Below are 72,089 nucleotides of genomic sequence, written 5' to 3'. Positions count from 1 at the left end.
TACATTCCAAACACTTGTGCGATTCTGTTCTAGTTTAGCTCTGTCTTTTGTGCTTTCACTGTTGTAAGAGGCTTCTCCGCCTGAAAGAGATATTTTAGTGCACGTTCATTCCTTGGATTAACAACCTCCTTGGTTGTAACCAAGTCAAATTGTGAGTCTCTTCTTTCTGCTTTTTATTTACTGCTAATTTACTTTATGCAAGTATTCTGTTGAAAGTTCGAGAAGGGTCTTTTCTGTTTATTTTTTTTCAGGCTATTCAACCCCCCTTCTAGCCGGCCCAACGGTCCTACAAGTGGTATAAGAGCCGAGACGCTTCAGGAGGACTAACCGCCGAACGAAGCAACGAGATGGCCGGATCTAACATCCACCCACCAAAATTCGAGGGGGACTTTGCAAGCTGGAAGAAGCACATGGAGGTATTTTTCGGTACCGATTTTGATTTATTACTAACAATGGAACATGGTTTTGAAGCTCCCGAGGGCAAAGCGAAAAATCAATGGACAAAGAAAGAGCAGGCCGAGTACGTGGCAAACAAGAAAGCAGAATTCCATCTGCTAACCGTACTTCCGCCACAAGAAGTCAACCGTGTCGGCACCTACAACTCGGCAAAGGAGCTTTGGGAGAAGTTCCTTGAATTACACGAAGGAACATCCGAAGCCAAGCTTGCGAGACGGGACTTACTTCGCAACTAGCTCACCAACCTCCGTCTTGAAGAAGGTGAAACAATTGCACATCTACACTCGAGGATACAGGAGTTCATCACCGGACTTTCGAATCTCGGAGAAGAGGTAAGTAACCAAGATTCGCTCAGGTACGCTTTAAATTCCTTCCCTAGAAATTCAAAATGGGCATTACTAGTAGATGCTTTTTACATTTCGAAGGACTTAGAAAAAATTTCATTAGAAGAATTTTTTTCAACATTTGAAGTACATGAGTCAAGATGTGCAGGAATGAGGGAGCCAAAGAACAACGTCGCCCTCAAAGCTTCGAGAGACGAACTTGAATCGGAATCTTCTCTCGACGACGAGGAAATGGTAATGATGGTAAGACGATTTAAGAAGTTATACAATTCTAGAAAAACTAACCATCCACAAGGTAGAAAGAAAAGAACTATCCGCTGCTACCATTGCGAAGAAGAAGGGCATGTCAAGGACAACTGCCCCAAGCTGAAGAACAGAGACAAGGAAAAGGGTAAGAAGCCTATCCAAAAACGAAAGGCCCTGAAGGCGACGTGGGACGATACCTCGTCCGAATTGGAAGTCGAAGCATTTTCCGGACTCGCACTGATGGCGAGTCATCAAGACGACGACTGCGATTCAAGCTCTTCCGAAATGAGCATCGAGAGCATCGATGAAGGGGGAGACACGTCGGAAGAAAGCAGCAGCTCAGGGGGAGAAACGGACAACGAGATCGACGAGGTAAGTCAGGTACGATCTCTTCCTCCCGATAAAATGTTCAAGTTCGTTAAACTTTTAACAAAAGATTGCTGCAAATTAGAAAGTGAAAATAAAAATTTAAAAGTAATTCTAGCTAAATCTTGTCCCTTATAAGAATTAGATAAATTAAAAATAGCAAATGAAAAATTGAAGTTTGAAAATGATGATTTGAAAATTCAAGTAGATAACTTGAAAAACTATGCATGTTCATCTAAAACCAATTTTAGAAGATTTAATAATTTAAATTGGTACTTTAAATATCACCCGGGACAAATTAGGAACATTTCAAGAAAATATGTCCCTAAAAGCTTTTTAAATAATCCAGTAGGATGGAACCTATATTGGGTTCCTAAATCATGCCTAAACTAAATTATAAAATTAGCGCTTTAAGTGAGAAAATTAAACAAAGAATTTCCTTATGAGGCTTTGTCAAGGAAGTGGTTGTTGCTCCAATAACCAAGAAGGCCTAGTGCCTCGCCACGACCTGGAAGCCAAAATATTGAAATAAATGTTTAATTAACTTACTAACAAAGCATTAATACAATAATTAATTAGTGCTTTAAAAAGGTTATTCAAAACATTTTTTTTCAGAAATTTACTTACTTAGAATTTTTTTTCTTCCCTAAGTTTTTTTTTGCTTTAAAATTCTCAAAAATTTAAGTTAGGATTTTTTTTTCTTACTTAGAAAAATTCTCAAAATTCATTTCTTCCTAAGTTAAAAACTTTTTCTTGAAACGAGAAATCTCAGCTTAAATAACTTAGAAATTTATTTTCTAAATTTCTTAAAAACCTAGAAATTTTTTTTTCTATGTTTTTAAACCCTTAGATTGTTTTTTTTCTTGGAACCCCATTTTTTTTGTGATCAAAGGGGGAGAAAGGAAAGTATAAGTCTAGGGGGAGGTAGATATATTTTAATTTTTTTTTCTATCTTTTTGCACTTAAATTGTAAATTAAGTTAATTTACTTAATTCTATTTTATGTCTATTTTAACCCTAGCTTAACTTGGGTTGATCACACCAAAAAGGGGGAGAGTGTTGGAACTCCAAGGTTGTTTTGGTGTGATCAACAAGTTAAGTTAGGCCTGTGTATTTAACCTTGTGTTTAAGTGTGCAGGAGCTTAGGAACACAGGTAGTCGAGCGGAAGGCAAGAGGAAGGGCGGCCTGTGTGCGTCAGGGGCAGCTGGGAAGAGTACATCGTGGACGAGAAGGAAGCGGTGGTTCGAGGGGCCAATCCGGGCGGAAGATTGCTCGGGAGCAAGAGACGCAGCTAGCGAGAAGGTCGCCGACCGAGGGACGAAGGCTGCGGATGAATATGTTGGCGGACGAGAAGGAAACACGCGGCAATTCCGAGAAGCCGGGAGGAAGCACGCTCGAGAAGACCGGAAGTTGGGTTTGGGTGAGCCCTTTTCCGATGGCGAGATCACCCAAGCAAGCGGATCCGGAGTAGAAGACCCAAGCCGAACCAAACTGGAGCAGTGGTCCCGGATGAAAAGTCAACGTTGGTTGACTTTGGGCTCGGGGCGCCCGGAACCTGGACGCGGCCGCCCGGAACCCTTTCGGGCGCCCGGACCCAGTATTTTGACCAGATCGAGTCAAAACTCGATCTGAACGTTGGGGGATAAAATTTATCCCTCCTAGGGCGCCCGGAACCCTTCCAGGCGCCCCGACCAAGGCTATAAATATAGCCTTGGTCCAGAAGCTTTGAATCAACTCAGAAATTTACATTCCAAACACTTATGCGCTTCTGTTCTAGTTTAGCTTCTGTCTTTTGTGCTTTCACTGCTGTAAGAGGCTTCTCCGCCTGAAGGAGATATTTTAGTGTACGTTCATTCCTTGGATTAACAACCTCCTTGGTTGTAACCAAGTCAAATTGTGAGCCTCTTCTTTCTACTTTTTATTTACTGCTAATTTACTTTATGCAAGTGTTCTGTTGAAAGTTCGAGAATGGTCTTTTCTGTTTATTTTTTTTCAGGCTATTCAACCCCCCTTCTAGCCGGCCCAATGGTCCTACACCTTAAACCCTAGTCTACATCAACGGTTGAGCAACGACCTTAAAACCTAGTCTTCACCAACGGTCTGTTGGGGAAATTTCCTTTGGTCAAGTTTGACTAGTTTAACTAAGCTTGAGTTGAGTCAAGCTTGAGTCGAGATTTGAGTTTTGATGTTGAGAATATAAGGAGATTGACAATATAAGGAGATTGACAATATAAGGGATTGCTGGAGCAATCGTCCGATTATGGAGATGGTCAAAGGGTTGACCAGGTTGATAAGAAGACAAGTCAATTAGGTCAGGGATACCAGGAGACTTGACTGAGTAAGTCCTAACTGAAGGTTAGGCGTCTGGAAGTCCTAACTGGAGGTTACGTAGTGGTAAAGTCCTAGTGAGGAGCCAGGCAATTGGAAAATCCAAGTGTGATCTTGGTAAAGGTTGTAAGTCCAAACATGTGGTCTTGGCAAGGTAAGTCCAAGTGTGACTTGGCAAGGAGAACTCGACAATTAGGATGAGGCCGAAGGAAGCTCTTGAAGGCAAGACATGAAGGATGGGGAGATATCCGAGGGACGCAAGGCTGATGGAGGAGGCTAGAAGGCTAGTTCGAGGCTGGTCGGGTGTGGCCAAATGCTAGGCATGGGGACCCAACAGGTCACGGTTGACCAGGAGTTGGGTTGGAGATTTTGGACTTGAGTTTGAGTCAAGTTTAGGCTGGTCAATCGATCGAGCGATCGATTGAACCAGGGTCCAATCGATCAGTGGATCGATTGGAGTGTGCTACGAAGGAAGGAATGACCAATCGATTTGTCGATCTATTGGGACCATAATTCGCGAGAACAGAGGCCTTCCCAATTGATCGGGTGATCAATTGGGAGCTGCCGATCGATCGGTCGATCGATTGGGCAGGGGAGTTCTCGCGCGATCGTGAGAACACAGAAAGTTTCTGAATCGATCCACCGATCGATTCAGATGTTCCCAATCAATCAGTCGATCAATTGAGATTCGACCGTTGGGCAGGATGCAGGTGATGGATGGCTGCAATGGAGCGGTGTTGATGTGACAATCGATTGGGGATGGATTGGATCGATTGGGAGCACTGTTTAAAGCCTTGGCGGAGTGTTTTCTCCGCAGATCTTTACGATTTCTTCCTGCGATTTTCTGCGATCTTCACTAGCGATTTTCTCCGAGTTTCTTGCCAGTTCTTAAGGGTTCTTGGAGTGCATCTCCAAGATTCAAGAGGCAACAACAACACACAGCAAGTAAGCAAGAAGAGTGTTTTCGCTTGTATGTTTGTATTTCTCTTCTTGTGTGAGTTGTATTTGTGTGTTTGGGTTTGCATGAGGCTTCTCCGCCTCCGGCTGTGACCGAGAAGTAGTATTTCATAGTGGAGGAGTGAGTCGGTGTGTGGATTCTTGGATTAGTCACCTCTTCTTGAGGTGGATACCAAGTAAATCTTACTTGTTAGCAATGTATAGTTTGTCTTCGAGTTGTATTCCGCTGCAAACCATCAAGACGAAGCAAACGACGCAAGCGCGCGAAGAACCGCTATTCACCCCTTTCTAGTGGGCACAAAGGTCTCTACACTCGAGGATTTCAAAAAGATTACAAATATCTTGCAGGAGGATTTCAAATCACTCGAGGCTCACTCTAGATAATACAAGACATCATTGGGTAGTAATTCGGTCAGCTTGTCTCGACTGATGACCTTACTTGATAAAGCAGTAGAAATGTAGCCGTCTGCCTGGAGTTGGCCGAACGTCCCTTCAATCGCATGATCAAATAGGCGAAGGGTCCGATCGGCGACCTTTTCGTTGAAAGCGTCCGAGCAGATGTAGTTCTTTTTCATAGGCGCAAACCGGCTAGAGTCAGCATCTTAATAGTGTTGGATCGTGAAGTTTCGCTAGAGGGGGGGGTGAATAACGATTATAAAAATTTCAACAAGAGTAAGTGCAGCGGAAAAGATGAAATTAAAATAATGCTAACACAATAACCAATTTTACTTGGTTCGGAGCCTTTGGCGACTCCTACTTCAAGGTCCGCACACGAGGGTGCTTTCGTTGGGCAATTCACTAGCAATTCGAATAATCATTTTACAATTGAAAGTACAGTTGCTAATGAAAAATAAAGCAGTACCGACAATTATGAAATAAGAAATGAACAGACAGAGCTTTGTCGGAGCTTTTGCGGCGTCACAGGAGCACAGAAGATCAGATCGTCAAATCAAAGTTGTTGTTAAAGCTCCACCCCTGCCCCTTCTTTTATATAAGCTCGGGGCGCCCCAAATCCCTTCCAAGCGCCCTAGTGAGACATGGCAGGTCCAACCAGCGAACTCCACGTGGCGACGATGTTTTTAGGATAGAATTACCTCCCGGGCGTCCGGATCCCCTCCGGGCGCCCGAACCTCCTTTCTTCAGAATTTCCTTCTCCTGCAAGACAAGGTTAGTCCGAGGCAAATATATAGTGTATATCCTGCAAAACAAAGTGTTAGCACAATTTATAAGTTAAATATGAAAGATATGACTTATATTCCGTCTTTCCGAGACCGGAATCTAGTCACGATCTCGACTTAGATATCTGAAATGGATCTAAGCCGGATCGACGCCTAATGTTCCCTTCCCGGGAATGCGTCCTCACAGTCACTCCCTTTCAGTGACTTACCTTTACTCACCTGCCAGACGTCCGGTCAGCCCTTCGACCCGTCTGGACTTCTCGCCAAGCGTCCGGTCAGCCCGTCGACCCGCTTGAACTTCTCGCTAGCTATCCGGTCAGCCCGTCGACCTAGCTGGACTTCTCGCCAAGCGTCCGGTCAGCCCGTCGACCCGCTTGGACTTCGTGCCAGACATTCGGTCAGCCCGTCGACCTGTCTGGACTTCGTCTACCCACTCGGTCAGAGTGTTATATTACGACAAACCTAACTTAACCTGATTTGTCATTCATCAAAACCTGAGTTAGACCGTTAGTGCTAACCGCACCAACAAATAGGTCTTCAAAGCAGTTCAAGAGGCCTCCAACTCATCCTTTGCTGTAGCTAGCTCATCATTTTTTGCAGAGTGCTGGCCTCAGAGGGCAATTTCTTTGGCCGACCGACTTTTTCGTTCGACGACCAAAAAATCTTCAGCCCCTTTGAGCTTCTTAGCGAGGGCTCGGGCCTCTTTATTCTTCAGGTCCAGGTCTTCAATGGCCTGGAGTTTCCTCACATTCGCTGATTCGATCTTGGCGTCGAAGGTGGTGACTTGCTTGTTGAGCCGAGCTAGCAGAGAGGCCTGCTTGCGCTCTTTCCCCGCTCGGCCTCGAGCAGCGTAGTGCTCTTCGCCAGATCATCCTTCAGCTTCGCCACCTCAGCATTTGTCTGCTCTTGAGAGGCGAAGGATTGACCACTTGATGCCTTTAGCTTCTTGACTACCTCCTCCAAAAATGCGAGTCTCTGGCACATGGTCAGACTCTCTACCCAATATTGTGAACCAGGAAAATATAAGTGTCGAGCGGAGATAAATTAAGAAGAATATAACACTTACCCTAGTTGACATCTGGGTATAGTTGCCCGACAGCGTCCCCGGAAGCATCATCGCTTTACGGGCTCGGGCGATAACCCATATCTGTGCGAACGGTCCTTGGATGATTATTTAGTGCTTGGGAGCTCGGGACTCAGCGCTAGTTGACTCGCGCCATTCTTCAGTCAGCAGGTGAAGAACTGCCGTTATATGGCGCTTGTCGCTCGGGGATGACTGGCAGAGGTCGCTCATCCGGACGGTCGGGATGAAGACGTCGGACGGATGCCCAATTTTTAACCTTCGAGGGTGGTGGCATGAAGGTCATCGGTGGTGTGCAGACAGTCCCTTGCGGCAGACCGGACAATGATGGTGTACAATCAGATGACTAGAGCCAGCAGTCTCTTCAACGGGAGCGAGGGCCGAAGTTTCAACCCGTTCGGCTGACCGTACCACTGAGGAGGCGGAGTGAGATGAGGGCTCCTCCCAACGCCTCTTACGCCTGATCAGCGGCTCCCTGGAGGAGGCGGAGCTTGACGCCCCCTCAACTTGAACTACCAGAAGTCGTTCGTGGGGCGGTTGTGATCGGGTAGCCAGCCGGACCACTACACCACTGGGCGTCCGGCTGGCTGCCCCTCCGCTCGCCTAGACTGGAGCTGCCTCGCTCTCGTCTTGGGGGTCTTCTTGAGAGCCGACCGACTATAGGCCGTAGCTCTCCAACTCCTCCATAGTTGTCGCGTTGATCGCAGCATCTGCAAGCTTAGCTTTGCTGGCCAGACGCGCACGTAGCATGACTTCGACTGCAAAAGAGGAAGAAAAATCAGTTAGAATCAAAGGAAGAAGTAAAGAAGTTGCATACCTAGGCTGGACGGAAGCCGGGTGCGAATCGGACTCAAGCTGAAGATGTAGAGGACACCCTCCAGCAGCAACTTGTGGATGCCATATTTCTGATCGGCCAACATCGAAGTTGCATTGAGGTAGTCCGATCGGCTCTTGTACTGTTTCAAGGGAGGCTGATTTACCACTTCGAGCTGCCAGTGGGTCGGAAAGTCTGACTGCTCTGAAAAGCGTTCAAAAAGAATTATTCCCTCTAATGCTTGTCGGAGGTCAGCATTTTGTCAAAGAAAACTAAGCCCACTTGGGCTTGGAAAAGAAAAGTCCCCGGCTCGGATAATTTCAGGTAATAAAAATAGTGAAAGATCCGGAAAGTAAGAGGAATGTCGTGCTGGCAGAACAGAACAACTACCCCACACAGTAGCCGAAAGGAGTTCGGCACTAATTGGTGAAGGGAGATGCGAAAGCATTTACAAACGGCGGGAAAGAAGGGATGAATAGGAAACCGCAGACCGGTGGTAAACTGATCCTTAAAGAAGGTTAGACAGCCGGGCGGCAGAGAGTTTGGTCGATCGGAAGGGGAAGGAAGAACAATTTTGTATCCATAAGGAAACTCAAAGGCGACGGCCAAACTCTAAGTGTCGCTAGCGTCAAACCTGAACTCAGTAGAAGTATACCAAAGCCCAGGGACGCCGACAAGCGGCTGTGAGGAACACGCCATCGCAAAAAATAGGCAGTAAAAGGATGCGAAAGAGAAGGAAGATTATTAGAATATCGTCGGAACACAAAGAAACGCCGAGAAACACGAAGACGGGTGCGATTAGAAGGAAGCTTATTGGAAAAAAGTCGTTGGAGGAGCAGGAAAGGGGAATGTCGCTGGAGCACAGAATGAGTTATCGCCGAAGAAGCTCGAAGATGAAGATGCGGAGGAGGCGGCGACGCACACATGCTTATAAGCCTCGGGCCCGGCCGACCGGAGTCGTCCGATCTAGGTCACCGAAACCCAGGCAGAAAATTTGGTTATTGAATTTGAAGTGCTAAATGTCACATCACCAGCGGATATTTGCCTGTCACGTCAGGCGTGCAACGACAGTGGGTGTGACACGTGGTACCTCGCCACGGGTCAACATTTAATGAGGGCAATTAAAAGACATGGGGGTCTTCTCAATTATAATACGTAGGGATTTGCACGATTTCTCAGAAATATAGGTGACGTAAGCCCGGATCTCGCTCGCCCAAGGCAACCCAAGAAAAGATTTCACAAGTATAAATGTTCGTTGTGCCGATCGACTTAAGGGAGCAGACCTACGGACGAACGACAAGCTTCAATAGGTCGACTGGCAGAGAGCGGTTGCATAGCCGACCGTGGGGCCACGTTAGTCCGATCGGAAGCCAAGGAGTGTCGAAGCCGATCGGGTGGAAAGTTTCATAGACAATTATCCAGTTAGTTAGTCGGACTTGCAGCTTCCTTCGACTAAACTTAAGAGGGAGGTATGTGATGCGGTGATAAGGAGTGGCCCCACCTCATGGAGGATAGCTGCCACGGTGGAAGTCAAAGTCAAGGTGGTCAACGCTCAGATATCACTGATCGGTCGGGCGAGCATGCCCTAACCGGGAGAGGAAGGTTCCGGGCCGATCCCGCCTTCGACACGGGGGTGTCAAAAGATTGACGCTTAATGGAGTATTGGCAGAGCGGAACTTCTGCCGAGCGGCTGCCTTGCTCTGCCAGGCAGTAGGACTTGGCATTGGCAGAGCATAACTTCTGTCGAGTGGCTACCCTGCTCGGCCTGACGGCAGGACTCGACATTGGCAAAACAGAACTTCAGTCGAGCAGACGGGACACGGGAGCAACAAAGTTACGGCCGAGCGGACATGACACAATCATAACGAAGTTTCGATTGAGCAGATGGGACACAGGAGCAACGAAATTCTGGCTGAGCAGCCAACCCGCTCGGCCTAGCAGTACACTCCTTCTGATATCCATCAATATCCTTTTGGGAGTTGGTGCCGCCGACACCAGGCATGAACAACCAGAAGATCATACGACAGAATCTTCCACTGTCATCTTAGAGATATGCTCGGCCCGTTAAGGTACTGTGTCAGGGGCACTTTACTGACAAGTCTTTTCAGGGAAAACTTTGGGAAGCGTGCTCATCTTGGGAAACATGCATGCGCACTATAGGAGCTCTATATAAAGGGGGTCTAAGCATCGGTGGAGGTACGTAATACGTGATAGACACTGTTCTCGCTGTTAGAGTGTATACTAAAAGCCTAGCTTTTGGTATAAACATTTATCTAGAAATAAAAATCACATTGGTCAAATATCTACATTTATGATAAATGTAATTGTTCAATTAATTTATATTGTAGATAACATGGTGTGTGGTGTCACACACAGAGGATCATGTTATCAGTACCTTATAAATTATAAACAGTAACTCACGACCATAATGGAAAGGAACAAACCATTGGAAGGTCGTAGTGTAATTAGGTATTAGTTTATCTTAACTATATAATTACACTAGTACACTTAGAGTGTATTGAGTAGGACCATTTGAGGTCGTTTCTTTTATACTGGCTTTATAAAGAAACAAAGACCTCGGTTATTATGGAAGTGTGTGCTCTTAATCCTAATGTAATAACAAGCACATATATTTGATATTTATTTCTTTAATTTATCAATGAGTGAGATTTAGTTCGTTGAATCAATAAACCCGATAAGTTGGGAAATGGTATCACTTATAGTGTGTGTTGTTGATTATAGAAGGAAACTGTGTCCTAGAGATACTAGGTTGATAATGTCCTCAAGAGGAGCTCATAAAGATTGTCATGTTAAACCCTGCAGGTGGACTTAGTCCGACATGATAATAAGGTTGAGTGGTACTACTCTTGGACTTAGATATTAATTAAATGAGTTGTCGGTAACTCACTTAATTAGTGGACATTTGATATCTTAAACACGGGGAGACTAACACACTCATAATAAGAAGGAGCCCAAAATGTAATTTGGGATTGGTGCGGTAGTTCAATGATAATTCTCTAGTGGAATGAATTATCATTGATAAAATTAAGTTGTGTGTTCGGGGCGAACACGGGATGCTTAATTTTATCGGGAGACCAAAACAATTCCTCCTCTCGGTCCCTATCGTAGCCTCTTATTTGTAGAGTTTTATACCCACCTATACCCACCAATAAGGGGCGGCCAAGCTAGCTTGGGAACCAAGCTAGGGCCGGCCTAGGTATATTATTGGGTGGCCGGCCCTAGCTTGAACCCAAGCTAGTGGGGCCGGCCAAATTAAATTAAAAAGGGATTTTAATTTTAGTTTTTATTATGTGGAAGAAATAATTTTTAAAGAGAATTAAAATTAAAATATCTCTCTTGTAAAAGATCTACAAGAGATTAAAGAAAGAGATTAGATCTCTTTCCTTATTTGTAGATTGATGAGTTATTTTATTTTCTCTTTAAAAATTATCCACATGTTGATAAAATTAAAATTATAGAAATTTCCTTTATCAACCATGAAGAGATTTTTAAAGAGAAATTTTATTTTAAAATTTTCGGAAATAAATTAGGAAGTTTTAATTTGTTGATTAAAACTTGTCTAATTTATTTCCTCTAGAAGTGGCCGGCCATTAGAGATTAAATTGGGAAATTTTATTTAATTTTTCTCAATTAAATCATGTCAAGGAAATTAAGGAAATTTTATTGTAATTAAATTTCCTAATTTGCCTAGGCCAAGGAATATAAAAGAAGGGGTAAGGGTGCCTTCACAAGACACAACATCTATTATTCCTCTCCCTCTTTTGTTCCTTGGTGTGGCCGGCCAACCTCTCCCTCTCTTCCTCTTGTGGTGGCCGAACCCTACCCTTCTATTGGAGCTCTTGTGGTGGCCGGATACTACTCGGAGAAGAAGAAGAAGACGGAGAGAAAGCTAGCATCTCTTGGAACTTGGTTAGTATTTTGTTTTTCTTCCTTGGTGAAGCTTCCTCTTTGTTGGCCGAACCTAGCTAGGAGGAGAAGAAGGTGATTGGTGGTTTCTCGTCTCGGAAGATCGTTGCCCACACAATGTCCGAGGTTAGAAGAGGAATACGGTAGAAGATCAAGAGGTTTTTCTACAAGGTATAACTAGTAAATTTTATTTCCATCATGCTAGTTATTTATGGAAATAATACCAAATACAAGAGGCTTACGTTCTAGAATTTCGAATATGTTTTTTGAAGTTGTGTTCTTTTGTTTCTTTCTTTTCCTTGTGATTTGATTGTTCTCTTTGGTTAACCTAAAGTTATTTTAGGAAATTAAATATTAGCTTTCTATTAAAGGTTTTGTCTAGTCGGTGGTGGTTGCTCCCATATCCAAGAAGGCCATGTGCCTCGCCACGTCAGTACTGGGAACTTTTTATGGAAATTAATATTTAATGGAATTAATAACTTAAGGAGACTTGGGTCGAACGTGTTAAGTTCCGCAGGAGATCCAAGTCAAAACCTAAAAGAACAAATAGATTAAGTTTTGGATCAAACGTGTTAAGTTCCGCAGGCGATCCAAAATTTAATTTAAAAGAACACATGGTAGCTAGGAAAAGGTTCAGACCTTTGTACAAAATTTTTGTACAGTGGAACCTATAGGTTTTCCGAGTAGCAACCAACACTCGCTACTGCTCATTCTTATTGCTCTGCCTTCTACTTCATCACCAGTGACTGACTTGAGCGTCGGAGGGCTAACGCCGGGGACCCCTTCCCTGGCTCGGCACTAATGTAATATGTGTTGCATGTTTGAGCAAAGTCTAGAGGCGATCAGTGGGAGCGTCACATCCCCAACTTTCTATCTCATCAACTTTCGGGCAGGATCAATAACATTAAGTAACTTAAACCCGGTCAACCTTTGACTGATCGAACGTATATGTTGAGTTTCTTAAGGATAAGTGTCTTTAAACCTGCTCGGTCTTTGCCTGGCCGGGCGTACACATAATGTCTTTAAACCTGCTCAGTCTTTGTGAGGCTAAGTGTCTTTGAGCCCAAACGGACTTTACCAAGCTGAGCGTACACAGAAAGTCTTATGTTTGACCGTCTTTTATTCTGCCGATTGTATATTAAGATCTTTGTGAGGCTAAATGTCTTTGAGCCCGACCAGACTTTGCTCGGTCGGGCGTACACAGAAAGCTTTATGTTCGGCCTGCCTTTATTCGGTTGATCATATATTAAGATCTTTGTGAGACTAAGTATCTTTGAGCCCGACCGGACTTTGCCCGGCTAGGCGTACAGAAAGCCTTATGTTCGACCGGCCTTTATCCGGTCGATCGTATATTAAAATCTTTGTGAGGCTAAGTGTCTTTGAGCTCGGCCGGACTTTGCCCGGTCGGGAGTACACAGAAAATTTTATATCCGACCGGTGTTTATCAGGCATATCGTATATTAAGATCTTTGTGAGGATGTGTCCTTGAACCCGGCCGGACTTTGTCCTCTCAGGTGTACATAGAGAACCTTACGTTCGATCGGCCTTTTATCTAGCTGGGCTCCTTTGAACCCGACCAGCTATTTACTAACCGAGCGTATTATTTCTTTAGTTTCAGAGTAAAACTCTAGAATCCTTATACTCGATCAGGTGTGTACCCAACTAGTCTTATCTGAATGCCATGTTTTAGAGCCACGCAGGTAGGACCCGAGAATTTTGTGGATGGGTGATCAACAGGATCAAATATGAAATGTTTCTCTAACTTAACTTTGATCGCGACATCATCTTAACTTTAACTATCATGTCATTTTCTGAATTTACTCATTATGATCCGTATCAACTAGTATTTAATAATTATTTACTTTTATAATAAAAAGTGATTATCTCGGGCCCCTCGTAATCTATCTTCATATTATATAAATAAGAGAAATTATACTAACAACATAAATGATTAAAAGGTGAAAAGTTTTTTTAAAAAAATATTTATTCTTTGAAAATTAATCACTAATTCTATTATAGTATATGTGTCGTCCTGTCGTCAAGTATGTACCGGTGGGGACTAATAATTATTTCCAAGCAATAGGCACCGAGGCAGTTTGTGGTACGAACGTGACTTCCGTATACAAAAAACTTGGAAACACGTTTTGCAATTAGCTCCTGGACCAATGATATTGATAGGGAACCACTCTCCTCCTTTAGGCCCTCACTAGTAGAATTTTAGCCGTTTACTTCGGTATTCTTTACTTCGGCGATTGTTAATAACGAAGTAATATATAACAATTAACTTCATTAATAATACTAGCGAAGTAAAATATTATTTTTTACTTCAGAATTTAAAAAACAAGAGCTTCACTATTAATTTTAATAATATTTTACTTCGGTATATTAATTTTGATAAAGTAAAAAAAGTTTAAAATATATATATATTTTTTTGTGTGAAGTAAAAAGATGAAGCGGATGGAATTAATTAGACTTCTAATTTTCCATCTCATAATTAACATTATAATTAACCTTGCTAAAATAAATCACCTAACCGCTTAAAAAATAATTTCCCATCTCACTTCTTAATTAACATTATAATTATTAACCTTGCTAAATTAATCTTCTAAAATAAATCACGTAACCTTAAAAATTATCTTCCCATCTCATTTTTTAATTAACATTATAATTATTAACCTTCTAAAATAAATCACGTAACCTTAAAAATTATCTTCCCATCTCATTTTTTAATTAACATTATAATTATTAACCTTCTAAAATAAATCACGTAACCTTAAAAATTATCTTCCCATCTCACTTCTTAATTAACATTATAATTAACTTTGCTATAAAATAAATAACGAAACCACGACTCCACATAAAAAACGAAACCACTTAAAAACTATTCCAAGCCCTAGCGTGCGTCTCCACGGCTCCACCTTCACGGCTTCACCGCACATCGCCGTTTTTTTCATCTTCATCGAGCTTGCGCGCCTCCGACCTCCGCGTCTCCAACCGCGCCTCTGTTTTTTCTTGCATCTCCGTCCTCCGCGTCTCAAGCCTTGCATCTCCGTTCTCAGCGTCTCCAGCCTGCGTCTCCGTCCCCAGCTGTGCGTCGTCCAGCCGTGCATCACCCGACACTAGGTTTCTTCCTTCTCCACCCCTTCTTTCCTACGTTGTGTCATTAATGTTCTTCCTATAGATATCTCTTCTTTTTATTTTGTTTGGTTGTTAAAAAAATAATGATTCATCCAATCGCAACTCCTATCTTCTTCAACCTTGTCATTCTGCTCTTGGTCTCGATTAACCTTAGAATGAATGAATTTAAGCAGGAAAGTCTTTGTCACTGGCCTATTTCTCACTTTCTATTAACGTAAGAGTTAGAATCTTGATTATAAAAACCCATTTTTTGGGAAAACATAAATTAGGCATATTTCCTCTCCATTTGTATGTTCCTTGTTCATGTTGCTGTGTATTTCATTCTTAGATTTTATGGGTTCATTAACCAGAATGAACATTAGAAAGAATGACATTACATCCCCATTGAATGCTATGAGTTCATTAACCAGAAGTTATTAGAAAGAATGCCAAATGAACAATGCAATTAGCATATAGATGTGATTGTTTTATGAATTCTGTATTGAATCATTTCTCTTGAGCATTCATATTAGCTACAATTCATTATTTGTAATTATGGTTGGCAAGAATAAGATATTAAGTTTTTATACTTTGCTGCAACCTATGAATTTAATTGTCAACATCCATCTTATGCTTTTGTTTATTAGATTTGAATTGGTTCTTCTGATGGTTTATGATTGTTGCTCAGATGCTTGAACATTTTTATTACACGGCATATGCTTACACCTCCAAATATGCTAACACCTGCAATATTAATTTGTTTGCTTACAAGTTATTCTTTATTAAGGTCATGGTTCCAAATAATAGGTAGTCAACGGCAAAGAGATATGCTTGTTTAAGTTCCTAATATCTTAATTTCATATCATGACAATCCACTTCTATGTCTTCTCATAAGTTTATTATTAGCTTGTATAGGATATTGTTGGTTTTACTGCGGTTGCTGCTAGGTTCTGTCACATGATTCATGGATTTCTTCCACTAAATATCTACCTTCAATATGCATGGCTTTTCCTATTTATATATAAATGTGATTGTTTTATGAATTCTGTGTATTGAATCATTTCTTTTGAGCACTCATATTAGCTACAATTCATTATTTGTAATTATGGTTGGTAAGAATAAGATATTAAGTTTTTATACTTCGCTGCCACCTATGAATTTAATTGTCAACATCCATCTTATGCTTTTGTTTATTAGATTTGAATTGGTTCTTCAAATGGTTTATGACTGTTGCTAAGATGCTTGAACATTTTTATTACATGGCATATGCTTACACCTCCAAATATGCTAACACCTGCAATATTAATTTGTTTGCTTACAAGTTATTCTTTATTAAGGTCATGGTTCCAAATAATAGGTAGTCAACGGCAAAGAGATATGCTTGTTGAAGTTCCTAATATCTTAATTTCATATCATGGCAATCCACTTCTATGTCTTCTCATAAGTTTATTATTAGCTTGTATAGGATATTGTTGGTTTTACTGCGGTTGCTGCTAGGTTCTGTCACATGATTCATGGATTTCTTCCACTAAATATCTACCTTCAATATGCATGGCTTTTCCTATTTATATATATGTCTGTAAATTTTCATTCATTATTGTGTATGGGAATTAACACATGCATGTTCTCAGTTTGAATTGGGCTTCATTTTTTTGTTTTCTCTGATAATGCAGTTCATTAAAATTTTATAATTTTTTAATTTCTTTGAAAGAGTTAGTAAGTTGTATAGTAAAGTAACATCATATGCATTCTTATGAATAATACTTTTGATTTGATTTGATTGGTAAAAGAGAATTGGATGATCTTTTACCTTTATTTTTTTGCAAAAATAAATAATATTATTCTACCATCAGATAAATACATGATTTAAGCATATCATTGAATTGATTATGTTTTATGATCTCCTAAGTGTTGGATTCTATAGTTTTATGCAGTATTTTTTTAGTGTAAAACACTAAAAAACTATTGCTTTTTTACTATAATATTTGTTTAGGTTTTGTTCAAATTCACATTGAAGAAAGATAAAGTCCTTGAAGTAGTTTGAAGAAGATCTTTGTTACAAATTTTTGGGATTTTGCTTGTATTGAAATGGATAAATCTTGGATTCAATCGGATAGAAGGTCCAAACAATATGAAGAGGGTGTTGAACAGTTCATTAGCTATTGTTTACAGAATCCTCAGATTGATCCCAATTTAATTCATTGTCCTTGTTGCAAATGTATAAATCTTAAAAAAAGGATCGGTTAAGTCCATTCAAGAGCATCTTTATTTCCATGGTTTTAGTCAGAATTATGTGAATTGGATTTGACATGGTGAGTCTACTGAAAAAGATGGAGTAAATTTGAGTACCAACCAAGAGCCAATTGATAATTATTTCAACGACTTTGAAACCGCTAATATGTGTGAGGCAGCATATGATAACTATACAGAAAATCCAGAAGCATTTATGGAATTTTTGGAGGAAGCAAAGAAACCGTTGTACAATGGATGTAAACGTTACACAAAGTTGAGTACACTTGTGAAACTGTACAATACGAAAGCAAGGCATGGGATGAGTGATGCTCTATTTTCATATCTACTAATGGATTTCGGGGATGTGCTGCCAGATTTCTGAGAATGCAGTATCGAACAAGTGCTCAAACATGAAAGATTCAAAGGTGTTAGATGATGTGGAAGAAGTTTATGAATGCGACATTTCAAATATGAAGGTTCTATATTTCTTGATTTCTAGTCAAATTACTTTTTCCATATATATATATGTATAATATCTTTTTATTCTTAATAGGGGAAGAAATGCCACTTAGCTGTAAAACAACTTGAAAACGTGGTGGCATATGGCACAATAATATCAGAAGGAGGTAAACCTTTAAATTTTTTCCAGGTATCTGTTGATGTTGTCTTAGATGAAGAAGCAGAGCTTCCAATCCCAATTAAGTCTGGACCAAGAATTATCAAAGATGCAGTTGGAGTCATTGTTGGTTGGCCTAAAGAGTTGGTAATTTTTCCAACAACAAAGGTACTTTAAGTTTCACTTGATTTTGTGTTTGCAGTTTTTATATATATTGCTTGGACAATGGTTTAGTTTATAAAATTTGTATGAATTTTATAAATTGTAGAAGAAGGGAAAACCTCAACCATTTGCTCTATCGGATGTTCTTGGTCATCGTGATGTTCTTGGTCATCGTGACAAGTTCAAGGATATAGAAAAGACATTACCCATGACATGCAAGTATATCTACTCACATGTTGTTAGATTGATGAATGAATCAGAGACCATATACGTAGAGTTTAAGGACACTATGTTTGGACGTCCTAAAAGTATTCGGTTGCTAAGAGAAGATATCTTGTGTTTTATCGAGATGAGAGAGATAGGTGCCAGACAAATTTTGATTTACATGGGGTATGTTATGTCTAACTTACAATGTTTGTTTGCATTTTAATATTTTATTTGGAACTTGCCCACACTTTGAAACATTTCTAACCAAGTTATATAATCTTTGAGTGCAGTTACCTCTATAAATATTTGAGTGATGAAGACAGGGCTGATTATGTTTCATTTGTGGATCCCGGCAACATACCTACATGCCCACTTGTTAAAGATGGTCGTGACATATCACAACATATTGCCGATCAGTTGAAAGCAGCGTGTAGAGACAGCATATGCCTCATCCCATATAACACTAGGTAATATTTTAATTATTTATCAATTCTTACTACATATTAGTCAATGTTATATTTTTATTTTAGCAGGTACCATTGGATCTTGACTATTGTCAATGAAGATAAAAATATGATATATTTATTGGACTCTATGTCTAATAGAAACCGAGACGATGCATGGAAAACTATGGTGACAAAGTAGGTAGTAGATGTTAGGACCAAAAGTAGCTAGAGGGGGGGTGAATAGCTCGTCGCGTTCGCTCGGTGCGCTTCGTTGCTTGGCGTTGCTTGTTTCTTCTTGGATGTGCAGCGGAAAATACAGAAACAAACACAAAACGCTAACACTAGGATTTTACTTGGTATCCACCTCACAAGAGGTGACTAATCCAAGGATCCACACCAACGCACACACCCTCCACTATGAATAACACTCCTTTATGGTAACTACCAAAGGCGGAGAAGCCCTACAACACTCTCAATACAAGAAGAAGAAAGGGAAATACAAGTTAAGCAAAAGCTTACAAGATGTGCAGTAAAAACCCTAACCCTAACTTCTTCCTCTTGCAATAGATCCGCCTCTTGACTTGGAAAGCCTCCAAGAACCTTCAAGAACTGGCGATCACGTGCTTGTAGAGAGCTGTGGAGGAGCTGGAATGAATCTGAGAAGAGCTCGTGAAGAGATGCCGAAGACCACGCTCGCCTGCGGCTTTAAACCCGACGCAACGGTCGGATCCCGATCGATTCAATAATCGATCGGGAGGCTGGATCGATCCACGGATCGATCCGGCGCCTCTTGGGACGTTCGGATCGATCCACGGATCGATCCAGCGCTTATCGCGCGAAGCAGCATCGTCCCGATCGATCGGCTGATCGATCGGGACCTCTGGATCGATCCACGGATCGATCCAGAAGCTTTCTGTTCGCTGGGAAGAATCTGGATCGATCCACTGATCGATCCACATCCTGGATCGATCCACGGATCGATCCAGCACTTGGTTTTTGCCCAAAACCAAGTCCCAAACCTCCCTAACCAACATCCGGTCAACCTTGACCTGTTGGTACATCATGCCTCGCATCTGGTCACTCCCTTGACCTGCCAGGACTCCCCACCAAGTGTCCGGTCAATCCCTTTGACCCACTTGGACTTTTACTCGTCGTGCCAAGTATTTACTCGTCGTGCCAAGTATCCGGTCACTCCATTGACCTACTTGGACTTCCACCAGATGTCTGGTCAACCTTGACCCATCTGGACTTCCTTCCTTGCCAAGTATCCAGTCAATCCCTTTGACCTACTTGGACTTCCCAACACCAGATGTCCGATCATCCTTGATCCATCTGGATTTCCTTCCTTGCCTGGCTTCACTCACCAGGACTTTCACCTAGCTTCACTCACTAGGGTTTTCCATCTGCCTAGCTTCACTCACTAGGACTTTCACCTGGCTTCACTCACCAGGATTTCCTTCTGCCTAGCTTCACTCACTAGGATTTTCACCTGGCTTCACTCACCAGGATTTCCTGCCTAGCTTCACTCACTAGGACTTTCACCTGGCTTCACTCACCAGGATTTCCTTCTGCCTAGCTTCACTCACTAGAACTTTCACCTGGCTTCACTCACCAGGATTTCCTTCCGCCTAGCTTCACTCACTAGGACTTTCACCTGGCTTCACTCACCAGATTTCCTTCCGCCTAACTTCGCTTCAGATCTTATCAAGTATCCAACAACCTTGACCTACTTGACTCTTCTTCAATCAATATCTTATCGAAACATCTAAACCCTAACCAAGACTCAACTTGATTAACCGGTCACCCTTGACCTGAGGGATATCGCACCAACAATCTCCCCTTTTGATGTTTGACAATACCACAATAACACTTACAATCCCACATGTGTTAGGCTAATCCTATAGCCTCCTTCTTCATGCCACTAGGTAATGAACCCATAAATTAAGCTTTTCATTCTCCCCCTAAGAGGGCAAACTCCCTCTAGGTAATGAAAACCTAACTTACTTCCTTTCATTCTCCCCCTATTGGCACACATCAACCCCCTACAAAAAAAACATCAACCCGTCTTTGGACACACATCAACCTATGCTCCAATTTTGGGCACACTTCAACAACTCCATTTGTTGAAGACTCTCCCCCTGAAGAGTTGCTCATCGTGATCACAATTTCACTCATGTGATCAACTCAATATTGAAGGTCCCATACCCTTCATTATCCTTAACTTCTCCCTCAATGTTGACAAATACCCAACCTTGAGCATTTTCAACCACTTGAGTTGCCACTTGAAATGATGAGGATATCCACTCCCCATTTATCCCCATTTCAAGTTTAAATGCTCAACCTTGAGCAAGTTCACAACAGAAGGTTAACCACCTTCCAAGGTTCATGAAAAATAATTTTCATGTCTTTAAAGAGTCCCTCCCCCTAAAGACATGGTGGTAACTTCTGTCATTGCACCAACAATGACTTGGAATCCCTAAACCTTTCGGAAACCCAGATTTAGAAGTTTTGAGGTTCAAATGTTCAAAATTTGAAACAAACCTCAACCTAAACTTCAATGAAGTCTTCCTTAACCATTCCATCCTTGTTTTCAACACGAAAACACCCTTTTTATGTATACAAATGTATTTTAAAGGTTTGGAATGGTTACCTAGACTAAAATAGGTTCAAAGTGCTGAAATCAGGCTTTCCCAGCCAAAATCAGCAACTTGGATCGATTGAAGTTGGGTTCCAATCGATTGAACCTTTCTGAATCGATCCACTGATCGATTCAGACTACCTGGATCGATCGGATGATCGATCCATGAGCTTACTGTTCGGTGCCCGAATCGATCCATGGATCGATTCAGCACTCCAATCGATCCATGGATCGATCGAGACTCGATAGTTGCTGAAATTCCATTTCAGTCAACTTCAGAAACCCCTAGAAAATTCTAAAAAAATCCAAAAATTATGAAATTTCGTGTAGACATTGTTTAGGGCATATATTATCAAGGAAAAATAGTTTTCTATGAAAATACATCATATTTTCAAAGATTGACACAAACTTGAAAACTTGCAAAAAATTTAGTGTTTTCTTCAAGTTTGTGTCTAACTATTCAATGGTGATTACTATCAAAAGATAGCCTTCACCAAGGTTTTCCAAAATCATTTTGAAAACTTTTTCAAAACCAATATCCCACCATATTCCTTGGGCTTAATGCACATGACTAGTACATTAGCTTTCCCAATGATGGGAAAACACATAACTATGTGTTTTGATGAACCTAAAACTCAAAAGAATGCACTAAATCAACATTTTGAGTTTTGTTCATCTTCCTAACATCTCACTTGTATCTAATGTGCACTAAACACATACAAGTCATCTTATAGTCCTTGTGAGATGTAAGATTTTAGTTTTGCCCTATTCTAGGGATCATGCATATCTATCTAGGCATTTTAGATATATACTAGACATCCACCAAGGATGTCACTTGTTAATAATTGTTGTTAAATGCCTTTTGTCCTTAATTACAAGGAATTAAACTAATGCATGATAATGTTATGGCATACATCAAAATAAAATAACTTTCAAAAGAAAATATCCTATAATTACATGATGTATGAATGTCATGACATGGTATTTTTGGATTTTTCATAATAAAACATGAACGCAAAAATAGACATGATGTCATGACACATGATGGGCAAACAATCATGGCAAGATTTAGCATAAATAAAATATACCTAGATTAACTATCTAAGTATCCTTAAAGCCTTAGCTAAACTTACAACTTAAACCTAGATTGCCCTAAAGTGCTTCAAGAAAATGACAAAACCTAAATTGGCATTTCTAATTCCCTTGATTAATTTATGCCAATTGAAATTAAGCATATTCCTCAAATGTTGGCATATTTCATTTTTCCACAAGAGTAGCACTTTAAAGTTAAGGCCCGAATTGCCTTAAATTTCCTAAGAACATACCAAAATCCCAACTTGGTAGCTCTTATGAATTTCCCAATATGTGCCTTTTAAGATTAAAATCAAATTTTCACCACTAGGCACATTTTACTCTTTCAAGGAGTAAATAATAGTTCCATTTCATTTTCAAAGGTTAACAAAAACCTTGAAAATGCTCCTTGAGTGTCAATTTCCTCAAAGTTGGGTTAACTACCCTTCTAATTGGAGTTGACACTCTCTAACCCATTTATGGGGTAGAGAAGATGCTCCTAGGAACCCAACACCTATTGGTGCTCCTTGGATGCTCTAGGTACTCACTAGGGATAACTTCCCTAGATACCTTCCTAGTGACCTTGTTGGGCTTCTTAGAAGCCTTGGTCACATTTTCTAGGTCAACCCTAGGGATAGCCTCCTTGTGACCTTGTTAGTGACTTTCTTAGACTTCTTAGAAGTCTTAGTCACTTGGTTGCAAAAATACTCTTAGGGATGACTTCCTAGTATTCTTGACTTGACCACTAAACCTAGGGTTTGTTCCATAACTATATGGAACCCTATGATAACTAGGCACATCCTTCTTAGCCTTTGGTTTGTATCCCAAACCTCTATGGCTATTTGATGGCTTTGACTTTCCTAGCCCTAGGTTTTGCTCATTTTGCCCTTTTAGGATATTTTCCATCCTTTTTAGGGTCTTTTCCATTTTATCAAGTCTTGATCTCAAGACTTGATTTTCTATCATTAAATCCTTAGAATTTGGTTTTTCAGTAAGTCCATGAGCATTTTGGTTTCTAGGCTTGTATCTAAAATCCTTAGAGTTATTGCCTAGACTATTACCTACATTCCTAACCCTAGGAGTGATAGTCTTAGCATGTAGGGCCACATGCTTTTCCTTAAAGCCCTCATGCTTTCTATTCTTATGGTAAATTGCATTAAAATGATAAAAGTTAGACCTATCATGCTTTTTACCATAATGTAAAGGAGTATGCTCAATAAATGTTACCTTCTTCTTTACCTTGGAGGCTCCCCCTTGACTAGTGCCTCCTTGATCCTTGACCCTCTTCTTCCCCTTGGGGCATTGACTACGATAATGCCCCTTTTGATTGCAAGAGAAGCATATAATATGCTCCTTGCTCTTCTTTGTGTTGGGATGGCCTCCTTGGGCTTCACCTTGCCCTTTTGTGCCACTTGGCCCTTCTTCTTGGCTAATTTAGGGCACTTGCTCTTGTAGTGCCCATGTTCCCTACATTCAAAGCATATAATATGTTTTTATTATTAATTGAAATATTTATACCTTTGCTTGTAGGGGTGGCATCTTTTTCTTTGGATCCGGAGGTAGAAGCTTCCTCTTGATCGGACCTTGATTCTCCTCCATTTGATTTTTCTTGACTTGTGGAGGTAGAAGCTTCTTCCTCCTCTTCTTCTCTTGACCCGGATGTAGAAGCTTCTCCTTCTTCTTGATCCGGTGTCACCAAGGATTGCTCCCCCTCAATCCTAGAGGTGGAGGCTTCATCATCTTGAATATGAAACAAGGAGTATGCTCTCTCCTTGTTCCCTTCGTTGCATTCCCTTGAGGATGAAGCTTCTTGGATTTCCTCTTCTTCGGAGGTTGAGCATCTCTCAACCTCGGAATCCTCCTCTTGGTCTTGCTCCAAAGAGTCACCCTCTCTGGATTCTTCTTGATCTCGTGCAGTGGAGGGGATCTCTTCATGAAGCTTGGCCAATTTGCTCCAAAGCTCCTTGGCATCTTCGAATTCTCCAACTTGAGCCAAGATGTGGCTAGGCAATAAGTTGACCAAAAGCTTGGTCACTTTGTCATTTGCCTCGCCTTTGAATTTGCTCCGAGCTCCATCCGCTTTGCTTTAGAAGCTTGCCCTTGGAGTTCGTTGGAGCTTTGAAGCCTTCCATTAGAGCAAACCATTGCTCTATCTCCATCATAAGAAAGTTTTCGATTCTTGATCTCCAAGAATCAAAACTTGTGGAAGTGTATGGTGGAGCCACCCTTGTGTCAAATCCAAGCCCATCTTGGAATTGCATCTTGAAGTTGAGCTTGATAAAGTCTTGAACTTGAAGAATTTGCTCCAACTTCTTCACCCTCTAGCTTTTCTTGATATGCTTGACCCTTCCGGCGATGATTCCGGTGAAGAGCGGCCTTGCTCTGATACCACTTGTTAGGACCAAAAGTAGCTAGAGGGGGGGTGAATAGCTCGTCGCGTTCGCTCGGTGCGCTTCGTTGCTTGGCGTTGCTTGTTTCTTCTTGGATGTGCAGCGGAAAATACAGAAACAAACACAAAACGCTAACACTAGGATTTTACTTGGTATCCACCTCACAAGAGGTGACTAATCCAAGGATCCACACCAACGCACACACCCTCCACTATGAATAACACTCCTTTATGGTAACTACCAAAGGCGGAGAAGCCCTACAACACTCTCAATACAAGAAGAAGAAAGGGAAATACAAGTTAAGCAAAAGCTTACAAGATGTGCAGTAAAAACCCTAACCCTAACTTCTTCCTCTTGCAATAGATCCGCCTCTTGACTTGGAAAGCCTCCAAGAACCTTCAAGAACTGGCGATCACGTGCTTGTAGAGAGCTGTGGAGGAGCTGGAATGAATCTGAGAAGAGCTCGTGAAGAGATGCCGAAGACCACGCTCGCCTGCGGCTTTAAACCCGACGCAACGGTCGGATCCCGATCGATTCGAATGTTCCGAATCGATCGGGGAGGCTTTGGATCGATCCACGGATCGATTCAGAGCGCCTCTGTGCTCAGGAAACGCGCCTGGATCGATCCAGCGCTTATCACGCGAAGCAGCATCGTCCCGATCGATCGGCTGATCGATCGGGACCTCTGGATCGATCCACGGATCGATCCAGAAGCTTTCTGTTCGCTGGGAAGAATCTGGATCGATCCACTGATCGATCCACAGCCTGGATCGATCCACGGATCGATCCAGCACTTGGTTTTTGCCCAAAATCAAGTCCCAAACCTCCCTAACCAACATCCGGTCAACCTTGACCTGTTGGTACATCATGCCTCGCATCTGGTCACTCCCTTGACCTGCCAGGACTCCCCACCAAGTGTCCGGTCAATCCCTTTGACCCACTTGGACTTTTACTCGTCGTGCCAAGTATTTACTCGTCGTGCCAAGTATCCGGTCACTCCATTGACCTACTTGGACTTCCACCAGATGTCTGGTCAACCTTGACCCATCTGGACTTCCTTCCTTGCCAAGTATCCAGTCAATCCTTTGACCTACTTGGACTTCCCAACACCAGATGTCCGATCATCCTTGATCCATCTGGATTTCCTTCCTTGCCTGGCTTCACTCACCAGGACTTTCACCTAGCTTCACTCACTAGGGTTTTCCATCTGCCTAGCTTCACTCACTAGGACTTTCACCTGGCTTCACTCACCAGGATTCCCATCTGCCTAGCTTCACTCACCAGGACTTTCACCTAGCTTCACTCACTAGGGTTTTCCATCTGCCTAGCTTCACTCACTAGGACTTTCACCTGGCTTCACTCACCAGGATTTCCTTCTGCCTAGCTTCACTCACTAGGATTTTCACCTGGCTTCACTCACCAGGATTTCCTTCTGCCTAGCTTCACTCACTAGGACTTTCACCTGGCTTCACTCACCAGGATTTCCTTCTGCCTAGCTTCACTCACTAGGACTTTCACCTGGCTTCACTCACCAGGATTTCCTTCTGCCTAACTTGCCAGTTAGGACTTCCCAGTCAAGTATCCAGTCAACCTTGACCTACTTGACTCTTCTTCAATCAATATCTTATTGTCAAACATCTAAACCCTAACCAAGACTCAGCTTGGTTAACCAGGTCACCCTTGACCTGAGGGATATTGCACCAACAGTAGATTGTGTTGATTTTGAATGCATTCACTTATAAATATGAAAAATATAACTTTTTTACTTTTTAAAATGTAGTGGGGTCAAGATGTACAATGCCTCAAAGGGTATTGCTAAAGCACCATGTTTTAAGCAATTGACGATATGTATTGTACATATATATTAACACATGAATGGATATTTCTTATTATTTGGATTGTAATTGTTGCATTACTTTTTTGATTACATTATATGGTAATCTAAAACAAAGTGGTTCTGTTGAATGTGGATATTGTGTGATGAGGTACATGAAAGAGATAGTTGAATGTGAAAATCCACAGTTGTAGAAGATGGTGAGTTTCTTTTTTATGATATATAATGAATGTAATGATTTTATAAATCTAATGCATTTTTGTAGATTTTATAAATCTAATGCATTTTTGTTTTTTTTTTTACATAATAGTTTGCAGGAACAATCAAGAATCAATATTACAACCAATCTCAATATGATGAAGTCAGAAGTGAATGGAGCGAATTTATCTACTCGTATCTAGATGCATAAATGGGTCGTGTAGGTTAGGATAAATATTTTATTTTGCATTATGGATATTTGGACATACATACCCGTGGATACACTTTTGGTTTGTGGATGTATTTTTTAGTTATACTTGTGGAGTTATGGATATATATATACTTGTGGATTGATGGATAAATTTCTGGATTGTTATGGTATTTGTCATTTTGTTATATATATATATATTGTTTAATTTTGATGAAGTCAAAAATATATTTTTACTTCGTCACATTAAATTGTGTCGAAGTCAAAGGTAACATTTACTTCACCACAGTTTAATAATTGCGAAGTCGTATCTTATCAATTACTTCAGTATAATACAAAACAATAAAGTCTTGACAATCAATTACTTTGTTAATAAATATAAACTATGAAGTAACATAATACTAACTACTTCGATTAATAAAAAATATGGTGAGGTGGTTATAGATTATATTTACTTCGCCAATCAATATAAATCGTGACGTTACATATCATCTATTACTTTAGCACATTACACAACCAATGAAGTAATAGATATTATTTTACTTCGGCGATCCATTTAAATCATGCAGTTATATATCATTTTTTACTTCGGCACTTTACAAAACAAACGAAGTAAAAGATGTTTTTTTACTTCAGCATCGGTCCAACTTTGAACCGGTTTTGCCTCCTTGAACCGGTCAAAGACTTTGCTTTTTTCCTGGATACGACTTCGGTAATAGGATGAAGTAAAATAGTACCCTATTACTTCACATGCGTCTACTTCGTTAATTATCTATCTATGACTTCGATGAATATACGAAGTAAAAAGCTAAAATTCTACTAGTGCCTGCAGTTGCACAAAGGCCGAAATAGTACTCTTCGTACCCTAAGCAAAGAGCCCAAAAGTCACTTGAGAAATTTTTTAAGTTGAAAATACAGATGACAGTCTCAGACAAATCGTACGATTAAAAAGTCTGTTCTGCGTTTGATACGATTAAAGGAACGAAATGGTGATCCTTTAGGTGGAAGTATGTTGGAGGCATATTATTGTCTCCTCGTGTTTGTGGCTGTATCTTCCCTCTTATACACATTTCCTCAGTAACTTGTAAAACCATTTCTTAAAGTATTAACAAATACTGGCTTTCTTTCTTTTACAAGCGCATGCTTGATGAAATTAAGCTACAAATTCATCAAAAGGTAAGCACAACCTGCACTTTATTTGCCTCCTTATCCATCCGCTACGTGGTGACAAAAGTTAGGACTGAAAAGTAATGCAAAAGCACTGATGATGTGTCTCCCAAAATCATACTAAAATGTAATCTGTCACAGGAGACAGGTTATAGCAAAGACAACAGAGGCGAGTATATTTGCAATGAAATAAAAAGGTAATTAAAGACTTTATGATTGAAACTTGAACTTCTATCACTTTATTTTCTCTTGAATAAATGCAATCTAATTAAATATTAGCTAATTAAAAAGAAAAAATATGAAGAAAACAAGTTGCTCAAACATTTCATAGAGCCCAGATGCAATTGCTTGGGAGAGCAATTGCCCACACCTCTTCGTGCTTGTTTTAGAAAGGAGAAAGGCAAATTAGTGGATCAAACTGCAATTGTAGCCAACATTCCAAAATATTACACTTATTTCTCATAATTTGGACTAACAAATAAAAATAAAATGCATTTATATATATATATATATATATATATATATATATATATATATATATGCATTGATGAAGATAGTGGAGAAGAGGAGATTTTGAGAGTACTTATGATTTTGAGAGTGATTTATGATGTAGAATAATGTATTCGGATGAATAAAATAATTTGTAACAATAAAATGAGTATTTATAGAGGAAACTATTTATGGAAGAAATTTTGAACATTTATTTGAATGATTATATTGAATTTATCTTTTTAATTTTTTTAATAAAATCTGCTTATTAACTATATACTACGTTCAAAGTCAATATTAATTGGGTGTTATACTCTAAGTGACTTTGTTTGATAATTTATTAAAAGCTTCATCAATTATTGCAGGTCTCATGTAAGATCGGTCATTTGAGTAAATTAGGAAAGTGCACATGAAAATCTATCTTGATAGTCAATATTCTCGGATGTACTACCTATTAAAGAAAATCTTCTATAATATATCGTAATTAAATCTCAAATCCTATATACCTAATCTAGTTTTGAAGGCTCTAAACATTAATAAGGAGCTGTCATATTTTTTTTTTAATAAGGAGAAAGTTGACTAAGCTTCAGTTTTGCAGAAAAACAAATACATAGATAAGTAAAAAAAATGAATCAAAATCAGTTTCCCATGCATCACAATCTCTTCACTATCAACACATCTTTATATGAAGTAAATTAAAATATTCTCGAGAAGGTCTAGTGGTTAGCGCATAAAGTAAATGACTTTCTTATGTATTAGTCATTTTTCAAGGGCTAGTAAATATCTGTAATTTATCTCCTCCGCTCAGGGCTAGTAGATATCCATAAATCTTTTCAGATGTAACAATTAAAATATTAAAAATACTCAAAGATCTAGTGTGTAGTCAAGACATGCTCCAATGTTCAATATAGACTGATCATGTCACTCATGATCTCCTCAAAGATTATTTTTAATTACAAAAATTATAGTAAAAATATGACAAAAAACATAAGGCAAACTTACTAATTATATCAAGATAATGATGAAACAAATATACGCAATTAACATGGAACAACAAAAGTGTCATATAAAATCGAGTAATAATTTTCATAGAATGAAAATTTTCTATCAAATTCTAAAATTTAACTTAAAATCCGCACACCTTGTTTTTTTTATTTTAGTTGTATTATCATTTGTAACATATCTCATAAATATCCTAATTGTCTACAATTTATTATACTTCAACATCATATGGTATTTTATTCAATTGACACATTTGATCAAGTAATGTTTCTTCTTTTTAGGTCGATAAGCAACACCTATACATATTTTTCTATTTACTTCAATAGATCCCGAAGGAAACTTGAAGGGAGAAAAGATCCGATTTCTTATTATTGTGAGGGAAAAATTATTCATAACATCACACGTACGACACGGGCAACAATTTATCATCGACAAATGCGAGTCTAAAATGAATTGATCAAATGTAACTTAAACCCTAATCGCTTGTTGGTCGGCTTCAGTGTACCGTGAAGCATGGAACCTAGCGATGAAATCTGAAGCCTTGTTATCGACGTCCGGTTCGCTGAACCAGAAGTAGCCTCTGTCATCGTCACTTGGCCTGATCTTTTTCGTGCTCCGAGGCTCCCAGTCCACCTCACTCTCTCTGACACGCGACGTCCCGAAGCATGCACAAGACTGTTTTCCGCCCATGTAAATATCTGATGTATCTGCACAGACTCTCTCCCTCAATTTATAGAGCCATGATCTTCTACAATGATCGTCTAATGTGCTCTGGTGGCCTATTAAAAACATAAAGAAACAGATCATGGCCGCTTTGATGATGGTTTTGAAGTTTGAGGTTCTGTTTCTTATGGCGTGCATGCGTGCATGCAGATAGCTAGCGCGGTGCATACAATAATATAATGCTTTTCCAGCTTTATATGCGTTATCAGGGACGACTGATCGGTCAAGAATGGCTTGTAGAGCTAGCTGTTGGGGTATCACCAGAAGCATCTTAGTTCTGCCTTTTGGCCTACTGCATGCAAGCTGTGTTCCTCTATCTTTCTTTAATAAATTAAGTTTGTGAGCAGAGAACGAACAGTACGCGAATGCGAGCATGCATGGCAATGTGAAGGAAATCTCGGCCGGGGATATCTACTTTTGCTTTGCCTATTATTGAAACAATTCACAGTCACTAGTTTATTGGTCTAGTTAATCACTTTCATTAGAAAATTAGCCTCGCAGAACCTTAGTCATTAAGTGTGTTAAAGTTAAGTGAGATGCTTATGAGTTATGATTAGTGTTATGCGCTGTGATTTGACGTACAAAAAGGCAGTCCGGTCAGTTCATCAATGATTATGGACAGGAAAGAGAGCCTGCGGTGCAGTCGGATCACTTTTCAAATTTTGATATGTTTTAGCTTATGGATAATGTTAAATGATTAAAATCTGATAAGTTAAAATATATTTTATAAATTATTATTAAAAATATTTTAATAATAATATTATATATATATATATATATTAATTATGTGCATATACTACAATTCAATTATCTCCAACTAATTTTATCTTTAGTTCATTGGACTGACTATAACATGTTAGAGGATCCATGCATGCCTAATTCAGCACGGCTAGTGAGTCATGAATTTGATGAATATGTTTTTGAGATTCAATAAAGGAATAAGTAAATAATTATGTACTGAAGTAGATGCGAGTATTCACATTAATTTCTTTATTATTATATTTAAAATTTAGAATAAATGATTCACTTTATTAAATTTAGATATCATTTACATCAAATATCCTAAAGTTTTTATCTTTCTTAATTTTTTATTATTTTCTTCTATTTTTTATTATTATATTTATGAAATGAGGGGAATGAGAGAGATTGAGTGGAAGGAGAGAAATTAAAAAAATATTATTTTATTTTTAGGGTAGAAGTTTCATTCCCTAAATTTAGGTAATGGATAGGATAATTGATATAGAGGGATTTTAATTACCCTATCTAAAATTTAACATAAAATCTTTAGATAGGATTACTAATGTGGATGTTCTAAAAGACTCTTTATTATTTCATTATAAAAATATTGAAGTCTTTTGTCAACTCATAACTGGTTCCAAATTGAACTAATTTTTAAATAAAAAAAAGGCTTTTTTACTCTATCGATTATATAAAAGTAGTAAAGTAATTAATTATATATAACTTGATTGATTATATTGATTGACTTAATTCAACATATTTTATTATAATAAATATTGTAGTTTAACGAAATAATTTATAGGAATGATTTTATAATTTTGAATTGTGATTATGTAAATATTTTCATTAACTATGTCAGTATTTAAATTTGTCAAAAAAATTTATATTGTATTATTCTCCCTTTATTTATAGGGTAGAATATTGATCATATTTTACTACAACATAATTTATGTGATCAAAAAGTCACAGATTCGAATCCTACAAATAGGCTTTTACAAAAAGTAGGGTAAAACTGTGTACAATGAATCTTTCCCCAAAACCTTGCATGACGGGAGCTTCGTACACCGGATTACTTTTTTTTTTACTACAACATAATTTTAAATAAATAAAAATGTGTATCGCAATATATTTTACTGCTATATAATATTTTCTACCATAAAAATTGAACAAGTATATCATTAATATCTATCAAATATACCACAAAAGTGTATTCACAAAAAAACACATTTAACCAACTTCATCCAAAAACTTTTTTATATACAAATTCTAAATACAACCTACAAGTGTATTTACAAACGACAAGTTTAACCAACTTCATCCAAAAACTTTTGTATCCACAACCTATACTTAGGCGCACACACATAGAAATAGACGAATTCACTTCATTCACTTCTTATTTCATCATACTGAGTTTAATTATAATACTGATCTTTTTTTTTGATATTGTAAACTGAAATATTAATAAAAGTTTGAGACTCAATGCAAAATAACTCATGATGACCTCTTTTTCTGCTCACTCGGGCTCCTCTCCAAAAAGGTTAGATTGTCCTTTTAACTCACGAGATCCGATACCTTGAGATATAACACCGATTAGAGCTTGAGAATCATGACCCCCCCGATGTTCAAGTTAGTCATAGAGAAGAAAGAAGAAGAAGAGGTGAAGAAAAGAAGAGAAGCTGGATGGAGAAGAGATGTCTCCGCTTGCGAGAATCATAAGACCAACGTACCTCGAAGCTACCATTAGGGATGCTTATGTAGTTATTTATGTTGGGACCGAATGTGTAGCTAGAGGGGGGGGTGAATAGCTCGGCGCGATCTCGTACTCATCGTTGCTTGTTTCTTCAAAGATATGCAGCGGAAAATATAAAGAAACAACACTCAACGCTAACACTAGGGATTTACTTGGTATTCACCTCAAGAAGAGGTGACTAATCCAAGGATCCACACACTCACGCACCCTCCACTATGAAAACACTCCTTTTCGGTAACTACCGAAGGCGGAGAAGCCCTACAATACTCTTAATACAATAAGAAAGCAAGGGAAGACAAATACAAGAAATATCTTACAAGATATGCAATGAAAGCCCTAACCCTAGCTTCTTCTTCTTGTTGTAGTCACGCCTCTTGACTTGGATGTCTCTCCAAGATCCTTCAAGAACTGGCGGTGAGAGTGGAAGAACGCTGTGGAGAAGCTGCTGTAAAAATCGGAGCTGAACAGTGAGTTCTTTTGAAGGAATCGCATGCCAACGGCTTTATCCAGCGCCACCGGTCGGATCCCGATCGATTGGATTGCTCCCGATCGATTGGATCGGGGAGGCTTTGGATCGATCGGTCGATCGATCCAGAGTACCTCTGTGCTCTCGGGAAACGCCTGGATCGATTCACCTATCGATCCAGGGCTTATTGCGCAGAATCACACCTCCCAATCGATCGCCTGATCGATTGGGAGCTCTAGATCGATAGGCTGATCGATCCAGCGTTGTTCTATGCAATTGCGAGCCTCTCCCAATCGATCCACCGATCGATTGGGAGGAAACTTGTCGCAAGGACTCACCCAATCGATCGGGCGATCGATTGGGCATGAGTCAATCGATCGGCTGATCGATCAAGCTCCTTGATTTTGCCCAAAATTAAGTCCAAAGCCCTCTAAACCAACATTCGGTCACCTATGACCTGTCGGTACATCATGCATAGCATCCGGTCACCCTTGACCTGCTAGAACTCGCTCACCAAGTGTCCGGTCAATCCCTTTGACCCACTTAGACTTTTCTTCGTGCCAAGTATCCGGTCAATCCCTTTGACCTACCTGGTCTTTCCAACTCGTGCCAATTATTCGGTCAATCCCTTTGACCTACTTGGACTTTCCAACACCAGATGTCCGATCAGCCTTGATCCATCTGGATTTCCTTGTGTCTTGCTTCACTCACCAGGACTTCCAACTGCCTAGCTTCACTCACTAGATCTTTCACCTGCCTAGCTTCACTCACTAGGTCTTTCACCTGGCTTCACTCACCAGGATTTTCTTCTGCCTAGCTTCACTCACAAGGACTTTCACCTGGCTTCACTCACTAGGTCTTTCACCTGGCTTCACTCACCAGGATTTTCTTCTGCCTAGCTTCACTCACTAGGACTTTCACCTGGCTTCACTCACCAGGACTTTCACCTGGCTTCACTCACCAAGACTTTCACCTGGCTTCACAATCTTCCCACATGAATAATTGCACCTGCAATGTTCATGTGTTGTCTATATGTATTGTCAAACATTCAAACTCAAACATCAAGACTCGAGCTTGACCCAATTCAAGCTCAGTCAATCAGGTCAACCTTGACCTAGGGAATATTGCACCAACAATCTCTCCCTTTTTGTTGTTTGACAATACCTTATTTAAGTTAGGCTAATCCCATAGCCTAAACTTCCTTCATGCCAATATATGAATGAGGATTCCCTTCATCCTTCCCTTTTCCCATAGGGCGATGCACATTCTTCCCCTATTTAGGAAATGAAGGCCTAACTTAAATCCTACATTCTCCCCCATTTGGCACACATCACAAACAAACTCTCCTCCTGAAGAGTTACCCTTAATTGTTTATAACTTCACTCGTTGCTCACAACACCATAATGAAGGTCTCATACCCTTCATTATTCTCAACGCTCATCCTTGAGCATATACTACTTGGTATATTCACACGATTCAAATGAAGGTCTCATACCCTTCATTTTCATCAAATGCTTACTTGTTGAGCATATATCACTGAAACAATGAGGATATCCACTTTCCATTGTAGTCAAATGCCCAACCTTGAGCATTCTCACGAAAGAAGGTTAACCACCTTCCAAGGTATATGAAAAATAATTTTCATGTCCTAAAAGAGTAACTCCCCCTAAAGACATGGTCATGACTTCTGTCATTGCACCAACAATGACTTGGAATCCCTAAACCTTTAGAAAACTCAAACTTAGAAGTTTTGAGGTTCATAAATTCAATAATGAAACCAAACCTCAACCTAAACCTCTACTTAGTCTTCCTTAAACAATCCATCCTTGTTTTCATCATGAAAACTCCCCCTAGATGTATAAAAATATGTTTTAAGGGGTAAGAAATGGTTACCTAGACTAAAGGTGGTTCAAAATGCTGAAATCAGGCTTTCCCAGCCAAATTCAGCATTCTCAATCGATTGGAGATGGGTTCCAATCGATTGAACCCTGCTGAATCGATACACTGATCGATTCAGACTGCTTGGATCGATGGGCTAATCGATCCAGCGAGCTTATACTCGCGAAAAAGTTCCTCTCAATCGATCGCCCGATTGATTGAGGCACTCCAATCGATCGGCTGATCGATTGAAGCTTTGAAATTGCTGAAATTTCATTTCAGTCCATTTCAGAAACTCCCAAAAAATTCAAAAAATTATGAAAATTCATGTAGACATTCCTTAGGGTATATATTATCATTGAAAAAAATAATTTTCTATGAAAATACTTTCTATTTTTCAAGATTGACACAAACTTGAAAACTTATAAAAACTTTAGTGTTTTCTTCTAGTTTGTGTCTAACTTTTCAATAATAATTACTATCACAAGATAGTCTTCATCAAGGTTTTCCAAAACATATTTGAAATCATTTTCAAAACCAATTTCCAACCATGTTCTTTGGGCTCAATGCACATGACTTGTACATTAGCTTTTCCAATGATTAGAAAACACATAACTATGTGTTTTGATGAACTTAAAATTCAAAAGAATGCACTAAATCAACATCTTGAGTTTTGTTCATCATCCTAACATCTCACTTGTATTTAATGTGTACGAAATCACATACAAGTCACCTTATAGTTCTTTAGTGAGATGTAAACTTGGTTTTGCCCTAATCTAGGAACCATGCATATTTATCTAGGCATTTTGAGGTGATGAACATCCACCAAGGATGTTACATGTTAATGAATGCCATTTATCCTTAGTTTGCATAAGATAAATTAATGCAAGATAATGTTATGACATACATCAAAAAGAAATAATTTTCAAAAGAAAGTATCCTATAACTACATGATGTATGTATGACATGACATGATATTTTTGTGATTTTCACAATAAAATATGAATACAAAAATAAACATGATGTAATGACATATGATGGACAAACAAAGCATGGCAAGTTTTAGCATTAATGAAATATACCTAGATTACCTATCTAAGTATTCTAAAACCTTAGCTAAATCCTAGATTGCCCAATTTTGATATTTTCTTTGTCTTTTCCTACATTTTGCCAATTTAAATTAAGCATATTCCTCAAAATTTGGCACAAATTACTCTCTCAAAGAGTAACCACTTTAAGTTAAGGCATAAATTGCCTTTAATTTCCTAAGAACATACCAAAATCTCAACTTGGTAGTTCTTTTGATTTTCCCTATTTGTGTCACTTAGAATAGCATCCAATTTCTCAAAATGTGACACATTTTACTCTTCCCAAGAGTAAACATATACCCCTTATCATCTTCAAAGGTTAATAATAACCTTGAAAATACTTTCCGAGTGTCAACTTTATCAAAGTTGAGTTAACTACCCTTCTAATCGGAGTTGACACTCTCTAACCCATTTATGGGGTAGAGAAAATGCTCCTAGGAACCCAAAACCTATCGGTGCTCCTTGGATGCTCTAGGTATTCACTAGGGATAACTTCCCTAGATACCTTCCTAGTGACCTTGTTTGGCTTCTTAGAAGCCTTGATCACCTTTTCTAGGTCAACCCTAGGAATAACCTCCCTTGTGACCTTCTTTGTGACTTTCTTAGACTTCTTAGAAGTTTTAGTCACATTTGTTGTAAAAATACTCTTAGGGATAACCTCCCTAGTATTTTTGACTTGACTCTTAGACCTAGACTCGGTTCCATAGCTATATGGAACCCTATGGTAAGAAATTATATCCTTCTTAGCCTTGGGTTTATATCCCAAACCTCTATGGCCATTGGATGACCTTTGTGCTCCTAAACCTAGGTTTTGCTCATTTTGCTCTTTTAGGATATTTTTCATCCTTTTTAGGGTCTTTTCTAACTTATCAAGTCTTGACTTCAAGACTTGATTTTTCATCCTTAAGTCCTTAGCTTTAGGTTTTTCAATGAATTCATGAGCATTTTTATTTCTAGACCTATAACTAAAATTCTTAGTTTCTTTATCTAGATTATTATCTACCTTTCTAAACCTAGGTGTAGTAGTTTTTGCATGTAGAGCCACATGTTTTTCTTTAAAGCTCTCATGCTTTCTATTCTTATGGTAAATAGCATTAAAATGATAAAAATTAGAACTAGCATGCTTTTTACTATTATTCAAAGGAGTAGGCTCAATAAATTATACCTTTCTTTTTACCTTGGAGGCTCCCCCTTGAGTTGTGCTTCCTCCATGAGTCTTGACCGCTTTCTTCCCCTTGGGACATTGGCTCCTATAATGTCTCTTTTGATTGCAAGAGAAACACACAATGTGCTCCTTGCTCTTCTTTGTTGTGGGGACGGTCTCTTTGGGCTTCTCCTTGCCCTTTAGTACAACTTGGCCCTTCTTCTTGGCCAACTTGGGGCACTTGCTCTTGTAATGCCCATGTTCCCTACACTCAAAATATACAATGTGATTTTTATTTTTAATTGAATTAGTTATACCTTCATGTGTAGGGATGACACATGATCCTCCATTTGATGTTTCTTGATTTTTGGAGGATACATCGTCTTCTTCTCCATTTGACCTGGATGTAGAAGTTTCTCCTTCTTCTTGATCCGGCGTCACCAAAAGTTGCTCCCCCTCAATCCTAGAGGTGGAGGCTACTTCATCTTCATCTTGTACATGGAACAAGAAGTATACCCTCTCCTTGCCCTCTTCATTGCATTCCTTTGAAGATGAAGCTTCTTGGACTTCTTCTTCGGAAGATGAGCATCTCTCACCTTCAGAATTCTCCTCCTCTTGGTCTTGCTCCAATGAGTCACCCTCTTTGGATTCTTCTTGGTTTGGTACAGTGGAGGGGATCTCATGAATCTTTGCCAATTTGCTCCATAGCTCTTTGGCATCTTCAAAATCTCCAATTTGCTCCAAGATGTTGCTTGGCAATAAATTGACCAAAAGCTTGGTCACTTTGTCATTGACCTCATATCTTTGGATTTGTTCTTTGCTCCACTTGCTCCTCTTGATTACTTTGCCCTTGGAATTTGTTGGAGCTTCAAATCCTTCCATTAGAGCAAACCATTGCTCTATCTCCATCATCAAGAAATTCTCGATCCTTGATTTCCAAAGATCGAAGCTTGTTGAAATAAATGATGGAGGCACCCTTGTATCGAATCCAAGTCCGTCTTGGAATTCCATTGAAGTTGAGCTTGATAAAATCTTTGACTTGAAGAATTTTGATCCAACTTCTTCACCCTCTAGCTCTTTTCCCTTTCCGGCGATGATTCCGGTGAAGAGCAACCTTGCTCTGATACCACTTGTTGGGACCGAATGTGTAGCTAGAGGGGGGGTGAATAGCTCGGTGTGATCTCGTGCTCGTCATTGCTTGTTTCTTCAAAGATATGCAGCGGAAAATATAAAGAAACAACACTCAACGCTAACACTAGGGATTTACTTGGTATCCACATCAAGAAAAGGTGACTAATCCAAGGATCTACACACTCACGCACCCTCCACTATGAAAACAATCCTTTTCAGTAACTACCGAAGGCGGAGAAGCCCTACAATACTCTCAATATAACAAGAAAGCAAGGGAAGACAAATACAAGAAATATCTTACAAGATATGCAATGAAAGCCCTAACCCTAGTTTCTTCTTCTTGTTGTAGTCACGTCTCTTGACTTGGATGTCTCTCCAAGATCCTTCAAGAACTGGCGGTGAGAGTGGAAGAACGCTGTGGAGAAGCTGCTGTAAAGATCGGAGCTGAACAGTGAGTTCTTTTGAAGGAATCGCACGCCAACGACTTTATCCAGTGCCAACGGTCGGATCTCGATCGATTGGATTGCTCCCAATCGATCGGGGAGGCTTTGGATCGATTGGTCGATCGATCCAGAGCACCTCTGTGCTCTCGGGAAACGCCTGGATTGATTCACCGATCGATCCAGGGCTTATTGCGCAGAATCGCACCTCCCAATCGATCGCCTGATCAATTGGGAGCTCTGGCATGATCGGCTGATCGATCTAGCGCTGCTTTGTGCGATTGCGAGCCTCTCCCAATCGATCCACCGATCGATTAGGAGGAAGCTTGTCGCGAGGACTCACCCAATCGATCGGTCGATCGATTGGGCATGAGCCAATCAATCGGTTGATAGATCCAGCTCCTTGATTTTGCCCAAAATCAAGTCTAAAGCCCTCTAAACTAACATCCGATCACCTATGACCTGTCGGTACATCATGCATAGTATCCGATCACCCTTGACCTGCTAGAACTCGCTCACCAAGTGTCTGGTCAATCCCTTTGACCCACTTGGACTTTTCTTCGTGCCAAGTATCCGGTCAATCCCTTTGACCTACCTGGTCTTTCCAACTTGTGCCAAGTATCCGGTCAATCCCTTTGACCTACTTGGACTTTCCAACACTAGATGTCCGATCAGCCTTGATCCATCTGGATTTCCTCGTGCCTGGCTTCACTTATCAGGACTTCCAACTGCCTAGCTTTACTCACTAGATCTTTCACCTGCCTAGCTTCACTCACTAGGTCTTTCACCTGGCTTCACTCACCAGGATTTTCTTCTGCCTAGCTTCACTCACTAGGACTTTCACCTGTCTTCACTCACCAGGACTTTCACCTGACTTCACTCACTAGGTCTTTCATCTGGCTTCACTCACCAGGATTTTCTTCTGCCTAGCTTCACTCACTAGGACTTTCACCTGACTTCACTCACCAGGACTTTCACCTGGCTTCACTCGTCAGGACTTTCACCTGGCTTCACAATCTTCCCACATGAACAATTGCACCTGCAATCTTCATGTGTTGTCTATTTGTATTGTCAAACATTGAAACCCAAACATCAAGACTCGAGCTTGACCCAATTCAAGCTCAGTCAACCAGGTCAACCATGGCCTAGGGAATATTGCACCAACAATTTAGAAGGGAATCTCCACATCACTTGCATTCACCCCTTTCTTCTTCTTCCCATTTGAGTCAGTGAAGATGCGGTTTCTGATGATACGTTATTGCGCTTCCAATCCTTAATTGCTATGAAGGCTGAATAACGCTTCCAAGGAACCATTTCTGACACTCATTATTTATCCACCATTCATTGATTGTAATGCACTATGAAGAAGGAATCAAGAGAACTACCTCTGACATCCATTAATTGACTCTCCAATCATCAATCACCACGTAAGGTGGAAAAGGAAACAAGGGAACTGCCTCTAACATCCTTTACTCGTCTTTCCAATCATCGATTGCCACATATGATGGAGAAGGAATCAAGAGAACCACATCCGAAAGCTCTCCATTTAGTCATCACCATGTGTTGATAACTAGAAGGTTCCTAACGAAAGATTCACTTAATTACATTGCTTTGCGGACTTATTATTGCCTGGTGGACCTTCATGAAGTTGCTCTGTGGAACTTAGCATTATTGCTTGGCAATCCTTCAGTATTATTGCCCTGCGGAAACCTTCCTAACATGACTTTGCAAAACTTCCATCGTTATTGTTCTATAACAAATTCTATAATGTTGCTATATGAAGCTTTGGTGATATTGCTCTACCAACTTTAATATAACTACCTGACGGACCTTCAGTATTATTGCTCTATTGAAACCTACCTAACATTGCTCTATGAGACTTCCATCGTTATTGTTCTATAACAAATTCCATAATGTTGTGCTATGAAGCTTTGATGATATTGCCTGCCTACTTTAATATAATTGCTCGGCGAACCTTCAATATTACTGCTCTATTGAAACCTTCCTAGCATTGCTCTACGGCACTTCCATTGTTATTGTTCTATAACAAATTCCATAGCGTTGCAATGTGAAGCTTCGATGATATTGCTCTATCGACTTTAATATAATTTCCTAACGGACCTTTAGTGTTATTGCCCAGCGGAAACCTCCCTAACATTACTCTACGGACCTAGCAATATTTAGGGGTGAACATTCAGTTAATTCGGTTAATTTGATATTAATTTTGTATAAATTATTTTTATTATTATTTTAAACAAATTTAGTTAATTCAGTGTTAACTGAAATAACTAATTCGGTTAATTCAGTTTTAGTAAAACTTTGATTTGATTCGGTTAGCCAACATTAAATCGATTTTCGGTTAATTCAGTTAATTTATGGACCGAATTAACCAAATGCTCACCCCTGCCAATATTCATTCAGCCCATAGGGAGGAACCCAAGTGTATTACTCAGGAGAACCTGTAGGATCGTAAAGTCGGTAGAGGGGGGCGTGAATAGCGATCTACAAAAATTGCGATTGGAAACGAATTACACACCGAATAAAGAAAATAGAAAACAATACTAACACAGATGATTTTATTTGGTTTGGAGCATGTGACGACTCCTACTCCAAGGCTCGCGATCGTCAATCATTTTTGTTGGACAATAACTATCAGTTCGTAAAAGGATTACAATGATTGAGTATAAGAACTAAAAATAAAATTTGATACCGACAAATAGAAAGGAAAATAAAGTCTCTTGTTCCTCGAACTTCAGAGCAACCTTTCGATGTCGTCTGAGTCTTTTCGTAGCAGCACTTGAATATGAAAGTTGTAGTCAATGTTATTCTAAAACTATTGGTCGAAGGTCATTATATAGGCCCATTCCGGGCACATGGAACCCCTCTAGGGGCTTGGACCGTTGCTTACATGGTGATCTCTTGTCGAAACTTTAGTCGTGAAGTTTCTCTACTTCCGGGCGCTTGCACCCCTTTCGGGCGCTTGGACCGTTAACGTGGGTTCGGCCAATTGTTAAGCTCCAACTCAACTTTGGGATAACTTTTCTAGTCCGGGCGCTTGCACCCCTTTTGGGCGCTTGGACCGTTAACGTGGGTTCGGCCAATTGTTAAGCTCCAACTCAACTTTGGGATAACTTTTCTGGTCCGAGCGCTTTGACCAATTCCGGGCACCCTGACTGCCTAGGTGCCTACGACACCCGCCTGGGCTAGACTGGTCCGAGTGCCCGGATCAGTTTTTATCTCTTTTCTTCCCTGCAACAAAAAGTTAGTCTAAGTAATAGAAAAATATATTTATCCTGCAAAATAGAGTTAGCACAACATTAATAACTATGGTCTATGAGTAGTAATTAAATTCTGTCTCTCCGAGACCAGGATCTAGTCAAGGTCTCATCTTAGGTTTTTCAAATGGATTTAAGTTGGACTGACGCTTATAGTTCACTCAACAGAAAACACATCCTCACTGGATCTCTCCTTTAGTTGCTTACCTTCACTTACTACTTGCAATCGCTTGACTTGCCTTTGACCCACCAAGTCTTTTTGCCAGTTGTCAGGTCGTAGACCTAACTGGACTCCGACCGGTTGTCAAGTCCTATGGACCCAAATGGACTTCTCGCTAGATATTGGGCGCTGCGAACTTATTTAGACTTCTCGACAGCTATTGGGTCCCATGGATCTAGTGGATTTCAGCATGGTGTCAGGTCTTTTAGATCTGTCAACTCCTGCACACTTGGTAAAATAATTAGATCACAAAATACTATAACTTTAATCCACTTATCATTCATCAAAATTTGAGTTAGATTATTAATGCAAATTACACCAACAATCTCTCCCTTTTTGATGCAATGATAACCTAGATTAAAGTTAGAAAAAAATAATATTAAAGTCAATCCACTTTTTTCTAAGAAAAAAATTTAAAGGAATTTTTTTTTAAAAAAAATCACAAATAATTATTTTTCAAATTGAATCCTCTCCCTGAGTCTAATACCTTTATTTAAGACAATAAACATAAAGTAGCTGAAATTGTAAGTATGATGTGATAACTATATAATTAAGTCACACATATTAGCTGAAGTAATTAAAAACATCTAGTAACCAAAGCGAAGATCAACTAATATCAAGTCAGAAAAATATAGTAGAAAAATAAACTATTGAGACAATGAAGAAGAGGGGTCGAGACCCCACAATCGTAACATATCCATTAACTCAGTATGACGAGTCTGCCCCTCGTCTCATAGACTGGAGACATCCTATCAAAGACTTGTCATGGATGCCTCGATTCTAGTAACTCTATCATCTAAAGTACAATGGATTGGAGGCGCAGGTAGCCCAAAAAGATCAACCATGAACTCATGTATCTTTGCCTCCTCTCCTGGAGCTGGGTCAGGGTTAGCTTGGGCAGCAAGGTCAAGCTGGGGTTGGGCTGTCGGGTCAGGTGATGGCTGGGCTGCTAAGTCAGACTAGTGTTGGGTCTCTCTCCTCAAGGACAAGACACCCACATCATCTATATGTACACCAACTAAGGAGAAGTTCCTAGCACCTGCTATATCAAACTCATTTAGGGCTCTGACATCACCCGTGGTGACATCAATACCCAATGATGCTATGTAGGCGGTCAAAATATGGTAATAAGGCATATTAACCCGTCGGCTAGTGGTAATACCTGATGAATAGATGATGGTATGAAAGATATGCAAACTGATATCTACATTTAACCTCTGACATAATGCTTAGAGAAGAAATGAATGAAACGAACGCATCATAGCTACGTCTTGGGTAGTCAGAGGTAGAATGCATGTAACTAAGACCCTATATAGGACATAGTCCTGGACCCTAAGGGTGACAAATCTAAATAGGGTCACAGTTGGTACATGCTGACCTCTTAAAAAATACGAATATATCGTATTGAACATGATATATGAGTAGGGATCACCAAATGAAGGATCCCGAGGGGAGTAGCACTGGAAAGGACATGTGGATGGTCATAATCCTAAAAAGTCGCGAATGATAGTAGGGGATAACGTAATATCTATACCAGTGATCCTAGTGGAATAGGCTATTGGGATGTATACTATAAGCCTAGCTTTTGTATGAACATCTGTTTTGAAATATTTTGAAATGAGAATCACTTTGGTCAAATGACTACATTTTATATTTATATATATGCCAATGTAGTTGTCCATTTATTTTATATTGTAGATAACATTGTGTGTGGTGCCACACAGAATATCATGTTATCGGTTCCTTATAAATTATGAATAATAGCTCACAACCAAGATGGATTGGGATAAACCATTGGAACGGTTGTAGTGTAATTTGGTATTAGTCTGTCTTGACTATAAAATTACACTAGTACACTTTGTGTGTATTGAGCAGGACCGTTTGAGGTTGTTCAATTTACACTGACTACATAAAAGAATAGAACCTCTGTTATTATGGATGCGCATCCTCTTAATCTCAATATAATAACAAGCACATATACTTAGTATTTATTTCTTTAACTTATCAATAGGTGAGATTTATTCGTTAAATCAATAGGCTCGATGAGTTGGGAGATAGTTGTTGGTGCAATATCCCTCAGGTCAAGGTTGACCTGGTTAACCAAGCTGAGTCTTGGTTTGGGTTTAGATGTTTGACAATAAGATACTGATTGAAGAAAAGTCAAGTAGGTCAAGGGAGTGACCGGATACTTGACTGGGAAGTCCTAGTGAGTGAAGCTAGGCAGATGGAAAGTCCTAGTGAGTGAAGCTAGGCAGATGAAAAGTCCTAGTGAGTGAAGCTAGGCAGATGGAAAACCCTAGTGAGTGAAACTAGGTGAAAGTCCTGGTGAGTGAAGCCAGGCAAGGGAAAATTCAGATGGATCAAGGATGATCGGACATCTGGAGTTGGGAAGTCCAAGTAGGTCAAAGGATTGACTGGATACTTGGCATGAGGAAATCCAGATGGGTCAAGGTTGACCAGACATCTGGTGGAAGTCCAAGTAGGTCAAGGGAGTGACCGGATACTTGACACGACTAGAAAAGTCCAAGTGGGTCAAAGGCATTGACCAGACACTTGGTGGGAAGTCCTAGCAGGTCAAAGGAGTGACCAGATGCTAGGCATGATGTACCAACGGGTCAAGGTTGACCGGGTGTTGGTTTGGTAGGCTTGGGACTTGGTTTTGGGCAAAAACCAAGTACTGGATCGATCAGTGGATCGATCCAAGCCTTTCCTAGCGAACAGAGAGCCTCTGGATCGATCCGTGGATCGATCCAGATGTCCCAATCGATCAGTGGATCGATTGGGACGCGGCTGCTTCGCGCGATAAGAGCTGGATCGATCCATGGATCGATCCAGGCGTTTTTCCCAGAGCTCAGAGGCGCTCTAGATCGATCCGTGGATCGATCCAAAGCCTCCCCGATCGATTGGGAACATTCGAATCGATCGGGATCCGACCGTTGCGTCGGGTTTATAGCCGCAGGCGGACGTTGTCTTCGGCATCTCTTCTCCGATTCACTCCAGATCTTTCGCCAACTTCTCCACAGCGCTCTCAAAGATCAGATCGCCAGTTCTTGAAGGATCTTGGAAGCTTTCCAAGTCAAGAGGCGGATCAAAGGCAAGAAGAGAAACTAGGGTTAGGGTTTTCTGTACTCATTGTAAGCTTTGCGCTTGTATTTTGTCTCCCTTTCCTTTCTTCTTATACTGAGAGTCTTGTAGGGCTTCTCCGCCCTCGGTAGTTACCGAAAAGGAGTGTTTTCATAGTGGAGGGTGCGTGCGTGGTGTGGATCCTTGGACTAGTCACCTCTTGTGAGGTGGATACCAAGTAAACCAACCTTGTTAGCGTTGTGTGATTTGTTTCTGTATTTTTCGCTGCACATCTTAGAAGAAACAAGCAACACCGAGCAACGAGCACGCGACGAGCTATTCACCGCCCCCTCTAGCTACTTTTGGTCCTAACAATAGTATTATTTATATGGTATGTTGTTGATTATAGAAGGAATCTGTGTCCTAATTATTTAGGCTGATGATGTCCCCTTGAGGAGCTCATAAGGATTATCATGTAAATCCTGCAGGTGGACTTAGTCCGGCATGATAATAAAGTTGAGTGGTACTACTCTTGGAATCATATGTTAATTAATTGAGTTGTCAGTAACTCATTTAATTAACAGACATACGATATCTTAAACATAGGGAGATTAATGCACTCATGATAAGAAGGAGTTCATATTGTAATATGGGATTGGTGCGGTAGTTCAATAATAGCCCTTTAGTGGTATGAGTTATTATTGATGGACTTGGGTTGGGTGTTCGGGCCGAACACAGGAAGCTCAAGCCCATCAGGAGGCTTAAACCAATTCCTCCTCTAGATCACTGTTGTAGCCTCTATATAAAGCCTCGCATCCACCCATCCATAACTTGGTTTGGTTTAACTGGGTTTTGTTTAGTTTAACTTAACTTGGTTTGGTTTAACTTAGTTTAGTTTAACTTAACTTGGTTTGACTTAACTTAACTTGGTTTGGTTTAACTTAACTTGGTTTGATTTAACTTGGTTTGATTTAACTTGGTTATAGAAAGAGAGATTTTTTCTAAACAGAATTCGGTTATAGAAATAAAGGTTTTTTCTAAATAGAATTCTGTTATTTTTCTTTCTTTATAACCGACGACAAGCTTATAAAAAGGAGTAGGTGGTGACTCCTAAAACCTAATTTTCTAATTCTCCACAATCTTCTTCTCTCCTTGTGGTCGGCGCCCCTCTTCCTTTGCTAGGGCCGGCACCCCTCCTCACCTTGCTAGGGCTGCCCCTCCTCACCTTGCTTAGGGTCAGCGCCCCCTTCCTCTCCTAGCTAGGGTCGGCGTCCCTTCCTAGCAATCCATTGGTGGGCGGCGACTTGAAGAAGAGGAAGAAGATTAGAAGGTGCCCCATCCTAGAGCCTCCTTTTGTAGTCGGCGGTTTGGAAACCAAGAAGAGAAGGAGGGTGGTATTGTCTTGGTAGATCGTCACCCACATGACGTCCAAGAAGAGGAGAGGAATACAACAGAAGATCAAGAGGTCTTTAGCTATAAAGAAACGGTACAACTAGTTCTTTAATTCCGTTGCGTATCTAATTTTGTTTTCTTTATATCATTTTTGGAATACCAACACAAGATGCCAGCGATCTTGTACTTTGATTAAGGTGTGCTTTGATCATTCAAGAACTTACTTGATTGATCAAACACATGTTTGATCGAACATGCGGGTTGCTAGGAAAAATTCTGTTCTTGTACATTTTTTTTGTACAGGAAAATTGAAACAGAACAGAATTCTAGCGCCTTCATAGGTAAGATCATTTACTCTAACTAAGCTATTATAAAATTTAGTACACAAACCTATGTTGACTGAAATAGAACAATATACTAAACGCTGTAAACTATAATAGTCAATAACCTCTATAGACGGAATGCATGATCGCATGAAAAAATCTCTATCTAAATGTATAGAAAGCAAAATAACATATATAGTGGAGGAAAATCTAACCCTAAGCTCTTCAGTCAGAAATCTAGGCTGAGTACTAGGAGTCGAGGGCCAGCAACAGTATTTTACCTTTTTCCTAAAAAGAATTCTAAAAATAAAATACTAAATTAAACAAAACAAAAAAATAAAGTTTAAAATATTACTGACACATTGTGAATATTTATAATAGAACTGATGATCTCGGTTAATCTCATAGTGCATTTCAAAGAAAAGAGTTCAAGACATACCTGATTACATCTCTGTTCTCTAGTTGGCAATCGATTAAGTGAAGCTCATTCAGAATGTCTTTGATTCTAGCATGTAGCTCAGTAGTCGTTTCTCCATCCTACATTTTGATGTTAAACAGAGTATTTAATAACAAGTCACACTTCATTACCTTTACATCGTTTGTGCCTTCATGTAGTTCGATCAGTTTGTCCCAGAGCTCTTTGTCATTCTCGAATGAGTCGACGCGGTTCAGTTCTGCCTTAGTAAGACTGCACTGGATTGTATTTGTTGCCTTTGAGTCAGTCTGGGCCTTCTTCTTGTCATCCGGATTCCATCTTTCTAGGTCAATCAGTGCTTTTATTGCTTTGTCCATCGACGCCCTATAACCTCGTTGGACAGTGAATCATTGGTCAATGTTGGTCTTCAGGTACACCTCCATCTGCTTCTTCCAATATGGGAAATTGTCCCCGTTGAAGAGAGGGGGATGAATAGTAATGTATCCTTCGGATTGGGCCATGGAATCTTGCAAACAAGGAAGAGGAGAAAAGAAATTCCAATACTAGGTCTTGGATTAGCATTGTGGGAGATAAAAAAAATAAAACTTGATTGGCTTTGCACCAATTCAAGAGTATTTTGCAATGGAAAAATTAATCCAAAGAGATAATTATACCAATTTGAATTCTATCGAAAAAGCTCAAAATCGAAAAAGAGATATTAAAAGCAAGTTAAAAATCACCCTCTTACCTGATTAGTGGTTGCACTAATTCAGAGCGATACCTGCTCCGATACCACTTGTAGGATCGCAAAGTCGCTAAGGGGGGGGGGGGGGGGGGGGGAATAATGATCTTCGAAAATTGTGATTGAAAACGAGTAAAACGAGTTAACGCTAACACAAATGATTTTACTTGGTTCAGAGTCTATGGCGACTTCTACTCCAAGGTCCGCGATCGTCGATCACTTTTGTTGGGCTATCACCATCAGTTCCTAAAAGGATTACAATGATTGAGTACAAGAATTGAAAATAAAATTTGTTACCGACAAACAGAAAGGAAAATGAAGTCTCTTATTCCACGAACTTCAGAGCTGCCTTTCGATGTCGTCTAAGCCTTTTCAAAGCAGCCTTTCAATGTCGTTTGAGCCTTTTCAGAGCAGCACTTAAATATGAAAGTTGTAGTCAATGTTATTCTGAAGCTGTTGGTCGAAGGTCTTATATAGGCCTACTCCGGGCGCCTGGACCATTGCTGAAGTGGTGATCTCTCGTCGAAACTTCATCATCGAAGTTTATCCCGAAACGTTTCGGGCACCTGGACCCTTCCGGGCGCCTAGACCGTTGATGTGGGTTTGACCAGTCGTCACGCTCTAACTCTGCTTTAGGATAACTTTTCTGGTTTGGGTGCCTGGACCAATTCCAGGCGCTCGAATCACCCGGGTGCCTGCGGCACCCTCCCAGGCGAGACTGGTCTGAGTGCCCGGACCAGCTCCAGGCGCACGGACCAGCTCTAGGCTCCTAGACCACTTTTGTCTCTTTTTTTCCCTGCAACAAAAAGTTAGTTTAGGCAATAGAAAAATATATTTATCTTGTAAAATAAAGTTAGCACAACATTAATAAAATATGAGTAGTAATTATATCCTGTCTCCCCGAGACCAGAATCTAGTCAATGTCTCAACTTAGGTTTCTCAAATGAACCTAAGTTGGATTGATGCAGGTCCTCACTAGATCTCTCTTTCAGTTGCTTACCTTCACTTACTACTTGCAGTCGCTTGACTTGCCTTTGACCCACCAGGTCTTCCAGCTAGTTATCAGGTCTGTAAACCCAACTGGAGTTCGACCAGTTGTTAGGTTCCACGGACCCAATTGGACTTCCCTCCAGATAGTGGGCCCCACGGACCTATCTAGACTTCCCACCAGCTATCGAGTCCCATGGACCTGCTGAATTTCATCATGGTGTCAGGCGCTTCAGACCTGTCAACTCTTACACACTTAGTAAAACAATTAAATCACAAAATACTCTAACTTTAATGCACTTATCATTCATCAATATTTGAGTTAGATTATTAGTGCAAATTATTACACCAATAGAACCTCTATATGTTACTCGGGATAAATCCGGTTACCATTAGATGTCTCTCTTTTAAGTTATACTGAATAGCGAAGTCGAATAAAGTCTGATTAAGTGTGTGTTCAAATATAATATTCTTTAGAAAAAAAATATGACTACCATCAGATGTCCCTCCTTCAAGTTAGATTGAAGAGTGGGGCCGGCACTAGGGGGGCCGCTAAGGTAGCGGATCTACCTTTTTTTCAAGTCAGATTAAAGAGCCAAGTCGAATGAAGTATGATTAAGCATAAGAAGTATATTGCCTCTTTGATTAGCCATTATTATTGTTTTACCATTCGTGGTGCTTATTTGTATTCATTGCTCGTAAGATATTCTATGGAAGATGTCTTTGCCGACAATATAAAGATCAAGGTCTTTCCATAATATGGGAGATCCTTGTTTTGTATAATGATTCATAAATATCAACAAAGTTAAGTCTTTATAAATCCAGAATGGATATGACTAAATTGATATGTTTTGTAACTAAATTGATATGTTTTGTAGAAGCTTTATAAAATAGACAACACTAGATTCTTTAAAAATGTAATGACATATAACTAAAAAAATCAATGAGATATAAAGATAACTAGAGTGGAATTTTGAGGCTTTTACATCCAGCGTATTAATTGGTAGTGTGATGTTTATGTTGGTGCTTAATTTAAAAATTCAGGTATCGTGTTTCTGCACTCAGGAGTGCAGCGAAATTTTTTTTTTTTAATGATTTAACAAATAAATCAAAAGAGTGTTCATATGGATTTTTCAAAAATAAATATAAGTATGATCTTTAATCTAAGTATGTATTACTGTTGGGGTTGTAAGGTTGTAAATATAGTCCCACATTGAAAACACATGGGAAAAATCATGAGTTTATAAGAAAAAGATATCTCCATTGGCATGAGACCTTTGGGTAAAGTCCAAAAGTAAAACCATGAGGGCTTAAGCCCAAAGTGGACAGTATCATGCTATCATGGAGATATCTAAATTCTTTTCGATCTTACAATTTGTATCAAAGCGAGGTCGGGAGGTCCTGGACAAGTCAAGAGCGACCCGATGTTTATGGGAGATCCAGTGGTCTTTTGTTTGAGGGGGAGATTGTTGGGGTTGTAAGGTTACAAACATACCTCCACATTGAAAATACATGAGAAAGATCATCGGTTTATAAGAAAAAAAAATCTCCATTGGCATAAGGCTTTTTGGGTAGAGCCCAAAAATAAACCATGAGGGTTTAGGCCAAGTGGACAATATCATACCATTGTGGAGATATCTAAATTCTTTTTGATCCTACAATTACTACATCCACTACCAGAAGGACTAACTGAATGTGCCCAAGAGTCAGTACGGTGCTTGAGGCATGGAGTGTTGTCACATGAGGTCTTAGGGTCGAAACTAGGTGTGTCCGAGCATGTCTTCCCCCATGCCTTAGCCACTTGCACTAATGACTAGTAGTCACCCATGATTTACCTCCTCCATGTTGGCTTGGACTAGGGATGGGTTGGCGCGGGCGCTGGGAGTGAGCGAATAGTCTTTTGCCACTTGAAGCATAACAAAGATAAACTATCACATGAATGATTCATCTAATATTAATTTAATTCTTTTATTTGGATATGCAAAACTATCTAAGTTAAACATACTAGATAATCTTAGTATAATCTAAATAAAACTATTAACATATGCATCAACATATAAATGAATCAAAACTTAAGTGAAAATATACCTTTCAAACAACTTTTGTTTGGGGATGATTCCAACTATTTCGAGTTTAGCAAAATAGTTTTTCTTTGTTTGTCTTGAACTTGTGCTCTCTCCGTCTAATCCAGTCCACGATCGGAGTCCCCTTTCCAATGCTTGGTCCCCTTTTAAAAAATTTTAAGGGAGAAGAGGAATAGATTGTCCATATAATTTTCTCTAATGAGGGTTACTTATAACTCTCTAATGGGGAAATCAAGAGGTTGTCTTCTCAACTTCTCTAAAGAAAATAAAGAGAGGTGGCTACCATAAACTCAAAGGGAAGTCCAAGAGTTAGTGGCGGATAAGATGGAAAAGGAAAAATAATTTTTATTTCTCTTCTCTTGATACATTGAATCTAGCCTCTCTTTTTTTTTTTTTCCCATCTTAATCCATTGGATATTAATTTTTTTTTAAAATCTAATAATATGAGTCCATCATAACCATATTATTGATAATATTTAATCATATCAAATTGTAATTGTCAATCCATTATTTAATCACATCAAACTTTATTCGTAAAATTTAATTACTTGAATTTGACTTTGTCAGCAGTGATACGGAAAGGACATGCATGAGAATGAGTAAACGAGGCCAAGGAGGCCGGCGATATCATTGGGGGGAGGACGGGCTAAGGATGTCGATGGGAGGAGCGAGACAAATAAAGCGGCTAAAGTTATAGGAGAATTGGAGTATGATCTCAGAGTCAAAAACAATGATTATAGAAAGGGTTGTCGTCCGTGACCAGAGTTGGCTGGTAACTAGTGAAATAATAATGAGATATGCGGCAAGTTTAATTTAAATGGACAAGAAAAAGAAGATGATTTGCATTATAATTATAATATAATATTAATTAAATAAATATATAATTGAATAAAAAAATAAAATTATAAGGTATAAGAAAGATTTGTCAAAAGATATCCAGATGCATGGATACGATAAATTTGTGTGACATATCTCCAACTTACCTCAAATTAAAAGATTTTGAATTAATAAAAAAGATAATAATTGAAAACAAAGTACCATATGATTTTTTTTCTTTTCACTTGGTGTTTACTCTAGGGTTAAAATTCTTTGTCCGTTTTTTTCCCTCCTTTTCCTTCCAGGAGAGATAGCCTTTGAGTGGTTCTATCTTGGTCATTCATAGATAAATAAATTATAGATGATTTTTTTTTTAAATAATGATCATTGCACGAAGAAAGATAAGAACCCCATAAATATTTTACTATCAAGAATTGGATAAATTTCACTCTGCCTGTATAGGTACTGCCCTAACCTCTCATAATGAGATGATGAGATTCACTACTTAAGTGTGGGTCCCATCATCCCAATGTAAAAGGTTGGGACAGTACCTATACAAACAGGATCGAATTAACCCAAGAATTGATATCCAAATCTCCAATACTCCATGTAATAATCATCTCCCGTCCAGTGGGGACATGAACAGGTCAAACTTAATAAGGGAGGTGAGTGCTAGGATATTATGAACTCAAATGACAGCTTAACTTAATTATGCATTATTTTTTAAAAAATCTTAAGTTACATCATAAGGATTTGCATTTGATTTTTTTTCTTTCTTTAATATGGATTTGCGTTTACGTGTTTAACGATCAATAATATTGGTTTTTATATTAGGTCTATATCTATTGTGTATTAATAATGATTAGTTGAGCGGCTTAATCCAGAGTCGAGGGGAGTTCCAGAAGCAACTATGGTCTCAGATGGAAGCCAGCTGCAGATTCCGAGGGTTGACTTCCGTGGGCTGTCGCCGAGCAGCCCCGGCGGCGATCGTTGGGGAGCTGCTCGCGAGGAGGCGATGTCGGCCTTGGATTCCTTCGGCTGCTTCGAGGCCATCTACGACGCGGTGAGCTCGGACACCAAGGATGACCTCTTCCTCAGGGCGCTGCCGGAGCTGTTCGAGCTTCCGACGGAGACCAAGATGAGGAACAAGTATGCCGGAATGCCTTACGACGGCTACATAGGCCAGATCCCGAACCTGGCATTCGATAGCTTGCGAATTGAGGAACCGCTCAGCCTCCACACCGTCCAGCAGTTCACCTCCCTCATGTGGCCTGACGGGAACCCCACCTTCAGGTACCAACCTCTCCGTATTCAGTAAAAACCCAAAAGTCCAGATTTAACATCACAGGATGTTTGCGCTTATTTTCAAGCAACGCGATCGGGACATTTGCTAAGCAAGTCCAGGAGTTGGAGCAAATGGTTGTGAGGATGATCCTACAGAGTATGGATGTCGAGAAGTACTATGATTCCCTTGTCGAATCACTTACCCATGGCGTTCGGATGTCAGAGTATGGCATTCCATTCGATCAGGAAACAAAGCTTTCACTAAACGAGCATGTCGATCCCACCATGATCACCATAGTCACTCAGTATCTAGTAGATGGCCTGGAGGTGCAGACAAGGGACGGGAAATGGATCCGGGTGGAGTCCCAGCCGAACTGCTTCAACGTCATGCTCGGCGAATTATTTCGGGTCTGTAAATTTCATTCCCGATCCCTTAGCTAGTTCTTTGTTCAATACATTCTAATTGTCAGGCTTGGAGCAACGGGAGGCTGCATGCTCCCCTTCACCGTGTCAGAGTTACCGGCGACCAAACAAGATACTCCTTGATTTTCGGTTGCCGGCCAAAGGATGAAATCATATTTGAAGGACCAAAAGAGCTGATCGACGAAGAGCATCCTTTACGTTTTAGGCCTTGCAAATATCCTGAGTACATACGCTTCCGATACTCTGCTGAAGGAGTGAAACTTGAAGATCCATTGCAAGCTTATCTTGGAGTTGAGGAGCAACAGGTGGATGCGCGAATGCCTTCTGCCAAATAATAACTTGAACTTAACTTTTGTCCTAGCTTTATCCTGATAAAGTTCTTCATGGAGGATGGATCTATAACCGTTTATCATGACTTTTGTTCATCAAATGCTACTATTTGTGTACGCAAGGATGAGATCCATAACTTAGGCTGCCTGTTGTGAACGTCGTTCGTGATTTCTTCTAGCGATTGATGAAAACTTTTTATGGACTCAACCGGTCGTCCAATTTGGTATTATCTGAGTCATCTTTCTTTTAATTTTAATTAAAAAACAGATGAGACCTATAATATTATTTATTAGTCATTACGTAATATTATCTGTTATGGACAAATCTCAGGGGCTCGATAAGGGTCTTCTGTGGAGCATAAAGTCCAGGACACCCAAAATGATTGATTGCAATGATTGATTGTGATGTATCTGTTTGACTTAATCATATTCATTCATGCTAAGTGACCCGGTAGTCCCTTTAGTTCCTATGCGCTTGGAAGGTTAAAAGTCCTACTGACTTGTCAATCAAAGTCACAATAATGTAATAAGTGACAAAGGGAAGGTTAATTACAATCGGATGAGACTCAGACTTGATTGCTCAGTCTCAGATTTAGTCTTCGTCTTAATCTCAACTTTAGACTATCATAATCTTGGGCATAGACTTCGTGTTAGTATATATCAGACTCCGTCTTAATATTAAATTTTTTCTCAGTCTCAAGCTCTCTTCCGATCTCGAACCTCACAATACTTGCGACAATGTACGCCATCTGAGCCTGCCTTATCACCCCAAGAGACATTTTGGTCTCAGCTCTAGCCGCTAATATTCTCATTAGCTCCTTCGCAGGCAAATTTATACATCTCTCTCAAGGTCACTTCATACTAATATTACTTTCTCTATCATTAAAACAGATTCAGCCTTGCACAAACTCACAGATAATAACTACGAATATTCCCAGATGCGTGGCATCTTGATAATAGTAGGATGGTTACGAGATTATCAGATCTAGTTGTCTAAATACCCTTCTAGCTAATGTGTGGCGCCATGGGAGACAACCAATGGTTATCAGATTTGGTTCCCTCTTTGGCTTTTGCAATGATGATATTTCAATTGATATGGAGATACTCTTCGAAAGATCATATAAGCACTCAAGAAAATAAAGAAAAGCTAAGTTGAATCTTTTTCGTGAACGCCACCATGTTCTATTCTTTGGCTCCTTCTTTGTTGTTTCCACGTATTATTTGGTGAAAAATTTTAATTTAAGCATCGGAATGGCCATGAGATCCATCTCACGGCTAGTCTAACTTTTCCTCTAAATGTGTTTTAGGTTCTTCCACCTCCTTCATTGATTGCGAACTGTGTGCATATTAGCTCGTTCGTTAATGGGTGACTTGATCATTCACAATATTTTAGGCGGACAAATTGACGATGTCTGTGAGAAAATTGAGCTAAAACGTTGCGATGGTTAATACTAGAAGGACTACTGACAACTGTGACTCTAGGAAAAAAAGAAGCTGTGATAGAGTGGCGATCATCACGCAAGAAAGTGTTGAAGATCATGGCCTGATTAGAAGAGGGGTTGAATAGATGATCACCCCAATCTCTTGTCTTCCTACAATTTATTAGTGCATAACGGAATAATGAAAACACAAAATAAGAAGACAAACCTAACACATTTGTTTAACGTGGTTCAGAAATAAATCTCCTACTCCACGACTTGTCCTTAAGGTGGACGATCTTTGTGATCCTTCGGTGGATCAAGCCCCGACAACCTCCGGCTAGTACGAACTCCTTCTTGGTGGAGTAAACATCGCACACCCTTGATCAATACACCTCACTCCGATCACAACTCAAGGTACACTACTAACAAGGGTTCTCCACTCCTATTTTGTCAACCATAACCAAGTTCCAAAGGCTTAGTTATATAGGTCACGAATTTGAAAACCCCGCTTACCAATCAACTAATAAGTATACCAATCGACTGACCTCTGTGAAAATTTGACCGTTACAACCCAACAGCTTGATACTAGTTGACTAGTGTCTTTACCAGTCAACTGCTCCACATCTGCAGAGCGAACAGAGCCCTCTGTTCGCTCCCACTGGTTGACTGATAAACCCTAAACCTAAGATTTTACCCCGAGTATAATTTCTCATGCACTCGTCTTCGCCTGCACAACCTCAACCTTGTCTTCTAGTCTCCTCTATAAACTTCGTGTCCCTCAAATACTTCCCCATCCTTCACACCTTGTCTTCAAGAGTTTCCTTCGACCTTAATCCTTTGTTGTCAGGTCTTCCATTACCAAGAGGCTCCTCACCTCCGGAGCTTCACCCGAGGTTTAGTTGAGCGGACTAGACCCTCAGCTCGGGAGGAGGAAAACTGAAGCAATGTCGCTCGGGGTGAAATCAGAATGATCATCAGTGGGCCAACCGATGGTGATTCCAACTAAGCAAATAAGTCACATGCCCGACGACTAGAGATACATGTTGTAGAATGCAACAGAGAGAAGGCCGAGGGACCAGATATCAGTTCTAGTCCTCGAGACCTAGAGGGAGTGGAGATCCCTCACAACGACGCCTTAATCATTCAGGCGGTAATAGCTAACTATACTATTCATCAAATTTTTATTGATACAGGTACCTCGGTGAATATAATCTTTAAGAAGGCGTTCAACCAGCTGCAAATCGACCAGAGCGAGTTGCAGCCCATGATAATCCCGCTCTATGGATTCACAGCAACGAAGTATTACCAATCGGCCAGGCTCGCCTGGCCATATCATTCAGAGAGGAGGCTCTTAAGATGACAAGGACCACGAACTTCATCGTGGTTGATGCGCTGTCTACCTATAACATAATATTGGGTTAGCCAGCCTTAAACGAGTTATATGCCATAGTGTTCATCTTCTGCTAGAAGATTAAGTTTCCGGTGGATAATGTGGTAGGTGAAGTCAAAGGTGACCAATTAGCCGCTCGACGATGCTACATCAAGATGGTCAAGTCAGAGGCAAGGGACACTCAGAACACTCAACGTCTGGAGGTGAACACAATCATAGAGGAACTGGCGGTGTTAGTCTGCAATGAAAAAGAGAAGATTCAGATCCATCCTAGCCGATCGGAAGCTCCGCTCAGGAGCTTATTATTTATAAGATGAGAATGGGAAAGATCATGAGAGATCGTGGAGTGCGAGCCATCTCCATCCCTATAAGGTCGGGTGAGAGGTGTGCGGTTAAATTTACTTGTATAAACATATATCCTATAAGTGCAGGGGAATGATAAATAAAACTCACAAGTGTCCCAGACTCTTGCATCAATCGGTCAAGTTAAAAGTCGAGTGGTGACTATAAACCCATGATACGAAATTAATGGAGAAGGATATTAGTAGTCAAGTGACGACTATAAACCCTTAAGTCGACAAAATCAACAGTCGAATGACGACTATAAACCATTGAGTCGACGAAATTGACAGTCAAGCGGCGACTATAAACCCTTGAGTTAACGAAATCAATAGCCAAGTGGCAGCTATAAACTCAAGAGTCAACGTCATCAAAAAGTCGAGCGACGATTATAAACCCATGAGCTAACAAGAACAAAAACTGAGCGGAGGCTATAAACTCCAGAGTCGACGACAACAGCTGAGCGACAACTATAAACTAGAGAATAAAGTTAGAGAGTTGAGCAGCGACTATAAACACTGGTTAGATTACAAAGACAAAGAAGCTATTCGGCCTATGCTAAAATGGGAGGTCAGACGTTTCATCGATTAGTTACATAGACGAGCGAAAGTGCAAGGATTCATACTTAGAAAATTTTCATTAAACGCTATAAGATGGTTAAAACGTTGGATAGCCTCATGGGAGTCGAACGACATTGCAGGGAAGGATGCTAGGAACATTTAACATATAATGAAAAGTGTCGAATGGGCGTGCATTCGTTAACACTTAGAAAAATTTACAAACTACTAAAGGGGGTATAGAAGGCGGCCTGAAAAACTAAAAAAGAAGGTTATTTGAGATAATCAAGTATATCATCCGGCAACGACTCGATGAGCTTCTCCCAGTTTATGATCTTGTTGGTCATCGCGAGAGCGAGATAGCCACCTTCCTTCAGCTGTTGGAGGGTCCCATCGATACCAAAGTTGAAGAGGCGAAGCACCCGATGCATGAGCCAATCATTGAAGGGGTCCGAACGAAGATAATCACGTTTGAAAACCTCAATCTGGCAAGGACACCTCCTATTCTTGAAGGCCGCTCGGGACGCCTCCAATTCAACTTTTAAAAAAGCCAATTTAGCATCTTTGGCGTCGAGCTGAAGCTTAGTAGCCACTGCTCCTTTGATCAGCTCTCCCATTCGATCACTAGAGCAGCCTCCACCTCTTTCAGATTTTGGGCCAAGACTCGATCCTCATTATTTTTTTTTCTAAATCTTCAATGGCTCGGAGCTTCGTGGCATTGGTGGAGTTGACTTAAAAGAATTGGTCTGCTTGGTGAGCTGCTCTAGTTGTGAGGCATGTTCAGCATTCTTGTTTCTCTCCGTATTGAGCTGCTCAAAGCTCCTTTCTAGGTTGGCCTTCAGTTGAGCCACCTCTGTAGTCAGTTGTTCAAAATGAGCTCAGGAGGCTTTGGAGGGGCCACTCGGGGTGTGCAGCTGTTGGATTTCATGCTCCAAAAAGACCAGCCTCTTGCACATGGCTAGACTTTTAACCTAGAATTATAGAAAAAATAAGTTAGTAAGTGTCAGACAATAAATATAAGATCAATATACATAATCTAGTGGCCTTTTGAGTATGGTCGTCCGTGAGCTCTCCCGGTGAAATGGTCATCGCACAGGCCCGAGCATCGGTCTAGACTTGTGTCAACGGTCCTTGAATCCTGATCTAGTGTTCGGGGGAGTGGGGCTTGGCGTTGTCTGGATGGCACCACTCATCAGTTGGTAAGTGGATGATGGTCATTATGTGCCTCTAGTCGCTCGGTCCAAAAGAGTCGGAGGTTGCTTAGCCGATAGACTTGGGCATGAGGGAAGACCGGATAGTGGATACCTGGGCGACCGGCAAGGAAGAGTGCGGAGGCATATACGCGACGAGCATATGGTCTTCGACAGCAACCCGGACAGCGAAGGTGTCCGGTCGGATGACAGGGAAGTAGGAATCGTGACGATCCCCTTGCTCGGGAAAGGTGGATGATGAAGTCTCACCCTGCTCAGAGGAAGGACGTGAGCCAGTACGAGCGGGGGTCTGCAAGGCAGAGGTTACCAAACGGGACGAAGCTTCCCCTCGGTGCCTCTTGCGTTGTTGTATTAGGGGTTCGTCGGAGGTGGTCGACTCCGAGGGCACTGCGATCGACAACATGGAAGGACAATTAGGAGGAAGGTCAACTGTGGTGGTAGCGGCATCGCTAGTCGCCGTCTGACTTGCTTCGCCCTCTCTCGCCACCATGTTGCTCCCTCCCGCTTCGTAGGTCGGATCATCGGATTGGTCGACTAGCTATAGGCCACGACTCTACAGCTCGACAACACCCATGACATTAATGTCCGCATCCATAAGCCTGCTCTTGCCGCTCAGTCATGCCCTCAACATGATTTGAGCTAAAAAAAATGAAGAAAAAACAGTTAGATTCAAAGATGAAGATAAGAAAGAACATACCTAGGGTCAGGGGAAATCACGTGCGGATTGGGCTCAGCCCGGATACGTATAAGACACTCTCCAATAACAGTCGATGAATGTGATACTTCTGACCGACCAAACTGGAGGCTGCTTGGAGATTGTCCAATCGGCTTCGATATCTCCTGAGCGACGGAGGTTGCATCACTTCCATCTGCCAGCCGATCGTGAAGTCTAACCGAGCGGGAAAGCGAATGAAAAAATAGTGTTTCCTCCAGTGCTTATTGAAGGACGACATTTTGTCAAAAAAGACAGTGCCCACGTAGGCTTGAAACAGAAAAGTCCCCGGCTCGGACAACTTGGGATAATAAAAGTAGTGGAACACTCGGGGGACTAAGGGGATGTTATGCAGACGGAATAGCATGACCACCTTGCATAGCAACATAAAGAAGTTATGCACCATCGGGGGTAAATAGGGTAAATAGAAAGGGTATATAGAAATGAAAGGGTAATGGTGGGGTTGGTCGTAAATAGGAATGCACGGATATATAGAAATATTTACACACGGCAGAAAAGAAAGGGTAAATAGGAAAGCAGAAGTCAGCGTAAAACTGATCCTTAAAAAAGGTAAAAAATCATCGGGGCAGATGGGGTTGGTCGTAGGCAGAGGTAATGGTGATTTGATAGTCAGAGGGAAAACGGTAGGTGAGTTTCATCTGATCAATCTCATCCTCATTGAACTTGGATCCGGTAGAAATGTACCAAAGCCCGGGGACGGATGCAGGAGGTTGAGGGGAGATGACCATAGAAAACAGAAAGGGAGGAAGATCAATGACGCGAGTAGAAAGGAAAGAAAAGATTACTAATGAAGATCATCAGCGATGAAGAAGAAGAAGGAAAGTGGCGGAGTGTGTGCGCAAGGGAGAAAATAGACGAAGTATGAAAATGGGCAGTAAGGGCTTATAAGCCCAATGAATGGTCGCTCGGAGCCATTCAATCGAGGGTTACAGGAAACGATGCCAAGATTTGGCTGTTGAATTCGAATCGGCGCCTGTTAAATCAACCTCGAATATCTGTCTGTCACATCCGACGTGCGTTAGTAGAGGGTGAGACACGTGGCGGCAAGTAATAGGGGAGCATTAATGAGGCTTAATGAAAAGGCATGGGCAGCGTGCTTGGCAATAATGACCAAGGATTCGCACAGTCTTCCAAAAATTGAGAGGACGTCAGCAACCCAGAAAAGACACTTGTCCGAGGGAGCGACGAGATGTGGAAAAATTTCTAAGTGTTGTTGCCAACCATCCCGACCAGCACATATCTTTGATTAAGTGATAGTCGAGTGACGACTCTAAGCTCAGATGCGATATTAATTAGCCGAGTAGTGGCTCTAAACCCAGGTGCGTTAGATGATAGCTAAGCGGCGGCTCTAAACATAGGTGCGTCAGCTGATAGCCGAGCGGCGGCTCTAAATCCAGGTGCATCAGATGATAGCCAAGCAGCGTCTCTAAACCCATGTCATCAGGAAAGCTTCAATGTCCATTGCATCCGAGCTACGATTCTAGGCTCGGGTCAATAAGATGAGGTGGAATGGCGACTATGAAGATAATATGAGCCGATCAGCAGCCCTAGAATAGAGAACATCCAATCAGGAGAAGGTCATTGAAGACACTACTGGTCCAGTCAGTCGGACTTACAACCTTCTTTGACTAGACTTCAGGGGAAGATTTCTGATGCGGTGATAAAAGGGGGGCCACCAGACATGGGTCAAAGACGGAGACAGCAACCGACATGGAAGTCAAAGTCAAGATGGTCAACTATGGTCAATGGTCCCACCAAAGATGGTCGAGTGAAAATCAACGCCAACTGCTGATCGATCGGGCATGAAGTGTCTGATCGGCCAAGTGGCTTATTTGAGCAGAACGCCCGTTCAGCTAGGAGCACTAGAGCAAGAACATCAAATGTTCATTATGGATCGGAGAAACGTTAAGGTGACCGGAGTGCTTGTTCGATTAGGTAGAAACGATCTACTGAACCAAGCCACTGTGAGTAAAAGTAGCAAAGGTCGACCGAGCGGAGGAGTCACAACCGAGCGGATACCCCGCTCGGCCAAATAGTGGGACCACTCCTGTATCTCTTAATATCCCTTTGGGAGGTAATGTCGTTGACAACAGGACCTGGTCAACAGACGAATCAAACGACGGAAGCTTTTACTGTCTCATCCGGAATTTGTATACTTTGTTAGGGTATAGTGTCAGAGATACTTTTCTGACATGTCCTTTCATAGGATGGTTGGGAAAATATGCTCACGCGCTTGAGGAGCGTGCACGTCCCCACTAGGACACTATATAAAAAGGGGTCCATGCATCGACAGAGATATGTGTTATTCACTATTCACGATTGTATTTTCACTGTTACTCCGTTTTTTTTTCTACTATTCTAGTGATTGACTTGAGCATCGAAGGACCAATACTGGGGACCCCTTCCTTGATTCGACACTGACGTTTCTTATATTGTAAAAGAAAACAGAATCTACACACAGTCAATCAAAAAGTCACATCTCCAACTAACCTTGTTCACTATTTTTTAGATAGAATCATTAGATTTACAATTATCTTATATATATAATGTTCAAACCTTTACCTGATATTCCGGACCGAAAATATATAAAAAAAAAACCCACCTTTTTAGGATTTTCCACCCCTTCTTGGACGAAACACTGTCAGCCCGTCCCTAATGGTGTTGCTCATTGATCCAGATCCAGATCCGGACACAACCAGGCCATGCCCGATGGGCACACTCTTGCCAAGGCGTGTCGCACCTCCAGAATAGGACATGATCTGACCGTGCCCCGTTTTCCCTTTTTGCGATATCCTTCGTATCAACCTCCGCTGAGTCCGCTTAGTTACGAGTTACGAGTCACTCGTCAATAATAAGAAATCTATATACTCCATGAAGGCGGCATGACCTTCACATGATCTTTCGGCTCCTGAAGTAGTTGTTTAACAGATGCTTTGCTTTCCAGATCTTGATCAATTTTACAGTAGAAACTCAGCAAGAAGTGTCACAGAGGCCTCAACCAGACAAAAATATTGAGCTGAAGTTATTATATTCTTACTGTTTAATGTCAAGTTCTTCAGCTTGTAAAACCACAACACATAAGTAAGAGCCACATGATGGTCCTCTCTTCATCACATGTGTTCATGAGATCAATTGTCTCATGGTGGGCGGAGGTGATAACAGTACACGGAACCATATATATTAACCGTTATATGCTACTAATTGATCAAAAGATGAATGCTTTGTTGTTGCTGTTGACCATGGAGTCTGCCATCTTGAGGTTCTTGACTATCAGCTTCTGAGCCCTCCTGCTTCTGATCTCCACCCTCATGCTCTCTGTCTTGTCCATTTTATCGTAGATTGGCCTCTTATTTCCCCTCAGTGACTTCATCTTTGATTTGAGGCTCCTAACAAGCCTCCCTAATTGCTGGCTCATCATCACCATCTTCTCAGCTCTACCTTCTGTCAACATTAAGTTTCAAAACTAATAAAAAACACACACACACACATGAATATGTAAATGAATCAGAGAGAGAGAGAGAGAGAGAGACGTCTGAAGCAAGGAGCCAGAAGAGATGAGAAAGGAGAGGATGAAGGCCACAGATTGGTGTTGGTGTTGTGTACAAGTGCGTGGCTTGTGATGATACCCATCCTCTCTTACTTATACATTAAAAATGACCTCCTCAGTTTCATTTTGTGGTTATAATTTAAGCACAAAAAAACATCTGCTTTTTAAAGTAAGAGTGTGTGTTCGGTGGAAGAAATTAATTGTAGCTTGGATTTCTCTTCGCTCTTTGGTCATGACTTCAATGTACACAGTGAGAGAATTTAATCACATGTACTTGAAGTGATGCATCAAGATCAGTCACTCATTGGCATCAAATCCAGCGACAGATGATTTCGCTCACCCAAACAGTAGCGTCGGATCACTTAAAATACACAACAATTTCTTAGGGGGGAGAACATACGCTAAGATGATGAAAACCGTGCCCGATCCAACAAGTTTGAGTGCCAACTACGCTCCACTCATTAGCATCAAAGTTACCGAGTCAGGTGGATGAATGGGAAGGATGAAAAAATAACATGTTTTCACAGAATTGCTGCCGGCAGCTGGAAGAGAAACGCCGAGATTGCAACAGTGGAATAGTTGCATGGATTGTGGTCCTCCAAATTAAGGTCGGACCTTTTCCCAGGAAGAGACAACACAAGCTTACTTTTGAGACCATATGTAATGCAATGTACTTGAAAAAAATTAGGATTGTGATGCCATGGACGGTGCCATAAGTTACAATTTATTGTACATGTTTTTTTGGGTCACATACAATTTCCTATACATTTGATGATCAAATCAGGAGAATTGTAGATTATGGATATATTTTAAAATAGATCTATACGTGATTAATTCATGCATGACGACAGGGCAGTCCCCAGTAATGCTGCGACGTCCGCATCATGGCCTTGCATCCCGTGGGGCCCATCGGAATTATTGAGTTGCCTTTATTTTTCAGCAACATCGTAGGGTCTTATAGTGTATCACATCACGCATCGTTTATTTGATTGCTATTATTATTTTTTTCTTTTCAAGTATTTTCAATTGAAAAGAATTTAGACATTTATTTTTATCTGAATAGATATTGAAGATAATTTAAAAATTAAATGTAATTTTTTAGAAGAAAATTATGGTTGAAATATGATTTGAAGTTAAAGTTGAAACTTTAACCAAATACAAGTTCTATTTTAATCCGATTTATTAGCTTTCTAAATTAAAATAAGCTCTTTAGGCCGCAAATGACTGTCGTCGCCCGTGTAACGAAATTAGTGGGCCGGTCCGGGCCGGGCCGGGCCGGGCCGGGTGGAAAGTAGATGCTATCTTTTCGGGTTAAATCGATTCATGTGGTCCGGTCCGCAACGAACTAGTTCTAATTGCCTTCTCCTTGCTAGGGCTTGGGTTAAGTATCCTTCCCGGGCGTACCTTCTCTCCCCCAAATTGTTCGTGTTCTTCTGATTTCTCAGGGCATCTCCTCATGGCGGTCACGTCGCCTTCCTCTCCCCGAATCCTAGACTCAAACGCCGACGCTGGCAACCCACCGTCCTCCGCCCTCTCCGATTCGTCCTCCATCACTCTTCCCCCAGCCGTCTCTGCTCCCGCTTCTGTTGAACCCCCCGCCTCCAACCCTTTCAACTCAATCCCTAATCCTGCGCTAGTCGCTCCTCCTCCTCCTCCTCCTCCGGCCGTGCACTCTTTCGCTCCTCCGTCTTTCCGCCCCCTAGCCGCTCCTCATGTTCTTCAGTATTCCGCGGCAAATAACCCGATGGCACAGAACCCTGCTTTTCTGATGGGGCAAGCCCCAGGCATCCATCCGCCGGGCGTTTCTGCCCCTGCTTCGGGCATGCCTCCTGGGGCGCCCCCGGGCTCGGTTCCGCCGCTACGGCCTGGCGTTCCCTATCAAGTTGCTCCAGGCCAGACTCCAGCGCCGATGTCTTATGCCCAAGTTGGAAATGGGTATATGGCTGTACCTCCTCAGGTTCCGATGGCGATGCCTCCACCGGGTGGGTTTCCTTATCATCAATGCACATTTTTTTTACAGTTAGGCTATTGCCTTTAGTTACTGCTTTACCTTGCGTGTGTTCTGTTGAATTGCTTATATCTCTCCATTGTAGTATTCCTTTTTTTTTAATCAGTTGCTTTTTAGAGGAAGAGGTTCTTTTTTTTCTTGATAATAGTACTCGAAATTATTGTCTCATTCAGGTGGAATGATGTTCTTGGTTTAAACTTTGCTTGACCTCCACTTTCTGAAGAATTTAATAGGTGGATATGCTAGAGTTAATTAATTGGTTTGATTAGTGCGGTTGATAATTTAGACAGTATATTGGAGATGGAAAAGAAGAGAACCTATAGGTAGGTTAGAAATGGATTCATTTAATACCAATGACCTGGTATTTTCTCCTACAGCCTCGTCCAATGGTTAAAGGTGAAATGATCAACAGGCTTCCTCTTCCAGTTCTTAAAAGATGACTTCCAGTTACTTTGGTATGCTTAAATTCGTGTAATTATGTTGGATTCATAGCACCAGTGTGTGTATTACGTATTGCTTGCTCAGTTGGTAATTAGGCCAGATGCAGAAACGATGAATTTTGGTTATTGTTTGTGTTCTTTTAATGTCATATGCAATTACTTTCTTGGATGAACTTTGAGTTTATCTTGTGTTTTTAAATCTGACATCAGCGGATCATGTTAGCATCTCTGCTGGTTGCATCATTTTACTGAGGTACTAAAATCTCCTTCATGTATTTGGTGTTGTTGTCATTCTTAAGTGATTTTTGTGTACTCAAGCCATTCTTTTTTTCCCCTCAAACAATCTAGTTTTCATTGTTCTTAGTAGGCTAAGATGTAGTGATACAATTTTAGTGCTATCAAAAATTGAATAGCATATTGACTTGATCGTGAGCTCAGAAAATTTATTTCATGGTGTTACTTCTGAAGTTTATATTGGAGGATGTAGATGAGGTAAGATCAATTTCACATATTTCATTTTTTATGAACAATTTCTGTTTATCTGAATGTTCCCTCAGGTTTGCCACACAGCTGCTGGTATTTGCTATCTTTGTGGTGAGATCCCTTGTATGTTTTTATTGTGTGGTAAACAACTTTAATTGTTATTGTTGATTTATTCAGATCATAAGATAGTATGGTGTGATTTTTTGTTAACTGCATTAGCAAGTTAAGGATCCCATTTGACATGTTGGCATAGATATTGTTTGTTATTCTACAGGAATGCACCGCTATCCAGCTCCTTACCAGATGATTCGCCCTGGATTTCCTCTGCACCATATGCCCCCAACTGGTGTGATGCCAGCAGTGCCCCGACCTCCAATTCCAGGTATTCGAGGTGTGCCACCTGTAGCCACTCCTATTGTCCGGCCTTTTATTCCAGTTGTTGCGCCAGTAGAGAAGCCACAAACTACTGTTTATGTTGGCAAGATTGCCGCGACAATAGAAAATGAATTTCTCCTTTCAATTCTCACAGTAAGTGTACTGGACACCTGTATCCGATTAATTAACATCTAACTTTTTAACTCATACAATACTCTAGAAGATTTGTATTTGAATTTTGAACATCGTATTAAGTAAGCCTCTTTTAATTCTTTTTTTTTGTGCAACGTGTTTTTTATTTTGAAGCTTTGTGGACCTGTAAAAAGTTGGAAACGGGCTCAAGATCCTTCTGATGGTACGCCTAAGGCCTTTGGATTTTGTGAATTTGAGTCTGCTGAAGGAGTTCTTCGTTCCTTACGCTTGCTGAGCAAATTAAACATAGATGGACAAGAATTGATGGTATGTTTGCCTAATGTATGCTTTTCTTCATATATATAAACATTAGGATGTCTTTAGTTTTTTTATCCTCATTTAAATCATGTAGCATATATCTTTTATTCTTCAAATATTTAAAACATTTATAAGATTTAACTTGCTGCAAATACCATTGTTATTTACTCTTCACTTTTGCTACATACATGTGAATATCTGGGAGAATCACGATTGTTGAGTTTTAGAGAGTTGTATACCTGTGTTACTTTTCTTTTGTTTTGGATTTCATTGATTGTTGGTCACTTTTAGGCATAAGTTTATGGGAAATCTGTTCTGAAATTAAGTTATTTGATCCTTTGCATTTATATATGACCTATTTCTGTTCAACACTTAAATGAATCACACTCTACTAAATTCCGATTTCAATGAAGTTGAATTTAAGCTCTATTTATCATAAGCCAATCATGTTTATGCATTAAAGAGAAATCAGTTTGATGTACCTTTCTATATCTTCTTTGTTAAATTTCTTAGATTTATATTTTGAACTTTGAAGTTCTTGACAAAGCCTATGTTCTATATTACTGAGCAAAATTTATACTGTCTTTTTGCTGCCTCATTCTCGCCCTTTCTATCACACATGCCTTCATGTTTGCTCAATTATATGCAAATAGACAAATATTTTCCATACTCCTTTTACACTTGCCTTCAGTTGAAAGGTTGGAGAAGTGAACCAAAATGAAAAACGAAAGGATAATAATGAGAGGAAAGAACTAACTGTTTTCCATGGTTAATGAAAGGAAAAAAACTTATTCAATTTGACCAACTGACCAAGTTATTTTTCCTTTAGGTTTCCTGGAGGGATAGGAGGGATTATGAAACTCTCCACTTTCCATTGTCTTCCTATTTTCCCTTCCAACTAGGAGAAAGAAGCTTTTCCTTCAAATCATATATGTATGTCTACTATCTGTTATATTTCCCCTCCAAACTCCAAATTAAACACCTAGAGAAGAACAAACTGACAGGAACATGATTATGGTATCATCTTAATGTCCGGGCAAGTATATTTTGTTCTCCGTCCAAACTTTTATTCTAGATACATTTATGAAATTATATTTGAATTTATTATCACTTATCAGTGAGAATGAATCGTATAATTTATATTTTTTGTCTTTAAACCTATTTTAGGAATTTTAGATAATAACTGTAGGATTTTCCCATCTTAGTGCTCTAAAATTCTTATTAAAATTATATTGAATGTAGCATGTGTTCCTCTGCTTTGAATCCTTCATGTTTATTTATGCTCGAATAATGCAATTCTTGGTTTGATATACTGATGTTTTCCCTTACCTGTCCCAGTTGAACATTAACCAAGCCACTAGGGAATATCTTGAGCGTTATGTTGAAAAGAAAGCTGAAAAGGAGAAGCAGAAAGAAGCAGAAACTGGAACTCCTCCAATCGAAAAGGATAGTAGAGAAGGTTCTGAAATGCAAGAGCAGCCTACAAAGCCAGTTGAAGAGGGAATTAAAAAGGACCCTGAAGATTCTGAAGAAAAAGAAAACCAAGTGGGAAACAAGAAATTTGGTCTAGTCACAGAGGAAGACCGTGAGGCTGATTCAGATGCTCTAGAAAAGCTTATGGGAATGATTGAAGAGAGATTAAAGAACAGACCATTACCTCCACCTGTGCTTGTCGATGGGTCTGCTAAATCTACTTCTGATATACCTTCCAAATCTAGGGATGTGGATTCTGATGTTGATATAATGAAAAGCGGTAAGATAAGTTCTCAAACTACATCAATTTTTGTTGATGCTTTCTATCTTATAGTTCTGCCTCATGATGACTGAGAAACTTTCATGTAGATGTTGAAGATAAAAATGATGAGGATACTACAAGTGAAAACAAACCAGCAACTGAAAGTGACAAGCCTGAGACTGCCTCACCTGATAGATCCAGGAGACATGATAATAGGAGCAGAGAACGAGATAGGGAGCGTGAACTGAAACGGGAAAAAGAAAGAGAGCTAGAGAGAGTTGAGCGTGAACGAGAAAGAGACAAAGTTAGGAGGGAAAGGGAAAGGGAAATGAAATTAAGGGAGGCAGAGCGATTGTATAAGGACCGTCTTAAAGAATGGGAAGCTAGAGAGCGTGAGAGAGAATACCAGCGACAATATGAAAAGGAACGGGAGAAAGAAAGAGATCGGGAACGATGGAAAGACATATTGCGCCAAGAAGATGAAAGTAGTGATGATGATGATGACTCGAGAAAAAGAAGGCGCAGAACCAGTTTACTGGAGGAAAAAAGAAGAAAGAGACAGCGTGAAAAGGAAGAGGATTTGGAAGATAAATTGAAAGAAAAGGAAGAAATTGCTGAAGCCAAGAGGAGGGCAATAGAGGAACAGCAACTTAAACTTGAGGTAAAGCAACTAAAATCTGATTCGAAATCACTTGATCGGGTTGCCCATGAGGATGAAAATGCTATGCAAGAAGATGAAATATTTGAACGAAAGCCAACTCTGGCCAACCATGTCAATGATATTCCTAGAAGTGGTCTTAATGAAGGTAAATTTTTTTGGTTTCATTATTTCATTTAAATTCTTTTAAGCATTTACATGTCCTTTTATAACGAATGTTGTCTTTTTACTACCACAGCAGATGGCATTTCTAGAAACAGCAGTGGTGATGAACTGAATATGATGGCTCCAATTGCAGTTTCTGACAAAAAACAGAACAATAATGCTCCAGCCCGAAAGCTTGGATTTGGGTTAATTGGCTCAGGAAAACGTACAACTGTGCCTTCAGTTTTTCACGAAGAGGATGATGAGGATGTGGATGATAAAAAAATGAGGCCTCTTGTGCCAATTGATTATTCGACCGAAGAATTACAAGCTGTCCAGACAAATGCATCTGGAGCGCAACCAAATTTGGTAGCTGCTGCTGAATTTGCCAAGCGCATATCTGGTGTCAACCCAAAAGATGAGAAGGCCGATGTAGATAGGGAAAGGAGCAGACGTTCTAGTGACAAACAGAATTTGAGAGAACAAGGTCGGAATGATGATGAAAGCAGCCGTTCAAAAGATGAAAGCAAGGCAAAGATGCATGATAGGAATATGGATAGGGTAAAAAGCAGAGGAGATAAACCAAAAGCTGAAAACAAGAAACTATTGGATGCCAAGCAGCTGATCGATATGATTCCAAAAACAAAGGAAGATCTGTTTGTCTATGAAATCAATTGGGATGTTTATGACAAGGTGATGCTCTCTCTAATGAATCTCAATATATTCAACGTGCAAAAATCTACTTGCTTTGTGCATCTGCAGTGCAAATTCATACTGAGATGAGTTTATACCAGTGTTATGGATTCAGATGGTCATTATAATTTTCTAGCGTTGAATGCTATATAGGGTAGTCTACTAAATGGTGGTATTTGTTTGTTGTTCTGTTTAATGATATATAGTTCCTTAAGAATTAAGTGAAAAAAGTTTTATGCTATCATAGTAGAAACTGTTCTATTACATTTTTGCCATCATAAGGTTGCTATGTTATCTTCCACTAGGCTCTTTTATTGATAAATGTATACCTTGATCTTCACAGCATCAATTGCATGAGAGGATGAGACCTTGGATCTCAAAGAAGATTACAGAGTTCCTTGGAGAAGAGGAGGCCACTTTGGTTGACTACATTGTTTCGTGTATTAAAGATCACGTGCAAGCATCGACAATGCTAGAAATGCTTCAGTCTATATTGGATGATGAGTCAGAAATGTTTGTCCTCAAAATGTGGAGGATGCTGATTTTTGAAATTAAGAAAGTTGAATCAGGCTTATCAATGAAATCCAAGTCCTAGGTTACAGGGTTTTTTTTTTTCCTTTTTCTCTCAGCGTATCCTGCCTGCCAAATTTTCTTTAATGTGAAAGGTCAGTGACTGTCTAAGAACAATATTTTGAGAGACCTTGTTATTTGGTGTAAAGGTTAGTGACTGTAGTCAATCAATCAAACACAAGGATTATGGATTGATTTAAAATTCACATTTTTTCTATTTATTTGTTAAATTTTAGCTCCATTTGTGTAAGTTATGTTTGATGTGTTTTGTTTGTTCAACTTTGGAAACAAAATGAAATAATAATCCCTTCGACTCATGAATAATCACTGCTACAAGTCACTTGAAACCAACTGTTCAACGTTATCATCATCACTTTGTGGCCATTGACTGACCAGCAAAATATATAAGAAATTAATCACCAGAATATTGCTTGCTGTTCTGATACTCATTCAACTCTCCATTTCTTCAATGAATTTAACGAGCAACTCTGCCGCACCCGAATATCAATTCGGCTTCATGGCGGGGACTTCAATGAATTTAATCATTGTGGTATAAAGATGAATACGTTCGTTCCCAGTGTCCTCGTCAATCCATCCCAGGGTCAACACGGAGGAGGTAAATCACGGGCGGCTATTAGCCTTTGGAATAATGACTAACACATAAGAGAGACATTTACCTCGACTTTGCCGAGATTCGAACCCCAGACCTCATTGTGGCAACACCTCAATGAATTTAACAATGCTAGAAGATTTGGTGGTTTCGATATATAAGACATTGATGGCATAGACCATGGGTAATGACGTAAGTATTTTGGATTAGTTTTGATATAATCAACCGGATTAAGATAGGTCATGTGTATTTGATATCTTGTGTCTGAGTGTGCATAGACTTGGAAATACAAGAAGTCGAGCGGAGGATAAAAGAAGCAAGAAAGATGACATGGAAAGCGAGATGATGGGCTCGGTGCATCCAAGAGACGAAGAGTTGCGAAAGAGTATGTCGATGAAGTGAGAATGACGTGCACGATGCATCCAAGGGACTAGAAGCTGAGGAGACTGTTCGAGGAAAATATCAGAGTTGGGTTCAGGTGAGCTTATCTCTGAACAGTTGGAGCATCATCCAAGTGAGCATGAGGAAAAGTATTGTTAA

General features: G+C 40.2%; 2 protein-coding genes and 1 long non-coding RNA gene across 8 annotated transcripts; 2 read left to right on the top strand and 1 right to left on the bottom strand.

Moving 5' to 3' along the window:
• Positions 1 to 53,001: 53,001 nt before the first annotated feature.
• Positions 53,002 to 54,302, top strand: LOC122028187 (probable 2-oxoglutarate-dependent dioxygenase AOP1). Its single transcript, XM_042587218.1, has 3 exons — positions 53,002 to 53,442; positions 53,520 to 53,841; positions 53,904 to 54,302. Exons 1-3 carry the CDS (start codon positions 53,060 to 53,062, stop codon positions 54,189 to 54,191), a joined length of 993 nt encoding a protein of 330 aa, XP_042443152.1. The 5' UTR covers positions 53,002 to 53,059; the 3' UTR covers positions 54,192 to 54,302.
• Positions 54,303 to 62,847: 8,545 nt separating this feature from the next.
• On the bottom strand, positions 62,848 to 63,513 carry LOC122027601. Its single transcript, XR_006124469.1, has 2 exons — positions 63,367 to 63,513; positions 62,848 to 63,277 (listed from the first exon to the last, which is right to left on the bottom strand). It is a non-coding gene; the product is annotated as an uncharacterized LOC122027601 (long non-coding RNA).
• A 1,222-nt stretch (positions 63,514 to 64,735) lies between these two features.
• On the top strand, positions 64,736 to 71,180 carry LOC122027863 (RNA-binding protein 25-like). Of its 6 annotated transcripts, none has more exons than XM_042586878.1 (8): positions 64,792 to 65,365; positions 65,769 to 65,846; positions 66,042 to 66,842; positions 66,996 to 67,148; positions 68,478 to 68,892; positions 68,982 to 69,680; positions 69,771 to 70,369; positions 70,713 to 71,180. In XM_042586878.1, the coding sequence occupies exons 3-8, from the start codon at positions 66,591 to 66,593 to the stop codon at positions 70,962 to 70,964; spliced, it is 2,370 nt and encodes a 789-aa protein (XP_042442812.1). In that variant the 5' UTR covers positions 64,792 to 65,365; positions 65,769 to 65,846; positions 66,042 to 66,590; the 3' UTR covers positions 70,965 to 71,180. The 6 variants fall into 6 exon arrangements, with proteins under 6 accessions (XP_042442809.1, XP_042442808.1, XP_042442812.1 ...); XM_042586876.1 differs by having other exon boundaries at positions 65,228 to 65,365; positions 66,589 to 66,842; XM_042586879.1 differs by lacking the exon at positions 65,769 to 65,846 and having other exon boundaries at positions 65,243 to 65,365; positions 66,042 to 66,084; positions 66,199 to 66,842.
• Positions 71,181 to 72,089: the final 909 nt, after the last annotated feature.

This window comes from Zingiber officinale, chromosome 10A, assembly GCF_018446385.1.
Source record: "Zingiber officinale cultivar Zhangliang chromosome 10A, Zo_v1.1, whole genome shotgun sequence".
Lineage (NCBI taxonomy): Eukaryota > Viridiplantae > Streptophyta > Magnoliopsida > Zingiberales > Zingiberaceae > Zingiber > Zingiber officinale.
The sequence above is the reverse complement of the archived record's forward strand: the minus strand, read 5'-3'. Positions and strand labels throughout refer to the sequence as shown.

Bases quoted from the DNA above. Each gene is read 5' to 3' on its own strand.
- LOC122028187 (XM_042587218.1), top strand. From the start codon at position 53,060: ATGGTCTCAGATGGAAGCCAGCTGCAGATTCCGAGGGTTGACTTCCGT. The intron at 53,443-53,519 runs GTACCAACCTCT...CTTATTTTCAAG, and splicing joins GACGGGAACCCCACCTTCAG to CAACGCGATCGGGACATTTG. The intron at 53,842-53,903 runs GTCTGTAAATTT...TCTAATTGTCAG, and splicing joins TGCTCGGCGAATTATTTCGG to GCTTGGAGCAACGGGAGGCT.
- LOC122027863 (XM_042586874.1), top strand. From the start codon at position 64,840: ATGGCGGTCACGTCGCCTTCCTCTCCCCGAATCCTAGACTCAAACGCC. The intron at 67,149-68,477 runs GTATGTTTGCCT...TACCTGTCCCAG, and splicing joins TAGATGGACAAGAATTGATG to TTGAACATTAACCAAGCCAC. The intron at 70,370-70,712 runs GTGATGCTCTCT...TGATCTTCACAG, and splicing joins ATTGGGATGTTTATGACAAG to CATCAATTGCATGAGAGGAT.